General features: G+C 37.7%; 7 protein-coding genes and 1 long non-coding RNA gene across 9 annotated transcripts; 7 read left to right on the plus strand and 1 right to left on the minus strand.

Annotated features, from left to right (window-relative positions):
• Nucleotides 1-2,228: 2,228 nt before the first annotated feature.
• LOC145889840 (uncharacterized) lies at nt 2,229-4,292 on the plus strand. Its single transcript, XM_082980882.1, has 6 exons — nt 2,229-2,404; nt 2,483-2,575; nt 3,583-3,640; nt 3,703-3,784; nt 3,847-4,040; nt 4,110-4,292. Exons 1-6 carry the CDS (start codon nt 2,229-2,231, stop codon nt 4,290-4,292), a joined length of 786 nt encoding a protein of 261 aa, XP_082837008.1.
• A 14,485-nt stretch (nt 4,293-18,777) lies between these two features.
• Nucleotides 18,778-24,942, plus strand: LOC145889846 (uncharacterized). Its single transcript, XM_082980893.1, has 11 exons — nt 18,778-18,852; nt 20,105-20,283; nt 21,231-21,415; nt 22,509-22,748; nt 22,863-23,114; nt 23,580-23,669; nt 24,059-24,148; nt 24,328-24,423; nt 24,482-24,596; nt 24,657-24,766; nt 24,836-24,942. Exons 1-11 carry the CDS (start codon nt 18,778-18,780, stop codon nt 24,916-24,918), a joined length of 1,515 nt encoding a protein of 504 aa, XP_082837019.1. The 3' UTR covers nt 24,919-24,942.
• A 3,887-nt stretch (nt 24,943-28,829) lies between these two features.
• On the plus strand, nt 28,830-47,055 carry LOC145900234 (uncharacterized). Its single transcript, XM_082988845.1, has 6 exons — nt 28,830-28,923; nt 45,941-46,009; nt 46,064-46,156; nt 46,377-46,457; nt 46,523-46,642; nt 46,699-47,055. Exons 1-6 carry the CDS (start codon nt 28,830-28,832, stop codon nt 46,809-46,811), a joined length of 570 nt encoding a protein of 189 aa, XP_082844971.1. The 3' UTR covers nt 46,812-47,055.
• LOC145900213 (uncharacterized) lies at nt 36,757-37,488 on the plus strand. Of its 2 annotated transcripts, none has more exons than XR_014402509.1 (4): nt 36,757-36,839; nt 36,895-37,006; nt 37,058-37,167; nt 37,234-37,488. It is a non-coding gene; the product is annotated as an uncharacterized LOC145900213 (long non-coding RNA). The 2 variants fall into 2 exon arrangements; XR_014402510.1 differs by having other exon boundaries at nt 37,066-37,167.
• LOC145913504 (uncharacterized) lies at nt 40,511-43,764 on the plus strand. The gene is made up of 8 exons (XM_083001198.1): nt 40,511-40,733; nt 40,839-41,084; nt 41,634-41,705; nt 41,759-41,887; nt 42,303-42,383; nt 42,445-42,556; nt 42,618-42,664; nt 42,723-43,764. Exons 1-8 carry the CDS (start codon nt 40,511-40,513, stop codon nt 43,016-43,018), a joined length of 1,206 nt encoding a protein of 401 aa, XP_082857324.1. The 3' UTR covers nt 43,019-43,764.
• Nucleotides 47,056-59,928: 12,873 nt separating the features above from the next.
• Nucleotides 59,929-61,168, plus strand: LOC145889854 (solute carrier family 35 member G1-like). Its single transcript, XM_082980905.1, has 2 exons — nt 59,929-60,831; nt 61,031-61,168. The coding sequence occupies exons 1-2, from the start codon at nt 59,929-59,931 to the stop codon at nt 61,166-61,168; spliced, it is 1,041 nt and encodes a 346-aa protein (XP_082837031.1).
• Nucleotides 61,169-62,121: 953 nt separating this feature from the next.
• LOC145900108 (solute carrier family 35 member G1-like) lies at nt 62,122-64,268 on the plus strand. Its single transcript, XM_082988836.1, has 2 exons — nt 62,122-63,169; nt 63,843-64,268. Exons 1-2 carry the CDS (start codon nt 62,273-62,275, stop codon nt 63,978-63,980), a joined length of 1,035 nt encoding a protein of 344 aa, XP_082844962.1. The 5' UTR covers nt 62,122-62,272; the 3' UTR covers nt 63,981-64,268.
• A 2,925-nt stretch (nt 64,269-67,193) lies between these two features.
• On the minus strand, nt 67,194-68,920 carry LOC145889865 (G-protein coupled receptor GRL101-like). The gene is made up of 6 exons (XM_082980915.1): nt 68,876-68,920; nt 68,515-68,811; nt 68,094-68,274; nt 67,850-68,027; nt 67,571-67,776; nt 67,194-67,513 (listed from the first exon to the last, which is right to left on the minus strand). Exons 1-6 carry the CDS (start codon nt 68,903-68,905, stop codon nt 67,194-67,196), a joined length of 1,212 nt encoding a protein of 403 aa, XP_082837041.1. The 5' UTR covers nt 68,906-68,920.
• Nucleotides 68,921-70,025: the final 1,105 nt, after the last annotated feature.

The following is a 70,025-nucleotide window of genomic DNA, read 5'->3' on the forward strand; positions in this document are numbered from 1 at the left end:
AGCAGCTACGTACAGCAACATGGATGCAGCAGGGAAATTGGAACCTGCCTACGTCGCTTTATCGTAAATGCTAAAACATTTTTGGTTGTGCACTGATGAGACCTTTTAGGTCGAAACAGTAGCCATTTCTCTGCAGCTTATACACAATTCATATTATTCGCTCCACATTCCTTATCATATTTTTGGTGGTGTTTGACAAGATTTGTGTTGGTTGTGCACTAGAATACACTGTCACAAACAAGTTACACGAGTGAGAATGCAAGTAAAACTTGTTCCTGCTTTTGTATTTCATTTACATTTAACGTATAATTATAAGTATTTGTATCAAAGTGTGAAGAAAAATAAATATTGCAGTGTTGGTTTAGTTGTTTACGTCATTGCAATCCGAACTTAGTCCCGTGTGGGTGTATTACGTCATACGATGAAGTCAGTTCAGCTGCAAAAGTAAGACGGGTAAAGTTTATGATACATTTGTGAGGATCATGCATGTAATAAATATAGGAATACAAGGCATAAAAGCAAGGAAACAGCATGGTGATTGGCATATAGGTGCCCGCAGGTAAAGTACAATTATGTTGCCGCGCCTGTAGGAACGCAAATATTACATACGTCGGACAATCAAATCAAAACACAGCACCTCTCCTATTAAGGTATGCGGAAACATGTGCAAATGTTCGTGCGACGTCTTGTGACATAATAAACGCCCACCTGAACTCTGTGGCCTTTTCATTGAATATAAATTTCCTAAACCAGTAAACACGCTTAACAAACTAAGTTGTTTGCGTTATAATTCCTGTTATCACCCAGTAAAAACGTATAGGTTCAATATGAAATGCTTCACTGAAGTTTTGAATGACATGTTTGTTAATTTAACATATAACAATGGATATGCAAACACGCCGACTACATAAACTCACACCGATGATTAAAATAAGTGGTGTCAATATACGCATTCATTTTATGAGAAATCTTTTCGCGTATGACGCACATGGAAAGATTCACGGTACTTTCAATGCACCAAATATAAATCTATCAGCACCAATTGTTCCTATGTTTACAATATTCAGTCGCAGAAGATATTTTCCTGCATTCTTCAACTTTTTTTCGGATTAAATGCCTTTGGAGGGCGTCGCGACGCACAACCAATCGTCGAACCGGAGGTTGCGTTTGGTGATTTACCGCACGCGATTTACAAATAAAGGAACTTGTTTTATTCGTTTACTTACAAAGTAGTTTTTGATTTACTTAAAAAGTTTTTGATTCCTGTGTACTGTATTATTTTTTTGTTTTCTTTCAGAAAATTATAGATAGAAGGGCAAACTTGACATCATTTGGATAATTACCAATCCTTTATTGTTTACGAACCAGTGGCGACTCTTATGCTGAAGCAGTATCTGGTTGTTCAGCATGGAACACTTTTGGTGGCAAATCTCAAGACAACTAATATCTTCAACGACATTTTTGGCAAGATTGCAAATCAAGGTAAATGTGCTCAAAACAACGATTTTATTTGCATTGCAAACGACATTCGCATTCTTTCCATAACGTTGCCAAGATAGGTGATGTGAACAAGAACGAGAAACAGCTTTAATTTACAGATGGTGCAAGCGTAACCTCAAACGGTAAACCAAGCAACATGGGAGAAAGTTTTCGTTCCTTTATGTAGTCTGGATAAATGCTGACTTATAGTTTTTTTTATATTACGCAATAATTGCATTGTTGAGTGGGTGTAGGCCTACGTTGCTTCACTGACATAACCAATATAGTGTTTTGCTGTATAATCCCCTTTTTCGGTGTCGTGTGGAGTCTAGTACTACGTTTCCATGGCCACTTTTCAGGCGTAGTACTCGGCCCGAAGCCAGAAAAACGGAAGTGACGTAGTAAAACGAGGCGCTTTACTGCGCCTGAACTGGCGATCGGTCGGGCGGTCTAGAAGGGGTTGCCTGACGGAGTTGAGGCGGAGTATACTCGGCCCGACGGATTTTAGTTTTGTTGATGATGCAAGTCTGCAGGTGTTAAACTGGTCGTAAAAATTATGTCAACGCAGCGTTAAGTGCAGATGTTGGTTTTGTTGACGTTGCAAGTCTGCAAATGTTAAAGTAGTCGTAAAAGTCAACGCAGCATAAAGGCAGATAAGTCAACGCAGCATAAAGGCAGATGTTCGCTAATATTTCTTTGCAAAAGGGTATATATAGGATATATTATTTATCCAGAAATAGTTCAGAAAGATGGCGAAAGTAGAAGGTGTTGTAAAAAAGTGGACTGACGCGCAAACCAACGATTTAATTGTTATTGCAAAGCAACTAAATTTGGTAGCGCAAACGGATAGCAAATCCAGAAGAAATAAAGATGTTATGCAGCAGGCAGCTGAAGAAATGAGAAAAAAGGGACACAATTTTGACATGTGTGAAGTATTTTTATTTAAATCGAAATTGTTTCCCACAATAGGCTCACTTGCACAACTGCAGGTTAACATTTTCAGACATCAAGTTCGACGGAAGTGGCGGCTACTTAAATCAAAGTATAACAAAATAAAAGGGGATTTAAACAGATCAGGTGCTTCATCCAAAGGTTTATACTTGTCGCCGCACAACACATGTATATACTAAAAAAGGCCCAAAGCGTATAACTATATTATGACCGAGAGTTAAAACCAAAGTCATTGTAATCACGCGTTCAACGCATGTCCAAGTTGTGATATCCAATAAAACGACATGGGAAAAAAGAAGAACTCATTTCCGGTTTAGGTCAATTCCTGACCGGACAATTTAATGGGAAAAACCTGCCGAGCTGGTGGCAGGTGAAAAAATTGTAGCCGGTAGAAGCAGCCACATTATAGATGTGTTATAAACCATGTAATTTGGGCAATAAAGTCATATAGGTAACTTAGGCAACCAAACTAACTATGTAAATCAAGTTAAAATAATTACAGGCATTTCTTTGGCAAATAATAAATAAGGTTAATTTAAACTCAAGTACTTCTTTCGCAAATGATAAATAAAGCTAAAATAAACACATTTACTTTTAGTTATTCTGAAAACAAAGTCTACCTATACATAAATAACCTATTAGGGCACTTAGTTAATTAAGCTATATAAATAACTGACGTAATCGACCAAATCGGTCAACTTCAAGTTGCATTCAAGTTGCGCAACAACCGCAGACTATATAAGCAGAGCAACTAGTGTCTGCCAAATCAGTGTGTTTTAACTGTTGCTGTGTAAGGGTCTAGGCTGTTGGTTCTGCTTTAGTACACTGTATAGGAGCCCCAATTGTACTGTACTGTACTTGGATTTATTCGTTGGATTATATCAATAAATGGATTTATGAACAACTGTGGACTGGCTTGAAGCTTGGTGGATGTATGTGTTTAGTCGGGAGTTAGACTGTTTAGAAGACGCACAGACTTGTGTAAAGGAGTTCTTTAACTCCAACAGTAAACCTTGAGATAGAGAAGGCAAGTTGCCTACGAGGCCGAGTTGCCAACGAGACTCAGTCGGATCCCTGGGGGTGCGAGGCCGAGACGCAGTCGTACCCCACGGTCACCCAGCGGGGACATACCCCGACAACTGGTAAACCGACATACTGGAATCATTTTGAAAAAATGGATGAAATCCTCGGAACAAGACCTCGATCACTGGTATGTGTATATGTTTGCTATTACTTGCATTTACATATAACATAAAAAAATTCTTCTACCAGGCAATGCATCATGCCTCCGGGTTTGAGTCTGGTAAAGAACCTCTGCCACAGAGTCTTGAAGAGCATGAAGACTCTGAGGATGGTTTGTCAATAAGTGTGTGCACTTAATTGTCACAAAACTGAATTGCAATGTTTATTGTGCAGTGTACATACTTGATGAAATTCCATTGGATTTAACTGAACACCTAATAGACTCACAACCCCAATTTGTCACACCACCCGTGCATCCAGAAGAAGAGTCTGAAACATTTCCACAATCCGAAGAATATCCCCAAGCACCAACAGAAGAGTCACATAGCTGCGAGGAGCCATGTAGTTCCCGAACTATTACAGGTAATGTTCCATGAAACCATTTTGCTTTAGTAAATATTATATGGTCTTTTATCAGGTTCTTCAAGTAGAACAAGAAGAAGAAAACGGCAGAGTGCAGTGATGAAAAAAAGGAGAGTGCCAGCACTGAAAATATACTAATTTTTTTAAAAGACAGCCAAGAAACTAACCAAAAAAATATAGAAAGCATGGTTAATGTCCTGACACGTCTAGCTGATGTGCTCACCTCGTCTATTGATTCACAAAATACTTCAAAATAAGGCAAATTATTGCGAATTTCAAGTGCCATGTTTTCTTTCTTTTCTTCTTGTACTGTTGCAACAATGCAAACATTCAATTCGTATATCCATTTTATTAAAAGAACTGATGAAATGAAATTTGGTGCTACTTTATTACAAATTACATAAATAATCTGCAATGGTGGTGCGAACTTGACTGTCCACTGCAGCATCTGGTTGTGAAGTGGACCCATGGGTCAGAGTAATTTCAGTATCCCTTGGGACAGGTGTTTGGGCCTCTTCGCACATGTTATGCATTATGCAACATGCTGCAATAATGAAAGGAGCTTCTTTAATGTCAACATCTAGTTGTCGCTTGAATATTCGCCAACGCGCCTTAAGCCTCCCAAAAGCATTCTCAACCACAATACGAACACTGCTATGGTGATATTAAATGTCTCCTGTTTGTCAGTTAAGCTAGACCCAGTGTACGGCCTCATGAGCCATTGTAACGTAATTTTACGTTACATAGCAACGATTGCATTCATGGAAATATGAACTATATGGTCACATAACAGCCAGTTTCGTCAACAACGTCCGGAATCTCTTCATGGGTTTTTGTCTTAAGGCATTTTAGGTAGCGTCTTGTCCAGCATCTCATTTCAAAATGTATAGCAACGGTTGCTTTCTCACGTGATTTGATCTCGTTACTAGTTTCCACGCAACAGCTGTGTTTTTATGTGATTTGATTGGCCAGCTTAAATGTGTCGCCTTAGAGAAGTCCTTCATTGTTTTGTGTGAGAGTGCGTCTTTTGTTAACTGTTCGCTGACCGTTAGTCCTTGGATCGCCCTTCTTTTCAAAATCCTTCGTTCGCTTTGTTTCTCTCCGGTTTTAAATAATGAAACTTTCCGTGTGCCTTTAGCTGAGGTGGAGCGGGGCAGTTCAGTGGTACTGTGCTCTCCTCAGTTCGTAAATTCACTTAGTTTGGCGTTGGTATAATTGCGCATGTTAATTTCGTATCCAAAATTGTTCGTGGTAAATAAATATTGGTGTAGTGTTTGCATCGAGAGTTAATTAAGTCAGGTTAGGAAAACACAACAATTAGAACTCACGTGCGATCTAATGTCAAATGCGCTAATCAAATAGGATTTCCATCAATCATAAATAATATTGTTAAGAGCCGATTCGAGACTCATATTTGACATAACGGAGGCGCAACACCATGGCAGCAAGGGACATGCAGAATCTCCAACAATCATCAAAGGAATCTGTACATTGTTGATGGTAATGGTGCCCTATTAAACACAAACATAACAACTTAAATTGGTTGAAGCATGGTGATATTAAAAACTTTGTACTTTTGGTAGGTTGGATGCATTTTTGTACAATTCAATTCAATTCATTTTATTTCTCGCAAACGTCAGCGAATACGCACAAAACATATATTAAATGTAATGAAATATAAACAGAATCATACAATCTTCACCTATACTGATTATCAACCACTGCTTGAAGCACAAGAGATGGGAACCTTTTTCTGTTTATAAAATCTCTCATTCCATGTTTTGGTGGTTTTACATGTATATGGCATCCATCAATTGCCCCAAATACTTGTGGAAATCCAGACTTTTGATGATTCTGATTTGCTATTATTTGGGCTTCAGTGGATTTAGGAAGATAAATGAACTGTTTGTGTTTCTTGCAAAGAGCCTTACAAAACCTACAAGAAAAAAATTTTAGCTGCAATATATTTTCCTGCATTTGCTCAGTACCTGTGCAAACACCGGTGAACGGATGTCTTGTGTATTCCGAAGGCAACTCCAACAACTCTAAATTCAGCTGCTTAAGCTAATTTATACAAAGCAACTACAATCCTTTTTTCAAGGGGTATTGGTGCCCTAACTGATCTATCATCTACAAATGACAATGTTTTTAAGTTTATAGAAAGTTCACAAAAAATCTAGTTCAAAATGTATAACCTGGTTTCAAATCTTCACCAAGCAGCAAAATAAACTGTTGAAAAGTAGACTTTCTAATCCGGAAATGTTTTAGCCAATCGGAGTCATCGAAGTTTTTTCCAACAGTGTCCCACCAATCAGTAGATCTGTATTATTATTAAGATAACATAAACTGTACTCATAGAAAGGAAGAAATATTCCTTCAAACCTTTGAAGCATCCAAAACCTTCTTTTTTTAACTGTAGCCTGGCCACTGAGGTCATGTGCAATGAGCATACTTGTTGCCTGAAGGCATGTAGTTTGGTTTTGCACCATAACAATCAAAACAGCTAATTGTAATGCAAAAACAGTTAACAGAACTAAATCTTGTGATGTTTGAGGTTCCATGGCACGTTTTGTTCAAAACCACTTTGTCCGATACTCTGCAAGACAGCATCTGCCAGCTGCCGCGCAAGGGAAATCCCAAAAATATATACGCCTGACCGGTCACAAAACGGCCATGGAAACGCGAGCGGTTATGCACCTGTTCGTTCGGGCCGAGTATGCGATCGGGCCATGTTTTCGGGCTATGTGCGTAAGTGGCCATGGAAACGTAGCATAGAGGACACCAATTAATAGAGCCCTACAGTGTTTATCGACAGTTTCATACATTTACGTCATATCAGTTATAAGTGGGTGTAAGCTGCGTTACCGGATGAGGTCTGTCTCTGTGTGCAGTCGACTAACACTGGTAATAGTTCTGTAATAAATACTCATGCTTTGATAAAATCTTTTATTTTGCAGTGGGCAAACGCTTGCTTATATCAATATATGTACTATCCTAATGCTTGTAAGAAAATTATTGCAAAGGAAACCTGGTTGAAAATAATTCATACATTTTGGGCACAGCACAATTTAGAGACAGTACTTTCACAAAGGTTCAAAATTATGTTAGAATTTAAGGAACGACAAGGCCAGAGAAGAAGTATCGCAGGCGATAAAACATGCAGTTTTGAACGTTTGAAACCGAGAAACAATCAGTGTTGGATCATTAGCATGTTAGTTGAATTCCAGTTCCCTTTGTTTAAGAGTGTAAATTACAATTATACATTATCACAACATTACATGTGAAAAGATTTGATTTTATTAGTTTTAAATTATGGTTGGACGTCAAACGTAGGCGACACGTTTTTAAAATTTTTGGGACGCCATAAATGGAAAAGCTGTTGCCGGATATTACTCTTCTGTGTAATATTTATTTGTTTTGCTTATTGTGAAAACAAATAAATTTTGTAATAAGGCTTACTTGACACCACGAGCGTGAAATCAGGTGTCTCTTCTAGGGTTTCACAAAGAGTTAGGCTACCCGCTTTCGTACTTTGCATAACACTAAACCACAGGTAATCAAGAAATCAGTGTAATATTTGTCGACTATAGTGACAGACAACTTTATTTTAACAGTATTACACATTAAGCAAGCCACAATCCTGATATAAATGATAAACGTTTTGATACATTGCAATTACAAATAAAAGCAATTAATTAAACTCAGCTGAATTAGAAATAATAACTGTTCCGAATCTGGATAAAAAAGAGCTGCATTAGTGTATGCTTTTACGTCAGAAAAACAAAATAAATATTGAAAACGAATCTTAAAACTTAATAGGCCTATACTACTTGCTCTGTCATGTAAAAGCGTAGTTTGTCAGACTAAAGGAAATTTTTAAACCTATTGGTAGGCTAATTCTACTTGTGGTTAAGAGGCTCGAAACCAACAATGATTTTTCAAGCTGCTTTTATTCTGGTATTCTTGACTTGTTCCTTCGTCTCTGGACAAACGTGGTATAAATCTGGTGAATACGAGTATCTTATAGTCTATGATGTTGCAAGTAATCAAGCTGGAGCCGTGGCAGGTTGCGCTTCGAAAAATGCTCTGTTGGCAAATGTGAAGACAAACAACATATTTAATTTCCTTGTTGGAAAGATTTCAAATCTGACGGGTTTGTTGTTAGATGAAACTTTTCAATTTGTTTCCGGTATTTTTGCCTGGGCACAATATATTTTTTTAATATAATTTCGGTAAAAATTTTGCTTTAAAAAGAAACAAGTTATGTTAATGCTTTCAGGAACCCCATATTCATTTTACATCGGTGCTACGAGAATACCAACCTCGCACGATCACGTGTTTCAGTGGACAGATGGAACAAGTGTTGATGTCAACAGGAATGAGTGGTTCGGTGATCAGGAACCAAGCAACGCAGGGGGAAATGAAGATTGTGTGATAATGGGTTGGATTTATGAACTTGATTCAACATTCGGATGGAGAGATGTTTCCTGTTCATATTCATTAAGATATATTTGCCAAAGAAGCATTGCAGGTTAAAAAATTGATGTTCTGTTGCTTATAATCTAAGTAAAACAGATACTTTTGGAATGGTGTAAACTGTAAATGGTGTTTCGCTGTCTATTTAAACAGACTATACCTTACATAACTATTGTATTTCAGTTTCTGCAACGAGTAACCTACCTACAACAAATCAAGAAACGACCATAACTGTTGTTGGTAAGTGGAACAATACATCAGTAGGGATGGTGAAAGCTCTGCAATAGTTGTATGAAATAATAAAGCGCGTGCTATAGGAGGGCAAAGCGGTTGGTTTGTTGTTTAAACGTCAGTAAATGTTACGTCATGGTTTACGAACCATCAGTAATGTGTGTTTTTGTATGCTACTGCTCTGTGAAACTATTTTCACTAAAGTTTTTAGTTATTTTCAGCCACGACAAACACGCAATTCACACTGACCTCTGGAAACAAATTAATAAATTCAAAAACCGCAGAAACAAGCAGGATGCCGCGAGGAGGAAGTAGTTATAAGAATTTCACAGAAACTTACGTCACTGTTTCTGTAAAACAATAAGGGGCAGAAAATTTGAAAATGTTTTTATTGGGCAAGAACATAGTTGAAATTGTCAACGCAAAAAAACACTCAGTTTTGTAAATTATTGTTCTAACTAAAGAAATTTCAACATCTGGTACATACTATTGGGAATAATTTCAGGCACACAAGCTTTTTTCATTGTGTTTTATAAATTCGTAGGTTTTATGTCAAGACAGGAACTATAATGTTGCGTGTAAACATAATGCATGGGCATACAAAGCATTTATGAATAATAGTAAATACACTACGCTTTTTTTGCAGCCACGACAAGCGTGCATTTAACATTGAACAACTCAGAGAAATTAGCGACAACTGAAGAAATCATTGTGGTGTCGGAAAAGGGTAAGTAGGAATCAAAGTATTAACCCGTCGCTCAAAGAACGTTTGGATATGAAATCTAGATCTACAGAAATACAATGGGTTAACTTGTCACTAAATGCTCTTTGTTCGCTTTTGCTTGTGTGGTGCTCTGACGTAATTCGAAGCAATAGAAAACACCAGTTTATATGTTCAAAAGTATTTTTTTAAAACTATGTAAGATATAAATTTCACAGAAACTTTCCTGGGTTCATCGTCAGCAACATCAAGAGATATTGTATCCACAAATGGGATAAGTTTCCCACAGGAACATGTCCGAAAGATTAACCAAAGTAAGTAAAATACTTAAGGTGAAAAAGGCCTATGCAAATTAGACATGGTATTCGCAGGCGTTATAATACGGTTGTGATCAGTGTACTCCTGGTATTATCTTTGGTTTGCAACGTTGTCTGTTTCGTTGTTATTTGGAAACTGCACACAAAGACAAAAAAGGTGCCTTCAGTCGGGTAAGCTAGGGTAATGTTTGATATGAGAAATATACAAGTAACACAAACTTTCTTTAAAAGCAATAGAGAATTTGTGACAAGTGCTCACGTTGCTCAAGAGCCGAACGAAACCAACTACGAAATTCCAATCAACGCTCAACCGAGATACGAAAACGCACAAATAGATATCGTACATGACATAAAGATGTGTATGCTCGCCTGAATATTTGTTTTATTACCTCTTAATGTGTAAACAAGGTGCCGAAGCAGTGAAAGCAGCTACGTACAGCAACATGGATGCAGAAGGGAAATTTGAGTCTGCCTACGTCGCTTTATCGTAAAAGTTAAAACATTTTTTGGGGTGTGACAAGATATGTGTTTAGTTTTGCACTAAAGTACACGGATATGATGGGTAGGATTTAATTGCTGTCATAAACAAAGAGTTAAACGAGTGAGAATTCAGGTAAAACTCGTTTCTACCATGTACTAGTGTTGCTTTTATATTTAATGTATAATTGTATAGGAAGGCTGTAAAGATAGATAAACATTGCCGTGTTGATTTGATCGCTTACGTCATTGTAATCAATAGCCCATGTGGAGGTCTTGTGTTTTATGATGCAGTAAACCCCGCTTTTTTATGTTAAAAGTATAGCATGTTGTGAAGTTTTTGACACCGTTGTAAAGATCCTGATTTTAATGAATATTGGAATAAAAGGAAGAAAAGCGAGGAAAGTGCATGGTGATTGGCTTATAGGCGTCCGCATGTTAAATTCCATTCTGTTGCCGTGCCTGCAGGAACGCAAACATTGCGTACGCCAGACAATAGAAATCAAAACACAGCACAACTCCTATTAAGGCATGAGGAAATATGAGCAAATGTTTGGGCGTCTTTCTATGACGTACTAAATGCCCACGGGAATTCTATGGCCTTTTCACTGAAAAATCCATAAACCAGTAAACATACTTAACAACCTGTGCCGTTTGAGAAAATTCTTCTTACTGCTTAGTAAAAACGTAGGGTTATATCAAATGCCTCATTGAAGTTTTTAGTAACATGATCGTTTACTTTACAAATGCAAACACGTCCACTACCCAAGCTCCCATCGATGATTAAAATGAGTGGTGTAAATATAAACATTAATTTTATGCGAAACCTTCGCGCGTATGACGCACATGGAAAGATTCACGGCACTTTCAACGCACCAAATATAAATCTATCAGCACCATTTTTTCCTATGTTTACAATATTCAGTCGCAGAAGACTTAATCATACTGATATTTGCCTGCATTGTTCCACTTTTTTCAGTTTAAATGCCTTTGGAAACTCAAAACAATGCAGCAGGGCGTCGCGATGCACAACCAAATGTCGAACCGGAGATTGCGTTTGTTGATTTACCGCATCTAGAGTTACGCATAAAGCTGCTAGTTTTATTACAAGTGAAACAATTGTATTTCTCTAGATCTAGATTTCGTATCCGTAGGCCCTGTGAGTGGCGGGTATTACGCTTTGATTGCTACTCTGCCTTTCTCGGACACAACGCTGTTTTTTCACTTGTTGGTAATTTGCCTGCGTTGTTTAATGTCAAATGCACGTTTGTCGTGGCTGTAAAATATCGTGTAGTGTATATATTGTTATTCATGTTATTTACTATTGGCATCATTTGGATAATTACCAATCGTTTATTGTTTATGAACCAGTGGCGACTCTTACGCCAAATCTGACTGTTCAACATGGATCGCTATTGGTGGCAAATGTCTAAAAAACTAAAATCTTCAACTACATTGTTTGCAAGATTGCAAATCAAGGTACCGAAAGTCCTTGACTTATCCAATTATTGAATTTCTTTGTTCAAACAACGATTTATTTGCTTTTATTTGGATTGCAAAGAACAGTTTTTGTGGACAGATGGCACATGTGTAACCACTAGACATTGATAAACCACAAACGGTGAACCAAACAACATTGGAGAAAGTTTTTCGTCAGTATTTGGTGTAAACATAGGTAAGTGCTTACTTTTACATGTTTTAGTATTAAGAAATAATTGCATTGTTGAGTGGGTGTAGGCCTACGTTGAGTAACTGACATAAACAATATAGTGTTTTACTGCAAAATGCTTTTTTAGGTATCCTGTGGAGTCTTTGACACCAATGAATGTAACATCATTGTGTTAATGTTCCAATTTCCTGCATAAAGAAACATTTTAACTTTCCTTTATGTTCTCTGCCATCCCAGCTACGACATTGCAGCCAAGATTGCAAACTTTTTAATGACGGAATCAAAATCAAGCTCCCGGCGAAGTTTGAACACCCTGGACTGAGCTTCTTGAGAAAACGTATTTTGCAACGTTTATGGAACGTATATTGCGATCACCATGCAGTAAATGTTATATCGCCGTAAGGAAAGGGCCTGCGCAGAACGAAGATCTGTGCAGTGCTGTGCCTTTGTCATGCGATAGCAAGAAACACCATGTTAAGTTCCCTGTAAAATGATATGTTTTGTGGTTTTACAGCCCAACAATGTCTATCGACCGTTTCATACATATCAGTTATAAGTGGGTGTAAGCTGCGTTTTAAATGTCGGGAGCTGTCCTATTTCACCGGTACCCAGACCGAAGCAAGCGTCCTATTGCAAATGCTTCAAAAACGTTAACCGAGAGTCAAAGAAACTACAGCTAGATTCAAAAGGAGGGCCTGGCCATTATATTTGCACTGAAAAAGTTTCAACAATATTTGTTCGGTCGGAAGTTTATACTGGTGACGGACCAAGCCGTGCCAAGCTTGGCAGCAAATCGATTGGCTCGATGGGCTTTATTAAACCAGTTTGAGTACACAATTGAGTATCACAAAACAACGGAACACCAAAACGTCGATGTTTTGAGTCGATTACCAACTGCGCCGGACAATGCTTTTGACGAGGAAGAAAGGTGTCATGACGTGGATACAGTTTGCACGATTCGGTCAATTAGTCGTCAAGTGAAACCAGCGAATTCATTGGCTCTGAAAAGAGAGTCTGCAAAAGATCGTGTGTTATCGACGATCATGCGATACACTAAAGATGGTTGGCCCAGAAGTAAAACAGATTTGGCTGTTAAACCATTTCATAAGTTTTCGCAATCACTCATTACCTGTCACGAGTGTTTGTTGTACGGTTCTCGCCTAGTCATTTCTGAGGTACTGCGACGTAAGGTTCTGGGATTACTTCACCAAGGATACTTTGTTATGCAGAAAATGAAGCAGCCAGCACGAACCGCGGTATATTGGCCTAACATCGACATCGACATTGTTGAATTATGTCGTAAATGTGAGTCATGTGCAACACATCAGAATGTTGGCCAGAAGTGCGCTCTTCATCACTGGGCACTTCCAGAGAAGCCGTGGAGCAGAATTCATATGGACCACGCAATCAACTTTATGGGTCAAAATTGGTTGGTCTTGATTGACAGCTACTGGAAGTATCCTGTGATTCATCCCACTCAGTCAATTACTGCAAAAGCCACGAAATGTGCGGCAGAAAGACTTATTCAAACTTTTAAACAGTCATAGAAGAAGTCTTCAAAACTACCAAAACATGCTTTACAAGAGTTCCTAATGCAGTACAGAAGAACTCCTACGACGAACAGCTATTCACCAAGTGAATTGTTAAACGGTCGCCAAATCCGCACAACTCTTGTCATCGCCTGTACACGTGACGCAAGGTCTGCAAACGAGACTTGCTTTGAAGTCAGAAGAAGCACGAAAAAATCGCAAGAAAATCTCGAATCAAGTCGGATATCCATGCTATACTTTGCATTTCAGTGCAAAAGATCGACGTCAAGCACGATGGGTGCCTGCAACAGTCGTTAAACGTCACGGATCAGGCAGTGTTGATGTTCGCGTGTATCCAAATGGTAAGCAGTGTGGCGGAGACATGTGGAACAACTCCGTCCACGATACACTTCCACAGAAGACGAGGAGCCTGGCAGTGAACCAGATCAGTACCAGGTGTCGTCTCCACCGAGTAACATTACTGACACACCGGTTGATGATCATGTTTCAGATCATGATGAGCCCGATGATGTAATTCATGATGGGCCCGAGGTAGTGGTTCCAGAGAGAGCTACTCTTCCGGTACTACCGGAGTATGGACCTTTGAACATTCGGCGTTCCATTCGCACGAGCAAACCGCGACAATTATTTCAAATGTAATCCAAGTGTTACATTATTATAATCTTATTGGGGAGGTGTTGTGATCATTGAAGTGTGACATTTTTCGTACCCTGTATGGTATAATTTCTCACCCTGTAAACATTTAACGTTAATTGTACAGGAATGTGATTATCCGCATTCCCTATATAACCACAAATGTGCAGTCTTAATTTGTACGTGCTATTGCTTGATGCTTCAGTCGAATACAAGAATACAAAAATAAACAATTAGTTTCCTTTATGTTCTGTGCCATCCCTGCTAAGACATTGCAGCCAAGATTGGAAACTTTTTAATGACGGATATCTGCAAAAGCAAGCTCCCGGTGCAGTTTGGACACCCTGGACTATGCTGACCTAGAGAAAGTACATTGCAACGTTCGGAGAACGTATATTGCCACATTTAAAGAACGTATATTGCGACCACAATACAGTAAATGATATATCGCCAAGTAAGGTCACATATGCAGAAGGGAGATCTGTGCAGTGTGGAGCCTTTGTCATGAGATAGCATGAAACACCATGTTAAGTTCCGAAAAAAAATGATATGTTTTGTGGTTTTACAGCCCAACAATGTAGGCCTATATCCTCAGTTTCATACATTTACGTCATATCAGTTATAAGTGGGTGTAAGCTGCGTTACCGGATGAGGTATGTCTCTGTGTGCAGTCGACCAACACTAGTAATAGTTGCGTAATAAATATTCATGCTGTGATAAAATCTAATGTGCAGTGGGCAACGCTTGCTCATATAAATATATTTAGGGCCCAGCACATTTCAGACAGTACTTGCAGCAAAGGTTTTAATTACGGAATCTGTTTTAAATCACATCAGGATTTAAGAAAGAAATGACTAGATTTTGACGTCAAATATTGCCAAGAAGTATACGAGGCGATAAAACATGCAGCTTTACTTATGTTTATTTATATGACTGGGATACCATTAGAATTGGGTCTATCATATTAGTATGCTAGTTCAATTACAGATCCCTTTGTCAAAAAATCTGTGAAAAATTTTTAAACACAAGCCTTCAAAATTAGTAGGCCTATACTATTTGCACCGTCATGTAAACGCGTTTCGAATTTTTTTAGTGTTTAACCTGATGCTAGCTCAATTGATCATTGTTACGTAACACAACATGTGGTTGCAGAGATTTCATCCGGCAATGGCTTTTCAAGCTGTATTTATTATATGGTTGTTGAATTGTTTCTACGTCTCTGGGCAAACGTGGTATGGATTTGGTGAAAGGGAGTATCTGATAGTCTACGATGTTGCAAGTAATCGAGCTGGAGCCGTGACAGGTTGCGCTTCGAACAATGCTGTCTTGGCAAATGTGAAGACAAACGAAATATTTAATTTTCTTGTTGGAAAAATTTCAAATCCAACAGGTTTGTTGTTGGAAAAAACTTGTTGTTTTGCCCGTACATTTGCACTGCCAAAATACAAATCAGGCAAAAGTTTTAGTTTAAAGAAAAGCAAGTTACCTTCTGTTAATGCTTGCAGAAACCCCATATTCATTTTACATCGGTGCTACGAGAATACCAACACCCCTGCACGAACACGCGTTTCAGTGGACCGATGGGACAAGTGTTGTTGTAACGCAGTGGTATGCAAACGAACCAACCAACCAAGGAGGAAATGAGGATTGTGTGATAATGGGCTGGATTTATGAACTTGATTCAACATTCAGATGGAGAGATGTTTCCTGTTCATACACATCAAGATATATTTGTCAAAGAAACTCTTCAGGTTATGATTGTTAATTTGAACAACTGCTATTGAATATTTTTGTTGGAATTGTTGGAAAATATTCTCTGTGTAATCAACTTACTGCGTAGAATATATCCAGGTGTGTGTTAAGAGCAAGAAACAGTATTTATCTGCTGAGTTAAGCAAATAATCCATTAAAAACTGTTTGCGCTAATGCATGTTTGCGTTACAGTTTCTTCAACAAGCAAACTTGTTTTGACAAGGAATACAGAAACAACGCAAACAATTGTTGGTAAGTGCAGCAATGTACACGGAATACTGTTGAATGCTTTGTTTGATGAAACAATATAAAATTGTAAACATTGTAGTGTCGGCAAACACTGGTGCAGGTCAGTTGTTTGAACATCAGTAAGCTTGCCGTTACGATTTAACAACCACCAATTATGTGCTTGTAATTAACCGCACCGTTGTCCTCTGTGCAGAGAATATTTAACTACACTTTTTTTCTTTTTGTTAGCTACGACAATTATGTCGAACTCACCGACCACCCTAAGCACTTCAAGCAAATCAAAAACTCAAACAAATGCGGAAACAAACAGGATGCCACGTAAGGGCAAATATAGTACTAGAAAAAAAAATTTGTGTCACATGGTTTCTTGGATTGTTACTTTTGGTTGAAATTGGAATATGGTTTGAAAAACCTTCGACAGACAATATTCTGGATTAGATATAATCTCGGTTCAAGGTTCTATACTCTATAGGACTTAATGGAAGCAATTATACGGTACCGCTATCACCACACAAGTAATTTTGTTGGTTGCTCATTTATGTTTTATGAAGTAAAGATATCAAAATACCATAGGGCTTAGGCGATGCCGCATGCTTAGGAGCGTCAATCAGCTTTACTCTATAACCACCAATGACTTATTTGTTTTAGTTTACCACTTTGTATGGCACAATGAACTCTAAAGCATTATAATGCAAAACTAACTGCAAGTCTTTCTGTGTTATATTATAACTTAACTATGATTATTGGCAGCAACGACTAACGTGAATTTAGCAATGAGCACTCCAGGCAAATCAGCAACAACCTCAACAACTGAACAAACAAGCGTGGGGTCGCAAAAAGGTAAGCAGCATTTAACATTATGCCACCACTATCAGTGGTTAGGAAAACTTTAATGTTTCATGTGTTCGTTTCAAACTATTACTCTCTAAACCCGTTAGCAGGGATTAGTCCTGGCCGTATGCTCTAACGAACTTGAAGGTTCTTTGTATTTTTTTGCCAGTGAGTTCCTTGAGTTCATCGGCCACGACAATGAGAGAAATTGTATCCGCAAATAAGATCAATTTCTTGCAGCAACATAACGGACAGAACAACTCAAGTAAGTCAAATACTGTACTTGCAAAAACATCTACAAAATTTATACATGATATTCGTAGGCGCTACGGTTGTTGTGATCAGTGTGCTCCTTGCCTTATCTTTGGTTTCCAACGTTGTCTGTTTCGTTGTTAATTGGAAACTGCATAAAAAGACAAGATTGGTGCCTCCAGACGGGTAAGCTGTGATGATGTTAGATGTGTGAAAAATGTTAGTTACACAAACTTTCTTTCAAAGCAATACAGAACTTGTGATGCGTGATCATGTTTCTCAAGAACCGAATGAAACCAATTACGAAATTCCAATCAACGCTCGAACTCAACCGAGATACGAAAACGCACAAACAGGTATATCTTAAAGGACATAAAGATGAGCTCGCCTGGATATTTGTTTTATTACCTCTTTATCGTTAACAAAGGTGCCGAAGCAGTGAAATCAGCTACGTACAGCAACATGGATGCAGCAGGGAAATTGGAACCTGCCTACGTCACTTTATCGTAAAAGCTAAAAAAAAATTTGTTGATGTTTGAAAAAACTTCTGCTTAGTTTTGCACTAACGTATACAAATTTTACTGGTAGAATTTTATTGCTGTCACAAACCAGGAGTTACACTAGTGAGAAAGCAAGCAAAACTCGTTCCTACCTTCTTACTACTTTTTTATTGCATTTACATTTAATATACCTGTAAATATTTGTAAAGTGTGAAGAAAAGTAAATATTGTCGTGTTGGTTTAATCATTTACGTCATTACATTCAGAACTTAGTCCCGTGTGGGTGTATTACGTCATACGATGCAATCAACCCAGCTGCAAATGTAAAGCGTGTATATTTTTTGATACAGTTGTAAGTATCATGCATTTAATAAATGTTGGAATGCAAGGTAGAAAAGCAAGGAAACGGCAGTGTCCGCATGTAAAATACAATTATGTTGCCGCGCCTGTAGGAACGCAAATATTGCATTCGTCAGACAATAGAAAACCAAAACACAGCACAACTCCTATTAAGGTATGAGGAAACATGAGCAAATGTTTGGGTGTCTTCCTGTGACGTAACAAATGCCCACGTGAATCCATAAAACCAGTAAACACACTTAACAGCCTGTGCTGTTTGCGTTATAATTCCTGTTATCGCGTAAAAACGTATAGGTTCAATATTAAATGCTCCATTGAAGTTTTAAATGACATGCTCGTTAATTCAAGAAATAACAATGGACGTGCAAACACGCCGACTACATAAACTCACACCGATGAATAAAATGAGTGGTGTCAATATACGCATTCATTTTTTGGGAAACCTTTGCGCGTATGACGAACATGGAAAGATTCACGGTATTTTGGACGCACTAAATATAAATCTATCAGCACCATTTGTTCCTATGTTTACAATATTCAGTCGCAGAAGATATTTTCCTGCATTTTTCCACTTTTAAATGCTTCGATTCCCGTACACTGCGTTATATTTTTGCTTTATTTTGCAAACAAGGGCAAATTTGGCATCATTTGAATAATTACCCATCATTTATTGTTCACGAACCAGTGGCGACAATTATCCTAAAGCAGTATCTGCTTGTTCAGCATGGATCGTTATTGGTGGCAAATGTCAAGACAACTAAAATCTTCAACTACACTTTTGGCAAGATTGCAAATCAAGGTAAAGCAAGTCTTTGACCAATCGAATTGTTGAATTTGTTTGCTCAAAACAAAGATTTTATTATCTTTTATTTATATTGCAAAGGACATCCGTATTCTTTCTACAACGATGCCATCAGATCTACCACTAGACAGTAACCCTGTTTACATGGCCAAGTCGACTTGAGCATCAAGTCGACTCGTGACCGGGTCACGTGATTTTCAAATTCGACGCGCGAAAACGACGAATTTACATGGGGCTTTTAAGTCAGCTTAAGTTAAGCTGTCTCGGGCTGACAGGCTGTAAATTCAGACTCTGTACTAAATAAATTATCAATATTTCTAACCTAGGCATGCAAAGAAAAGTTATTGGCAGTTAGTTTACGCAAATGCTTGCTGCAAATTGGTCCTTGATTATAATGTGAGTTTACTTTTCCAGATATAATAGATGATTTAACTAGAAAGCCTGCTGCAACCCATATTTTTTTAATTTCTGATTAAACTAAAAGGCTGCATTTTCCTGGAATGTGTTCACAACAACACCATGGTAAGAGTATTCAAGTGAAAATTTCATGTTTAGTAGTATTAATTATCTCTGTCCTTCTTCACAGGATCCTTTTCAGAAGCTGTCTAATCCCGTTATCCCATGTACAATTGAGTGTCAGAAAAGACTGAATGGAATGTTTCATACCAGCCCAATGTTAATTAATTTGAAACAAATATACAGAAGATGTGATAGTTACATAATATAAACTTGTGTCAAACAGAAAAGGTTTACATAAGCCTGCTTTTGTATTTTATGGTTGATTGTTGTTCACATAATCCTTGCATAAATAAGATGCAGTAGCCTAAATATGAATAAACAACCAGTTTGCATTGACTTGTTATATTATAGCACATCCAGCAGCAAATGAAAACAGTTAACACAAGTGCATTCTTCTTTCAAACAAGTGTCAGCATTCCTGCAATGCATTTGTTTCCTTCAGGTCTCCAAAATGCAACTTAGGTCCTCAAAACGAATGTTGCTTTTTTGTATCTTGATGCTTGTACAATTCATTTAACACTTGCGCAGTATTTATCAAAATTAACTCCAGTAAGCACATCCTTCTCGCCCCTGCAGCATAGAGCATAGTTGTACTAGAACTAGTTTATTACTTTTAAGGTTTATTGTAAACAGCAAACCCTCAACGCACAACCTCATAAACAAATTACCTAATCCTAACTTCTTCGCGGCACTTGTCGCAACTGGGTTTAAGCTGACTTAATCGCTTAAGCTGTCCCGTAAACCACTCTCCGCGTTAGATCGAAGGCCGAGACGGCTTAAGACGCTTGCCTTTTTCTCTTCGCCGAAAACGAGAGAGTCGGATCGGCGAGTCAGCTTCGAAGCCGTCTTAAACCGTCATGTAAACGGGGTTAGTGATAAACCTCAAACGGTGAACCAAGCAACAAAGGAGTAAGTTTTTTGTTCCAAGTCAGTATTTGGTCTAAACATAGGTGAATGCTGACTTTTACATGTTTTGTTATGTTGTGTTGGTGTAAGTTGCGTCACTGACATAACCAATATAATGTTTTACTGTACAATGCCCTTGTTTAAGTGTCATGTGGATTTTTTGACACCATAAGTGGGTGTAAGCTGCGTAACCGGATGAGGCCTGAATCTGTGTGCAGTCGACCAACGCTCGTAAATGCTCCGTAATAAATATTTCTGCTGTGATAAAATCTTTTGTTTTGCAGTGGGCAAACGCTTGCTCGTATCAATATATTTACTATTCTAATGCTTGTAAGATAATTGTTGTAAAGGATACCTGGTTAAAAATAATTCATACATTCAGGACACAAGGCTAGATTTTGACGTCAAATGTTGTAAAGAAGTATCCAAGGCGATATAACAGCAGCTTTACTTATGCTTGTTTATATAACCAAGATAGAATAAGTGTTGGATCTGTTGCACTAGCATTTTAGTTCAATAATCGATCCCTATGTTTAAAAGTGTAAATTACAACTACACATATCACAACATTGCTTGTGAAAAAATTTTTTTCAAAAAAAAGGAGCAAAAGACGGTCAGCGCTAGTAAAATCTTTATTACAGAAATATTTATTTGGCCTATTGGCATCTTCAATTTTTCTTGTTGAAATAGAATCAACTATTTAATACAAAAATGCGTACTGCAGTAATGTACATTGTTATACGTCAGGGTAAAAAACAATGTTAAAAAGAAGCCTTAAAAATTAGTAGGCCTACTAATTACACCGTTACGTAAACACGTTTTGAAGTTTGTATTGGTGTTTAACCTGATGCTAGCTTAATTGATCTTTGTTACCTACCACTACATACGGTTGTAGGAAATTTTAGTCCCACAATGTTTTTTCAAGCTGTTTTTATTCTGTTGTTGTCCAGTTGTTTCTTCGTCTTTGGACAAACGTGGCATAAATCTGGTGAGCACGAGTATCTGATGATCTACGATGTTGCAAGTAATCAAGCTGGAGTCGTGGCAGGTTGTGCTTCGAAAAATGCTGTCTTGGCAAATGTAAAGACAAACAGCATATTTAATTTCCTTGTTGGAAAGATTTCAAATCCAACAGGTATATTGCTGTAAAAAACTTGTTATTCTTTGCCCGTGCACTTGTACTGTCATAATTCAAATCTGGCAGGTTACCTTATGTTATTGAAGTTTGAACACCCTGGGCTACTTGAGATAACGTACAATGCAACATTTAGAGAACGTATATTGCGATTACAATACAGTAGATGATATATATATCGCCAAGTAAGAGCTTGTGCACTAAAGTGATCTGTGCAGTGCGGGGCCTTTGTTACGCGATAGCAAAAACACTATGTTAAGTTCCCCATAAAATGATATGTTTTGTGGTTAGACAGCCCAACAATGTCTATCCACAGTTTCATATATTTACGTCATATCAGTTATAAGTGGGTGTCAGCTGCGTTACCGGATGAGGTCTGTCTCTGTGTGCAGTCGACCAATGCTCGTAATAGTTCCGTATTAAATAATTGTGCTGTGATAAAATGTTCTATTTTGCAGTTGGCAAAGCTTGCTCATATGAATATATGTACTATCCTAATGCTTGTAAGATAATTGTTGTAAAGGATACCTGGTTGAAAATAATTCAGACATTTAGGACACAAGGCTAGATTTTGACGTCAAACATTGTTAAGAAGTATCCCAGGCGATATAACATGCAGCTTTACTTATGTTTGTTTATATTACCGAGATAGAATCAGAGTAGGATCTGTTGCATTAGTATTTTAGTTCAATAATTGATCCCTATGTTTAAAGGTGTAAATTACAGTTACACATATCACAACACTGTGTGTGAAAAAAATGTTTAATTTAAATAGTATTTTGGATTATAATGTTGACTTGTCTATCATGGTTGGACGTCAAACCTTTTTACGTTTAAGCAAGTCACAAATCCTGATATAAATGACATACGATTGTAATTCATTAAACTCAGCTCAATTATAAATATCAATTATTCCGAATCTGGATACAAACGTGCTGCAGTAGTGTATATTGTTTTGCGTCAGGTTAATAAAACAAATATTGAAAACGAGCCTTAAAACAAGTAGGACTACTTGCACCGTCCTGTAAAAGCGTTTCGAAGTTTGTCATATATTGCCGGAAGTGTTTTAACTTAACACTACATGTGGTTGTAGGATATTTTAATCCAACAATGGATTTTCGAGCTGCTATTGTTTTGTGGTTGATAAATGGTTTCTTCGTCTCTGGACAAACGTGGTATAAATTTGGTGAATACGAGTATGTGATAGTTTACGATGCTGCAAGTAATCATGCTGAAGCCGTGACTGGTTGCGCTGCCAAAAATGCTCAGTTGGCAAATGTGAAGACAAACAACATATTTAATTTCCTTGTTGGAAAAATTACAAACCCAACAGGTTCGTTGTTTTAAGAAATTTTTAAATGTTGTCCCTATACTTTTTGCCCGTTTTCAACTGAATTTTGGTAAACATTTTGCTTGAAAAAGAAATAAGTTCTGTTAATGCTTTCAGGAGTACCATATTCATTTTACATCGGTGCTACGAGAGTATCAATCTCGCACGGTCACGTGTTTCAGTGGACAGATGGAACAAGTGTTGATGTCAACAGGAATGAGTGGTCCGGTCATGCGGAACCAAGCAACTCTGGAGGAAATGAGGATTGTGTGATAATGGGTTGGATTTATGAACTTGATTCAACATTCGGATGGAGAGATGTTCCCTGTTCATATTCATCAAGATATATTTGTCAAAGAAAAATTCTAGGTTATGATTGTTAATTTTAACGACGGCTATCGAATATTTTGTTAATTGTTGGAAAACATTCTCTGTGTAATCAAATTATTGCGTAGAATATGTCCAAGTGTGTGTTAAGTGCAAGAAACAGTATATATCTGCTGAGTTAGGCAAATAATCCAATAAAAACTGTTTACGCCAATGCATGTTTGAGTAACAGTTTCTTCAACGAGCAAATTTGTTTTGACAACGAATAAAGAAATAACGCAAACCATTGTTGGTAGGTGCAACAAGGTACACAAGCAATACTATTGAATCCTTTGTTTAATGAAACAATACAAAACTGTAAACAGTGTAGTGTCGGATAACACTGCTGCCAGTCAGTTGCTTGAACATCAGTAAGCTTATGGCGTCACGATTTACCAACCACCAATTAACCGCACCGTTATCAGTTGTGCAGAAACTATTTTAACCACAATTTTTTTTCTTTTTTAGCTACGACAATTATGTCAAACTTACTGACAACCTTGGGCACTTCAAGCAAATTGAAAACTCAAACAACTGCAGAAACAAACAGGATGCCACGTAAGGGCATATAGTACCAAAAAGACAATTTTGTCTCACATGGTTTCTGGATTGTGTATTTTTATGGTTGAAAGTAGAATATGGTTTTAAAAACCTTCTGCAGACAATATTCTGGATTGGATCAAAACCTTAAGGTTTTATACTCTATAGGACCTAACGAGAGCAGTTACAATACCGCAATCATTAGACTAGTAAATTTGTTGGCTGCTCTCTTATGTTATGAAGCAAAGATAACATAATACCGTAGGGCTTCTATAGGAACGTCAATCAGTTTTTCTGTATGACTTTTATGTATTAATTCTTTGCATGGCACAATAAAGCATTGTGATGCGAAAGGTAATTGCAAGTCTTTCTGTGCTATATTATATTTAAACTATGATTATTGGCAGATACGACCAACGTGAATTTAGCAATGAACACTCAAGGCAAATCAGCAAAAACCCCAACAACTGAACAAACAAGCGTGGGATCGCAAAAAGGTAAGCAGCATGTGAACATTATGCCGCCACTAACAGCAGTTTGCAAAACTTCAATGTTTAAGATCTACTTTTGATCATACGATCAGGACAAAGTGGACTTAACTAATCGCTGCTGGCGCTTTAAGAGACAAATAGTTTCAAACGAAAACATTAAAGGTTTTGTGTACTTATTTTGCCAGTGAGTTCCTTGAGTCCATCGGCCACGACAATGAAAGAAATTGCATCTACAAATGAGATTAATTTCCCGCAGCAACATAACGGACAGAACAACTCAAGTAAGTCAAATACAGTAGTTTCAAAAACATCCACATGGTTTGTACATGGTATTCGTAGGCGCTACGGTTGTTGTGATCAGTGTATTCCTCGCCTTAGCTTTGCTTTGCAACGTTGTGTGTTTTGTTGTTATTTGGAAACTGCACAAAAAGTTAAAAACGCCGCCTCTAGAGGGGTAAGTTGTGGTGATGTCAGATATGAGAAAAGTTCTAGTTACACAAACTTTCTTTCACAGCAATGCAGAATTTGTGACGCGTGCACAAGTTGCTCAAGAGCCAAATGAAACCAACTACGAAATTCCAATCAACGCTCGAACTCAACCGAGATACGAAAACACACAAATAGGTATCGTTAAGAACAAAAAACTGTGTTCGCCTAAATGTAAGTTTTGAAAACTCTTAATGTTTAAAAAAGGTGCCAAAGCAGTGAAAGCAGCTACGTACAGCAACATGGATGCAGAAGGGAAATTGGAACCTGCCTACGGCGCTTTGTCGTAAAAGATAAAATATTTGTTGGTGGTGTTTGAAAAGACGTGTGTTTAGTTTTGCTTTAAAATATACTGTCACAAACAATGGGTTACATAAGTGAAAATGCAAGTAAAACAGTCAGAATTTAGTCCCGTGTGGGGGTAGTACGTCATACGATTCAGTCAATCCAGCTGAAAAACGGAAGCGTGTGAAAATTTTGATTCATTTGTAAGTATCATGCATGCAATAAATGCAGAAATACAAGGTAGAAAAGCAAGGAAACAGCATGGTGATTGGCATATAGGTGTTCGCATGAAAAATACAATTATGTTGCCGCTTGTAGGAACGTTAACATGGTATATACGCCAGACAATCAAAACACAGCACGTTTCCTATTAAGGTATGAGGAAACATGAGCAATTGTTTGGGCGTCGTCCTGTCACGTACGAAATTCCCACGTGAATTAGGTTGCGTTTAATGTGTTACTATATGTATATCCCAAAATTTTATTGTTAAGTGGTAGCAGGCCTACGTTGCGTCACTGACATACGCAATATAGTGTTTACTGTTTAATGCCTTTTTGAAAGTGCCGTGTGGAGTTTTTTACACCAATCAATCTAACATCATGGTTATGATGTACCAATTTCCTGCACAGGGTCATTAAATAACATTTATGTTTTTCCTTTATATTCTCTGCCATACTAGCTAAGGTATTGCAGTCAAGATTGGATTTTTTTTAATGACGAAGCTTTTCGTTACGATTCACCAACCAACAATGTAGGCTTGTAATTAACCGCACCGTTGTCCTCTGAATCTGCAAAACCATGCTCCCGGTAAACACAGAGCTACTGGAGAGAAACGTATATTGCAGCGTTTAGAGAACGTATAATGCGATTACAATACAGTAAATGATATATCGCCGTAAGGTAAGGGCCTGCAAAGTAGGGAGATCTGTGCAGTGCTTAGCCTTTGTCATGCGAGCATGACAAACACAATGTTAAGTTCCCTGAAAAATGACATTTCTTGTGGTTCTACAGCCCAACAATGTCTATCCACAGTTTCAAATATTTACGTCATATCAGTTATAAGTGGGTGTAAGCTGCGTTACCGGATGAGGTCTGTCTCTGCGTGCAGTCGACCTGTGCTGTTTGAGATATTTTTTGTTACGGCTCAGTAAAAACAAGAGTCAATTTCAAAAGCCTCATTGACAGTTTAAGTTACATTAGTTTATAAATGCAAACACGCCCACAAGCTCCTACCGATGGGTTAAAACAAGTGGTGTCAATATACGCATGTATTTTATGGGAAATCTTTGCGCGTATGACGAACATGGAAAGATTCACGGTACTTTCGACACACAAAATATAAATCTATTATCATGATTTGTTCCTATGTTTACAATTTTCAGTCGCAGAAGATATTTTCCTGCATTCTTCCACTTTTTTTCAGTTTTTAATGCATTTGGAAACTCAAAACAACGCAGCCAGGGCGTTACGATGCACAACCAAACGTCGAAACGGAGATAGCGTTTGTTGATTTACCGCATCTGGAGTTAAGAATAAAGCTGCTAGTTTCATTACAAGTGAAACCATTGTATTTCTCAAGATCTAGATTTCGTGTCCATACGCCCTGTGAGTGGCGGTATTACGTTCTGATTGCAACTTACCCTTTTCGGACACCACGCTGTTTTCTTCAGTTGTCGCTAATTTTCCTCAATTGTTTAATGTCAAATGCACGTTTGTCGAGGCTGCAAAAAATTTTAGTGTATTTATTGTGATTCATAGAAACTTGGCATCATTTGTATAATTACCAATCGTTTATTGCTTACGAACCAGTGGCGACTCAACGCTATTGGTGGCAAATGCCAAGCCAACTAAAATCGTCAACTACACATTGTTAGCAAAATTGCAAATCAAAGTAAAGCAAGTCCTTGACCAATCGAATTATTGAAATTCTTTGCTCAAAACAACGTTCTTATTCCCTTTTTTGCATTGCAAAGGACATCCGTATTCTTTTTACGACGATGCCACCAGAGCTGATGTGAACACGAACGAGAAATAGTTGCAATGACACACGCGTAACCACTAAACAGTGATAAACTTTAAACGGTGAACCAAACAACATTGGAGAAAGTTTTTCGTTCCAAGTCTTCATGTAATCTAAACATGGAAAGTGCCAACTTTTAGATGTTTTAGTATTACGCAATAATTGCATTGTTGTGTGGGTGTAGGCCTAACTTGCGTCACTGACATAACCAATATAGTGTTTGCTGTTTAATGCCCTTTTTACGTTTCATGTGCAGTTTTTGACACCAATCAATTTAACATCATGGAGATAATGTTACAATTTTGTAAGTATCATGTATTTAATAAATGTTTAAATAATAAATGTTATACAACTCGATAACCTTTATGGTTTTATCGGTGCCCGTGCCATTTCATTTCCTTGTTTTCTGTTCGTCGCGTAGTTGCTTTTCTCGCAAAAATAAACATGATTTGATTTGATTTGATATACAAGGCAAAAAAGCAAGGAAACGGCATGGTGATTGGCATATAGGTGTCCGCATGTAAAACACAATTATGTTGCCGCGCCTGTAGGAGCTCAAATATTGCCTACGTCTGACAATAGAAATCAAATCACACCACAACTCCTATTAAAACTCATTAAGGTATGAGGAAACATGTGCAAATGTTTGGGCGACGACCTGCGTCGTACGAAATCTGCGCAGTGCTTAGCCTTTGTCATGTGAGCATGAAACAATAATCTGCGCAGTGCTTAGCCCTGTAAAATGATATTTCTTGTGGTTTTACAGCCTGTAACGTATGATATCTATATTATAAAAATCTTGGGGTTGGGATTATTGTGCGGTATAGGGTCTTAGAAAAACTGTCTTTGGATGTTGTCGTTGTTATCGAGACTATCGAGATTGATGGACTGTTTCATGAAAACAAACATTCGTTTCGGATTTGATGACGTACCTTCTTTGACAAAGCATTACACAGCCCAACAATGTCTATCCGCAGTTTTCTGCATTTACATCAGTTATAAGTGGGTGAATTCCAATACTTCCGTTCTCGCGCATGAACAATCACAAATATTACGTCAAACAATAGAAATCAAATCACACCACATTTCCTAATAAGGAATGAGGAAACGTGAATACTTGGTAGGGCTATGTACGTAATGAGCGCCCACATAAATATGTGCCCGTATACCACAATGATTAATTACTACTTTATGCAGTTGCTGGCTGCATTTTTCTCTTTATTTCGCATGTATCGTGTTTGTGTTTCTACTTTAACAACAGATAGGTTTCTCATAACATTATAAATATTCGTATAATAACATATAATTTAAAAATATATATATATTGCTTACATAAGATTTTTTTGTTACGGATCCTGGACGCAGTATTGGTTTTAGCAATTGCTGCAATGGCGTTTCCACCTTGGTTTACCCCAGTTGGTTGTACCTAAATGCATAATCAAGTCTGATGCCCAGCTGGTGTCAGCGATTACATAGACACCACAAACTGGATATCTGGTCGTTTTGCGGGCAGGATTTTCATGCAGTGAACAAAGCTACACTGATGCTTGTTCTGTCGTTCCTATTTAATGTTGTTTGTATTTTAGTTGTTTAAAATTGTCATCAAAAAATGTAAAGTTTTACAAGGTCAAGCTGTTTGTTTGAATCAAGACATAACAAAAATGTAGCATTTTTCGCTTCTAGTGCATGGATCGTGAATGTTCACTTCTCACGAAGAGCCATTTTTGTCTGGTTTTTCAGGAGCACCATTCCATTTTACATCGATGTTACGAGAATACCAACCTCACACAGTCACGCGTTTTAGTGGACAGATGGAACAAGTGTTAATGTTGCACAGTGGCATCGTTATAACCCAAACAACTCTGGAGGAAATGAGAATTGTCTGCGCTCTGATAATGGGTTGGATTTATGAACTTGATTCAACATTCAGATGGAGAGATGTTCCCTGTTCATATTCATCAAGATATATTTGTCAAAGAAACTCTTCAGGTTATGATTGTTAATTTTAACGACCGCTATCGAATATTTTGTTAATTGTTTGAAAACATCCTCTATGTAATCAACTTGCTGTATAGAATATGTCCAGGTGTGAGTTAAATGCAAGAAACAGTATTTATCTGCTGAGTTAAGCAATTTATCCATACGCCAATGCATTTTGCGTTACAGCTTCTTCAACAAGCAAACTTGTTACAACAACGAACAAAGAAACGACACAAACAGTTGTTGGTAAGTGCAACAATGTACACAAAAATGTGGTAGAATGCTTTTTTCGATAAAACAACATAATTGTAAACAGTGTGGTGTCCGTGTAAAGTGTTGATTGAACGTCAGTAAGCTTTAAGTCACGATTTAGGCACCAATAATATGCTTGTTATTAGCCATACCCTTGTCCTCTGTGCAGAGACTATTTAAACGACACTTTTTTTCTTTTTTTACTACGACAATTGTGTTAAACTCACCGACCACCTTGAGCACTTCAAGCAAACTATAAACTCAAACAAAAACAAACATGATACCACATAAGAGCATAGCTTATAGCACTATAAAAACAGTTTTGTCTCACATGGCTTCTGGATTGTGTATTGTTTTGGTTGAAAGTGGAGTATGGTTTCAAAAACCGTCCACAGACAATATTCTGGATTGGATAAAAACTCGGTTCAGGTTCTATATTGGACCTAATGGGAACAATTGCAATATCGCTATCATTACACAAGTAATTTGTTGGGTGATCTGTTATGTTTCATGAAGCAAAGATATCAAAATTCCATAGGGTTTAGGCGATGCCGAATGCTTTGATAGAAACGTCAAACAGTTTTAATGTGGCCTAAAACCACCAATGACTTTTTTGTATTAGTTCACTGCATGGTACAACAAACTGTAACGTATTATGATGCGAAAACTAATTGCAAGTCTTTCTGCGCTATATTATAATTAAACTATGATTATTGGCAGCCACAACTAACGTCAATGTAGCAACGAGCACTTCAGGCAAATCAGCAAAATCCTCAACAACTGAACAAACAAGCGTGGGATCGCAAAAAGGTAAGCAGCATTTAAACATTATGCAGCCACTTACAGTGGTTTGTAAAACTTTAATTTTAATGTTTTCGTTTGAAATTATTAGTCTCCATATCCGCTAGCAGGGATTATAGTTAAGTTAAAGGTTCTGTATGTTTTTTGCCAGTGAGTTCCTTGAGTTCATCGGCCACAACAATGAGAGGAATTCTATCCACAAATGAGATCAATTTCTCGCAGCAACCTAAAGGACAGAATGACTCAAGTAAGTCAAACCCTGCAGTTGCAAAAACATCTACATAATTTATGCATGGTATGTTCGTAGGCGCTACCGTTGTTGTGAACGGTGTACTCCTCGCCTTATCTTTGGTTTGCAACGCTGTGTGTTTCGTTGTTAATTGGAAACTGCATAAGAACACAAGATCGGTGCCACCAGACGGGTAAGCTGTGATGATGTTTGATATGAGAAATATGCAAGTTACACAAACTTTCTTTCAAAGCAATGCACAATTTGTGACGCATACACAAGTTGCTCAAGAGCCGAATGAAACCAATTACGAAATTCCAATCAACGCTCGAACTCAACCGAGATACGAAAACACACAAACAGGTATCGTTAAGAACAAAAAACTGTGTTCGCTTAAATATAAGTTTTATTAACTCTTAATGTTTAAAAAAGGTGCCGAAGCAGTGAAAGCAGCTACTTACAGCAACATGGATGCAGAAGGGAAATTGGAACCTGCCTACGTCGCTTTGTCGTAAATGCTAAAATATTTTTGGTGGTGTTTGACAAGACTTGTGTTTAGTTTTGCACTAAAATATACTGTCACAAACAAGGAGTTACATGAGTGAAAATGCAAGTAAAACAATCAGAATTTAGTCCCGTGTGGGGGTAGTACGTCATACGATGCAGTCAATCCAGCTGAAAAACGAAAGCGTGTAAAATTTTCATTCATTTATAAGGATCATGCATGCAATAAATGTAGAAATACAAGGTAGAAAAGCAAAGAAACGGCATGGTGATTAGCATATAGGTGTCCGCATGAAAAATACAATTATGTTGCCGCTCTCGTAGGAACGTTAACATGGCACATACGCCAGACAATCAAAACACAGCACGTATCCTATTAAGGTATGAGGAAACATGAGCAATTGTTTGGGCGTTGTCCTGTCACGTACGAAATTCCCACCTGAATTAGGTTGCGTTTAATGTGTTGCTACATATATATCCAAAAAAATATTGTTGAGTGGTAGCAGGCCTACGTGGCGTCACTGACATACGCAATACAGTTTTTACTGTTTAATGCCTTTTTGAAAGTGCCGTGTGGAGTTTTTGACACCAATCAATCTAACATCATGGTGATAATATACCAATTTCCTGCACAGGGTCATTGAATAACATTTATGTTTTTCCTTTATGTTCTCTGCCATACTAGCTAAGGTATTGCAGTCAAGATTGGATTTTTTTTAATGACGAAGCTTTTCGTTACGATTCACCAACCAACAATGTAGGCTTGTAATTAACCGCACCGTTGTCCTCTGAATCTGCAAAACCATGCTCCTGGTAAACACAGAGCTACTGGAGAGAAACGTATATTGCAGCGTTTAGAGAACGTATATTGCGATTACAATACAGTAAATGATATATCGCCGTAAGGTAAGGGCCTGCAAAGTAGGGAGATCTGTGCAGTGCTTAGCCTTTGTCATGCGAGCATGAAACACAATGTTAAATTCCCCGTAAATGACATTTCATGTGGTTCTACAGCCCAACAGTGTCTATCGAAGGTTTTATGTGTTTACGTCATTTCAGTTACAAGTGGGTGTAAGATGCGTTACCGGATGAGGTCTGTCTCTGTGTGCAGTCGACCATCGTTCGTAATAGTTCGGTAATAACTATTCATTCTATGAACCAGTAAACAAAATTAACAACCTGTGCTGTTTCAGATAGTTCTTGTTACGGCTCAGTAAAATCAAGGGTCAATATTATATACTTCATTGAAGTTTTAAGTTACATGCTCGTTTACAAATGCAAACACGCCGACTGCACAAGCTCCCACCGATGATTAAAATAAGTGACATGTGTTTAGTTTTGCACTAAAATATACTGTCACAAACAAGGAGTTGCATGAGTGAAAATGCAAGTAAAACTTGTTCCAACCTTCTTAGTACTTTTGTATTACATTTACATTTAATGTATAATTGTAAGTATTTGTAAAGCGTGAAGAAAAGTAAATATTGCAATTAAACTTTTAGCATACAATGATTCATCTAAAAAGAATTCCGTCAGTATAAATTCCAATAATTCCGTTGTCACATGAACAATCACAAATATTTCGTCAAACAATAGATATCACATTAAAGCACATATTCTATTGATGGATTAGGAAACGTGAATACTTGGTTGGACGACGTCCTGTAGGATTTCGTTGCGGGCAGGATTTTCCTGTGGTCAAAACTGAATGATTAATGCACATATTTTTTTGCCGTGGGCTGCCGATATCTGTGTAAACCAAAGTTTAGATCATCTGGTGGGTTGTAATATGATCAGAAGATGGTGGACTTAGGCTGTCGTATCGGATTAACCGTGTTTGTAGTCAAGCCATTTCATAATCATAAGTTTTTTTCTACAAAAATGTGGGTCTAAAGCGAAGCGAACAAATCAACAAACACGCTTTCGCCAGTTGTGATCATTGTTTTAAGCCCTCATTATAGTTTCGCACTGTGTTCTAGATTCCTCTGCGGATGTTTTAGTATTGTTGTTTGCATACATAGCGCTACAGCAAAGAAGAACAGGCAATTTAAAAACAAATCAGAGAAAATTAGAATTGGTTTTACAGCATTCATGTGCATGACTTTTAAAGACTTTTGTGGGCCATGGTACCACATAATAAAATCTTTGCAGGATTTAATTTTAGAGTGGATAGTTTCAATGCTGTGTTTTCTGTAAAGCAATGTCCCAACAGGTTGGTTTATTTGCTGTTTTGGCAAATGTGAAGACATACTACATGTTTAATTTCCTTCTAGTAACAATTCCAAACCCAACAGGATGGTTTATATGTGCAAAAAAGCCATATTATTGCAAAGCTGCAGATTGGGTGTGTACACGCACTGTTTGGACCTGTAAGGATGGTTTATGTTTATGTTAAAAATAAAAATATGCGTACTTATTTTGTGTTAAACATATTTGCTTTTTATAAACAATGTATCTTTTTCAGCTGTATCCAACTCGTTATACATCGGTGCCACAATAGTACCAACAGAAGCAGTTCACTATTTTCAGTGGTCAGATGGAACAAGAGTTGGTATAGCACAATGGAATGCAGGGGAACCAAACAACCATAGAGGAAATGAAGATTGTGTGATAATGGGAAAATGGATAATGGACATCTGTATGCAGCTTATACACAATAAATTTATTTATTCGTAAATAAATATTTTATTACCTTTGTAATAATATATCTTTGCTTTTTTGTTTAAAGAAAGCGGTGAAGCAGTAAATGCAGCTTCGTACAGCAACATGAACCCAAGAAATGAAAAATTGAAACCTGCCTACGTCGTTTACCGTAAATCCTGGACGAAAAAGATTATGATTGTGGATAATACACTATATAGCCTAAATATAAATATTTCACAGATTACGCGCCTGTGATAAGGTTAATCTTATTTCGAATGATTCCAAAGTTTCTGGTAATAATGTAACCAAAACCATTATATAGTATGTAACGAAACAAGTGTGAAACAATGTTACACTTCTGTGCTTTATTTTGAATGTCATGCGCAAACCTCAGCGCTGTTTCAGTTTTATTCCAAGTATTGGTTTAGTTTAAATATGTTGGTAAATGCTAATTTTATTTTTTGAGACATTTTGCCATCACGTTATGATTCTGTGGTTATCGGGTAGGCGGACGTTGGGTCACACGACATATAAACAATAGATTAATAGTTCCCTTGTTTATGCAAGTACTTTGCGACACATACAAGTGTAGAGGTTTTTCTCGATGTCTAACGAAGAGGATAAATTAATATTCACAACCAGTGAATATATTTTCCCATTACTGTTTTCGTGTGGTTTGCATTTTATTCTCAATAAACGAGCAATCGAGAATACTTCGAGAATCGAGAAAAGTGATCAGCCTCACATAACCCCTGAACATATTTCAAGTATGCAGGACAGGATTAACTTATCATGAGGTATTAGAAATGACGACACGGGTCAAGCAAATATAACCACGGAGTGCTGAAAATATTGAATAACTACTAATCGTAAGATAAGCAATGTGGAGCCAATAATATGAATTGTGTATAAGCTGCAGACAGATGGCCACTGTTTCGACCTAAAAGGTCTCATCAGTGCAGCTGGTGTGACTATAAGACGACTTTGCTGACCAAACGGCCAAGCAAAGACTTCCATTTTGTGGTGACTATACAATCACCGTCATCCGTTGGGCACCAAACTAGATGCAACCTTACAAAGAAAACAAGGTGGAAACACTATGGCCAAGCAAAGCGCGACCAATAGTGCCGTTAGGCCCCGAAAATCATAATACATAAGTGTCAAATACGTGCCATTGTCGAATTTTTAAGAACCATCATCTAGAATGTTGTGTTTGTGATGGCCAATTGCCCAAATACTTGGCACAAGTTCAATGTTTAGCGTTGGGACTTGACAACACACAACAATAAGCAATACTGTTTTCTCAGAGTGCAGCTATTTCAAACCCTGTTATGACAACAAATATTTACGTCATAGCATTAATAAGTGGGTGTAATATGCGTTACTGGATGAAGTCGGTCTTTGTTTGTTGTCTACCAACACTCGTAATAGTACCGTAATAAACATTAATGCTGAGAGAAAAGGATTTTCTTAGCAGTCTATAAAAGTTTGTTTATTTCTGTTTCAAATTATGTCAGGATTTAAAAAACCATAGACTTTGGCGTTAAGTATTGTCAAGAATTATCCTCCCGTAGTTGCACTTTACACAACTAGTCACAAGTTCTGTAAAAGTGCTTGAGGACAAATGCTTTGATAAAGTGCAATTGCAAATAGACTAATTAATTAGATTAGCTCAATTACAAATTAAAATTATTCCGAATCTTGTTACAAAAGAGTAGTGTGCTGTTTTACGTCAGGTTATTATCAGAAATAGGCCAAATACTAACGCCTACTTGTTGAAGCATTTCGATGTTTGTCATATTGAAGGAAATGTTTGAACCTACTGGTAATCAAATTCTACTTATGGTTAAGAGGCTTGAAACCAAAAATAATGTTTCAAGCTGCTTTTATTCTGTGGTTGTTAAATTGTTCCTACGTCTCTGGACAAACGTGGTACAAATCTGGTGAATACGAATATCTAATAGTCTACGATGTTGCAAGTAATCATGCTGGAGCCGTGACTGGTTGCGCTTCGAAAAATGCTGTCTTGGCAAATGTGAAGACAAACAACATATTTAATTTCCTTGTTGGAAAAATTTCAAATACAACAGGTTTGTTATGTTTGAAAAATACGTTTCGGTAAGAACTTATGCCATCATCAGTTTGAAACAGGTTTGTTGTTGTAAAAAAATTAATTTTAATAATTGCCCTGTACATTTGTACCCATATAATCTAATTCTGGTAAATATTTTAGTTTAAAGAAAAGCAAACTGCCTTCTGTTAATGTCTTTCAGGGATACCATATTCATTTTACATCGGTGCTACAAGAATACCAACACCCCCGCTCGAACACCTGTTTCAGTGGACAGATGGAACAAGTGTCGACGTCAACCGGGATGAGTGGTTCGGTCATGCGGAACCAAACAACAAGGGAGGAAATGAGGATTGTGTGATAATGGGTTGGGTTTATGAACTTGAATTAGCATTCAGATGGAGAGATATTCCCTGTTCATATTCATCAAAATATATTTGTCAAAAGAAAACTACTGGTTAGAATGTTGATGTTTCTTTGCTTACAACTCTCTTACCCGAATATTGTATTGAAGGTTTTGCAACAAGTCACCTTGCCACCACAACAAATCAAGAAACGGCCAAAACGTTTGTTGGTAAGTGCAAGAACACATCCGTAAGGTTGGTGGAAGCTCTGCAATGAATGAGCAACTTAAAGCTCTGCAGTGACCTGTAAACTCGTCATAAATACTTAAATTAGAGCGTGTGCGCAATGCTAAAGGTATGTAGTATAAACGTCGGATAGTTTGACGACACTCTGTGTTGTAAAGCATTCAAAAACATTCTAATCTTTTCATCTCTTATTCAAAATAGCTCCAAGTTTTTGTCTTCCAGCCAAGACAAGTCAGCTTTTCCATTTGACCACTTTAAGCAAATTAGTTGTACCAGCAACTGCAGCAGAGAGCAAGATGCCGCACACGGGCAAGTATTTTAAAGATTTTATGTAACAGAACAGTTTTCAGCGACTAACTATAATTACAACACGATCATTTCAGCCGCGACTGACCTGCATTTTGCAAGAAACACTTCAGGCAAATCAACAACAACTGAAGAACAAACAAACGTGCTGTCGCAAAACGGCAAGTATCAAAGCATTAAAGCATTATTCAGTGGGAAAAAAATTTAAATTTAAATCTTAGGTGTTGAATTTTAAGGTTGAAACTACTTTATTCGTAACAGAAATAAACCTCGCAAATTTTTGTGATAAACAAGGAGCACTAAGATACATGCTGAAATAGCAGGCACGGATTAAGTATTAGTCTCTAAAACTGCTAGCAGGGATAAGTTTTGTCCAACTTGTCATGATTGTATACTCAAGTAATTCGTAATGGTTCTGCCTACTCTTTCACAGAGGGTTCCTTGGGTTCATCAGCCACGACAATGAGAGGCATTGTATCCACGGATGAGAAAAATTATCCACAACAACATGACAGACAGACCGACTCAAGTAAGTCAAATACTGTAGCCCAGTACATATGAAAAAATAGCCATGATATTCCTAGGCGCTAAGGTTGTTGTGAGTATTGTTCTCGTCGTATCTTTGATTGGCAATGTTGTCTGCCTCGTTGTTATTTGGAAGCAACATGAAAGGATAATAACGGAGTCCTCACAACGGTAAGATAGTGTAATTTCTATAGAAATACCAGATACACACTTTTTTGATAGCAATGCAGAATTTGTGACACGTACACAAGTTGCTCAAGAGCCGAATGAAACCAACTACGAAATTCCAATCAACGCTTGAACTCAACCGAGATACGAAAACGCACAAACAGGTATCGTAAAGGACAAAAAGATGTGCTCGCCTGAATTGTTTTATTACCTCTTAATGTTTAAAAAAGTTGCCGAAGCAGTGAAAGCAGCTACGTACAGCAACATGGATGCAGCAGGGAAATTGGAACCTACCTACGTCGCTTTATCGTAAAAGTTAAAATATTTTTTGTTGGTGTTTGAAAAGACTTGAGTTTAGTTTTGCACTAAAGTATACGAATTTTATTGGTAGAAATGAATTGCTTTCGCAGGCAATGAATTACATGGATAAGAACGCAAGTAAAACTCGTTCCTACCTTTTACTGCTCTTTTGTTGCTTTTATATTTAATGTATAATTGCATGGAAGGCTGTAAAGATAGATAAACATTGCCGTGTTGGTTTGGTCGCTTACGTCATTGTAATCAATATCCCATGTGGAGGTCTTGTGTTTCATGATGAAGTAAACCCCGCTTTTTTATGATAAATTATAGCATGTTGTGAAGTTGTTGACACAGTTGTAAAGATCCTGATTTAATGAATGTTGGAATGCAAGGTAGAAAGGCGAAGAAAGCGAATGGTGATTGGCATATAGGTGACCGCATGTTAAAAACAATTCTGTTGCCGCGCCTGTAGGAACGCAAATATTGCCTAAGTCAGACAATAGAAATCAAAACACAGCACAACTCCTATTAAGGTATGAGGAAACATGAGCAAATCTTTGGGCGACGTCCTGTGAGGTAACAAATGCCCACGTGAATTCTGTGGCCTTTTCACTGAACACCAATTCCATAAACCAGTAAACACACTTAACCTGTGCTGTTTGTGAAAATTCTTGGTACGTTTCAGTAAAAACGTATTGGTTCAATATCAAATGCTTCATTGAAGTTTTAAGTTACATGCTCGATTAATTTACAAATGCAAACACGCCGACTGCACAAGCTCCCACCGATGAATAAAAATAAATGGTGTCAATATACGCATTCATTTTATGGAAGATCTTTTCGCGTATTACGCACATGGAAAGACTCACGGCACTTTCAACGCACAAAATACAAATCTATTTGCACCAATTGTTCCTATGTTTACAATATTCAGTCGCCGAGGATATTTTCCTGCATTCTTCCACTGTTTTTCGGTTTAAATGCCGTTGGAAACTCAAAACAACGCAGCAAGGCGTCGCGATGCACAACCAAACGTCAAACCGGAAATTGCGTTTGTTGATTTACCGCATCTAGAGTTACGCATATATTTGTTTTATTTGGTTACTTACAAATTAGTTTTTGTTTACTTGAAAAGTCTTGGAGTTCTGTACACTGTGTTATATTTTAACTTTTTTTGCAGAAAAGGGCAAACTTGACATCATTTGGATAATTACCAATCCTTTATTGTTTACGAACCAGTGGCGACTCTTATGCTAAAGCAGTATCTGCTTGTTCAGCATGCATCGATTTTGGTGGTAAATCTCAAGACAACTAAAATTTTCAACTACATTGTTAGCAAGATTGTAATTCAAGGTAAAGGCAATCCTTGACCAATATGTTATTTGCTTTTCTTTGCATTTCAAAGGACATTCGCATTCTTTCTACAACGATGCCAACAGCGCTGATCCGAACAAGAACGAGAAACAGTTTTAATGACACAAACGTAACCACTAGACAGTGATAAACCTCAAACGGTGAACCAAACAACATGGCAGAAAGTTTTTCCTCCCAAGTCAGTATTTGATCTAAACATGGGTAAGTGATGACTTTTACATGTTTTGTTGTGTTGAGTAGATGCAGGCCTACGTTGCGTCACTCGCATAACCAGCATAGTGTTTTACTGTTTCATGCCTTTTTTAAATGTCGTGTGGAGTTTTTGACACGAATAAATCTAAGATCATAGTGATAATGTTCAATATCAAACATTTAAGTTTCCATTATGTTCTCTGCCATACTAGACAAGGCGTTGCAGCCAAGATTGAAAACTTTTTAATGACGGAGATCTGCAAAATCAAGCTCCCGGTGAAGTTTGAACACCATGGGCTGAGTTATTTGAGAGAACGCATATTGCAACGTTTAGAGAACGTATATTGCGATCAAAATACAATAAATGTTATATCGCCGTAAGGTAAGGGCCTGCGCAGTAGGGAGATCTGTAAATTACGAAGCCTTTGTCATGCGATAGCAAGAAACACCATGTTAAGTTACCTGTAAAATGATATGTTTTGTGGTTCTGTAGCCCAACAATGTTTATCCACGGTACCATACATTTACGTCATATCAGTTATAAGTGGGTGTAAGCTGCGTTACAGGATGAGGTCTGTCTCTGCGTGCAGTCGACCAACGCTCGTAATAGCTCCGTAATAAATATTCATGCTGTAATAAAATCTTCTATTTTGCAGTGGGCAACGCTTGCTCATATGAATATATGTACTATCCTAATGCCTGTGACAAAATTGTTGCAAAGGATACCTAGTTGAAAATAATTCATACATTTCGGACACAGCACATCATAGAGATAGTAGTTACAGCAAAGGTCCAAAGTTATATTAGGATTTCAGGAACGAAAAGGCTAGAGAAGAAGTATCCGAGGCGATAAAACACGCAGTTTTAGTGACGTTTGTAACCGAGATACAATCAGTGTTGGATCATTAGCATTTTAGTTGAAATACAGTTCCCTTTGCTTAAGGGTTTAAATTACAATTACACATTATCACAACATTACATGTGATAAGATTTGATTTAATTAGTTTTGGATTATGGTTGGACGTCAAACGTAGGCGACAGGTTTTAAAAATTTTAGGGACGCCATCAATGGAAAAGCTGTTACCGGATATAACTCTTCTAAGTAATATTTATTTGTTTTGCTTATTGTGAAAACAAATGAATTTTGTGAAAAAGTTTACCTGACATCATTGCCACAAGGCTGAAATCAGATGTTTCTTCTGGGGTTTCGCGGAGAGTTAGGGTACCCGCATTCGTACTTTGCATAACATTAAACCACAGGTAATCAAGAAATCAGTGTAATACTTGTCAACTATAATGGCAGACAACTTTATTTTACCAGTATTACACGTTAAGCAGGCCCCAAATCCTACTACAAATGACAAAAGTTTTATTAAATTACAATTGCAAATAAATGTAATTTACTAAACTCAGCTCAAATACAAATAATAATTGTTTCTGATCTGGGCACAATGCATTAGCGTATTCTTTTACGTCAGGATAACAAAATAAATATGGAAAACGAGACATAAAATCTAATAGGCCTACTTTTCTTACTTGCGCTGTCATGCAAGAGCGTTTTAATGTGTGTCTCACTGAGGGAAATGTTTGAACCCATTGGTAGCCTAATACTACTTGTGGTTAAGTGACTAGAAACCAACAATGATGTTTCAAGCTGCTTTAATACTGGGATCCTTGACTTGTTCCTTCGTATGTGGACAAACGTGGTATGAATCTGGTGAATACGAGTATCTGATTGTTTACGATGTTGCAAGTAATCATGCTGGAGCCGTGACAGGTTGCGCTTCGAAAAATGCTCTGTTGGCAAATGTGAAGACAAACAACATATTTAAATTCCTTGTTGGAAAAATTTCAAATCCAACAGGTTTGTGGATGTAAGAATCCTTTTTATATTTTTGCACTGTTATAATACCAATTTTTTTAAAAAATTGTGATTTTAAAAAATGTTTACTTATGTTAATACTTTCAGGAACACCATATTCATTCTACATCGGTGCCTTGAGAACAACCCAGAAAGGTCACGCGTTTAAGTGGACAGATGGAACAAGTGTTGATGTCAACAGGAATGAGTGGTTCGGTGCTCAGGAACCGAACAACTCAGGAGAAAATGAGGATTGTGTGATAATGGGTTGGATTTATGAACTGGATCCAACATTCGGATGGAGAGATGTTTTATGTTCATATTCATCAAGATATATTTGTCAAAGGAATGTAGGTATGTTGAGAATAATATTCACTTTCAAAAAAAATTCGAAATAATTTTTACAACGTATAGCCTACATAAATTGAATTTTATTGGTATTTACTTTTTTTGTCAAACTATGTACGTAAAATCGAATGCAGTGCAAAAAGTTAATCATAGGCAAATACTAAACATCCAAGTGATAATTGCTGTAAGGATTGTTCAACTAAGTTGAAACTTTGGAGTATCATGCAGAATGCAAAACGGCTTCTTTAGGAGAAGTTAGAAGTTCGCCAACCTTTCAGGAAAAACGTTTTTATGCAGGAAACGTTTTTATCATAAATTCTCTCAACAACGATGCATCCGAAAGAAGCAAAAAAAGTTGTCAATTTTGCTAGAGACCTAGATTGCTGGCTGGAATAATTTTTTTTCGTATCTGTGGTGTCACGGACCAACACTGGCCGTTTCCCGTCATATCCCTTGTTTTATTACATGTCCTATATTACATATATCCCAATAGGGGTTTGTAACAGATTTAGCTTTAGATAATGACTCTAATGTCGCATAAACATGTTCTTGCAGTTACCACAGCAATCGTCCAATCGCCAACGCTTACCACAACACATGTACAAACGACATCAAAAAACATTGCAGGTAAAATCATATAATTTCAACTTCATAATGCTTATAGTTTTAAAATTGTGAAGCACTATCATCATCGGAAACTGCAAAGGTTACAACCGAAACCGATGATCGCCAAACTTCACGAAAGACCATTGAGTTTTTGTTGAGCATATCAACAGCAGCGCAGTCAATGACGTCATACACAGATAGAGGCAAAACTTTACTATATGTTTTTTTCTTATTTTGTGATCTCATTTTAATTTTTTATTATATATATTTATTTCAAGTAATTTTTGCCTTCACCACTTGATGGGTAGTCTGCGCATTGAATGCAGTGCATGAACTACATGCATAACAAACAAGTTGCACTTTTAAAATTCAATGCCACGCATCCCCCAAAAAAGCAAATTGGTCCCCGGCCAGTAGTTATTCAGAGCTGATTGATTCAGTTGTTTGAGAAAAGCTAGTTTGAGAAGTCAACACATGTTCTTGCTAATCATTTAAAAAAAATATAATTATAGGTGCCTAACGTTAAATGTTATGATAGCATCTGAATATGTTTTATAGAATTTTATAAATTAGATACGTAGTTAAAAAGATGTAAACAAGAATGTTTGTCCTGAGCAGGAACTACTGATGACATCACATCAACGGCAATTTATTTGACAAAAAGTGACGTGTTTGCGGAAACGACGACCCACGTTCCAAGTAATTCGAATCTTCAAATCATGATTAATATATAACTCTGTTTTGCACCTTGTTTTATTAGCAGATTACCAAGAGCAGATGTTACCTATCATAATTGGTTCGTGTGCAGGTGGTTTTGTAATTTTGATTATTGCTGCTGTTACCGCCATATGCATTTACCGTAAGCTTAACAAGTAAGGTGATTGCAAGATAAATAAGACAATGCTTTGCATTTGCCTTGTTTTTTTATTTTAGGTCTGTAAGCCTGGCGAGCAACAGTGAAATGGTTCAGCAAGTAAAAGGTAATATTTTCGATAAAATACTTTTTACAAAATAAGAAAAACATACGTCGTTTATCAGATGTTTGCAAATATGAATTGGATGAAGCTGAAGAACATGAATTAGTAGAAAACCCGGCATACTTTATGACATCCGAAAACGGACCAGTTGCGCCGGATGAGCTGGAGAATGGCAATGAATATTCTACCCTGAACCCAACTCCTTTGTACGCTGCTGTTGACAAAGAGAAGTCTACAAGTGCTGGATCGGCTTCGAATGCAAACGAGGCAGCATCTCATTACGACATCCCGAATCAAACTTCCAATGGATTGGATGCAGACGCCACATACGCTGTTCTTAACAAGCAGCGAAAGTAACCCTGGTACGAGTGGTTGTATTGACACTAAGGAACACCAAGGCTTAAACCGGCCCTGGTTTGAGTGAAATGCTTCATCTCTTTCAGTAATATATTCAGATACACCTAACTGCTTTCCTCTGTTGTGTGTTTTCTGACGGATGGAGCGTTTCCTGTTATTTTAAGTAGGCAGTCATCTAATGCCCACGTTTATTAGGTCTCTAACCTATGTGTCGATGAGTGACTAAATAGTACGTTGATTAGACCTCCACTAAACAAAAACACATTGGCTGACTGGATATAGTTCTGTACATCGGAAAGAAAACCAGTTGGTTACTGACACAGGAAATATTAAAAATGTCCACGCTGACCTGTTGTTGAAATTGCCAGTCATTTGGCAGCATGTCAGAAACGACATCGCATATACTCAAAATAGAATCTATTTGATTAAGGGATACCGATGATGCCTGCAAACGCAGACGAAATATATCGCATCATACAAGGTGGTTTTTTATTTATTTGAAAAGTATTCGATTCCTGTACACTGTGTTATATTTTTGCTTTATTTTGCAAACAAGGGCAAACTTGACATCAGTTGGTTAATTACCAATCCTTTATTGTTTACGAACCTGTGGAGGTCACGCCTCATTACGTATAAACGGCAACAACAGTGCGCTTGCATACCACAGCCGCGTGATTCGTGGAATGTGCCGCAGTCCATTCTGCGTGATTCTTGTTTGTGTGCGTAGTATTTTAAATGCAATTTACTTCCCTATAAATCCGTGTGTACTTGCCTTGTTTTTTATTCTATGGTTTCGCAATTATTCAAACAAATACAAAGAAACACAACAGTGGCGACTCTTATGCTAAAGCAGTATCTGGTTGTTCAACATGGATCGCTTCTAGTGGCAAATGTCAAGAAAGCTAAAATCTTCAACCACATTTTTGGCAAGATTGCAAATCAAGGTAAAGCAAGTGCTTGACCAATGGACTTATTGAACTTATTTTATCAAAACAACGTTTTTGTTTGCTTTTTTGCATTTCAAAGGACACTCGCATTCTTCCCACCACGATGCCAACAGCGCTGATGTAAACAAGAACGAGAAACAGTTTTAATGAAACAAACGTAACCACTAGACAGTGATAAACCTCCATCGGTGAACCAAACAACATGGCAGATAGTTTTTCGTTCCAAGTCAGTTTTTGGTCTAAGCATAGGTAAGTGATGACTTTTACCTGTTTTAGTATTACGCAATAATTGCATTGTTGAGTGGGTGTAGGACTACGTTGCGTCACTCGCATAACCAATATAGTGTTTTGCTGTATAATGCCCTTTTTAAATTTCGTGTGGAGTTTTTGGCACCAATCAATCTAACATCATGGTGATAATGTTCCAATTCCCTGCACATGGTCAATAATAAACATTCAAGTTCCCATTATGTTCACTCTCATCCCAGCCAAAGCATGGCAGCCAAGATTGGAGACTTTTTTAATGACGGAGATATGCAAAATCAAGCTCCCGGTGAAGTTTGAACACCCAAGGCTGAGCTATTTGAGAGAACGTATATTGCAACGTTTAGAGAACGTATATTGCGATAATAAAACATTAAATGTTATATCGCCGTAAAGTAAGGTCACATATGCAGTGGGGAGATCTGTGCATCAGTGCTGAGCCTTTGTCAAGCGATAGCAAGAAATACCATGTTAAGTTCCCAGTAATATGGCATTTCTTGTAGTTCTACAGCGCAACAATGTCTATCGACGGTATTATACATTTATGTCATATCATTTATAAGTGGGTGTTGCTGCGTTACCGGATGAGGTCTGTCTCTGTGTGTAGTCGACCAACGTTCGCAATATAGCTCCGTAATAAATACTCATGCCGTGATAAAATGTAATATTTTGCAGTGGGCTAACGCTTGCTTATATCAAAATATTTACTATCGTACTGCTTGTAAGAAAATTGTGGCAAAGGATTCCTGCTTGAAAATAATTCATGCATTTAGGGCACAGCACATTTAAAAGACAGTACTTACAGCAAAGGTTTTGATTAGAGAATCTGTTTGCAATTACATCAGGACTAAGGAACGGAAAGGCTAGACTTTGGCGTCAAATAATGACAAGCAGATAAAACATGCAGTTTTTCTTATGTTTGCTTATGCAACCGAGATACAATCAGAGTTTAGTATTTTTTTAGTATTTTTTAGTATTTTAGTTCTATAATAGATCCCCATCGTTTAAAAGTGTAAATTACAGTTACACATATCACAACATTTTGCGTGTAAAAAAATTCAATTTAAATAGTATTTGTATTATAACGTTAACTTACGTATCATAGTTGGACATCCAACACAGGCGACACGTTTTTATGGGACTGCCATATATGGAAAAGCTATTGCTGGATATAACTCTCTTACATCATATTTACTTTTTGCTCATATTTTACTTTTTGCGAAAACGAATCAATTTTGTGTTTACCTGACATAATTGCGACGACGGTGAAATCAACTGTCTCTTCCGGGCGTCGCGGAGTGTTGGGTTACCAAACACGACTTTTTTGCTGACTTCAAACATATTTTTACGCAAAGAAAAAGAGAAACGTATGTGGTACTTCCTCAACTTCTGTCTTATTTTAAATGGTGTCAAAATATCGGCAGAAAAACAGATTATAAAAGCTTCTGAAGTATTTGAAGAAAAAAATATAAAATGATGCAGGACGGTAGAGTTCATAGAGGTTTCTTTTAAGAAAGTAAAAAGAAGACATCGCTTACCTTTTGACACTACGAACAGGATCTATCGCAGAAATTTCAGGGTGTGACAGATAGATGAAACATAAATAAATGAAAAAAGTTCCAGCCAACTTTAGCATTCAAACGCTTCAACCTGTATAGGCCCGCTTTTAATTGTCCTTTATGAATAATGGCGCTCAAACATGTTCTTGCAGTTAGCACAGCAACCGTATCCCCAGCGCTTGACACGACACATCAGCAAACAACAATTAAACTCTTTGCAGGTAAATAAATTGAGCCTTTTAGCTCATTTCACTTACAGTTTTGAACTTTCAAAGTACCTTCGTCGTCAACTGCAAAGGTTACATCGGAAGGCAATGGAAACAAAGACAGTGACAGGACTTCCCGAATAACGCTACTGACTGATAAAGGTATAGACAGCAGCTTTAATGGTGCTTTTTCAGTTGCAGTAAATCGGATGAACATCCTATCCGGTTACGACCAGTAGACTGAGAAGCCCTGTTTGTTGTAGTTGCATGAGAAAGGCATATGTTATGATACCATCTAAATATTTGGCGAATATAAAGTTTTGTAAACCAGTTCCTTTTTTTGAAAAAAAAGACGCTTATAGAATGTGATTGTTCTGAGCAGGAACTTCTGATGAAATCACACCAACGTCAATTCATTTAACGACGAATGAAGAGTTTGTGCAAACGACGACCCACGTTCCAAGTAATTCAAACTTTCTAATCATAACTACATGTATAACACGGCTATGCACCTTGTTTTATTAGCAGAATACCAAGAGAAGATGTTACCTATCATCATTGGTTTGTCTGTTGGTGGAGCTGTTATTGTAATTATTATGGTTGTTATCTTCATATGCGTTCTCCGTAAGCGTAAAAGAAAAGGTGATTGTAACGTTAAAAAGACAATGCTTTGCACTAGCTTTGTATTATGATTTTATGTCCAGCCCAGCGATACGTTGTCTATCAGATGTTTGCAAATCTGAAGGAGATGAAGCTGAAGAACATGAACCTAGGGAAAACCCGTTATATTCACAGAAATAGATTCAGATACACATAATGCTTTACTCTGGTATTTGGTTTGTGACGGATTGAACGTTTCCTGTTATTTTAAGTAGGCAGTCATCTAATGCCCACGTTTACTAGGTCTCTAACCTATGTGTCGATGAGTGTCTAAATAATATGTTGATTAGACCTCCACTAAACAAAAACACATTCCTAACTGAATATAGTCCTGTGCAAGAAAACCAGTTGGTTACTGACATAGGAAATATTAAAAATGTCCAAGCTGACCTGTTTATTAAATTGCCAAACATTTGCCAGCATGCCAGAAACACATTGTGACATCGCATATACTCTTACCCAATCAACGTTGCCACACCATTCCCAAAAGCTAAAAAGTCAACCCTACCATGTTGTTTATTTGTTGATTTCTATTGTCTGACGTATTTTTTGTTGAAACTTGTTCATTTATGCGCAAAATGGTTATTAGCGAAAACTTATGTAACGTAGAATGTTAATCCGACTTAATCCATTTTGTTACGCGGCAAATGATTAGGTCAGCATAGATTTGGCAATTTGAACACCTAAACTGTGTTTATATACATGGACTCAAGCAGTTGTTGTGGCCTTTTAAGAGTACTAGTAGCTACTTGATAATTTTCCTCTTGTACAATATTTTTTTAAGATTCGTAACCTATAGCCTACGTGACGTGTTACCTGAGATTTTAAAAGTCGTTGGGAGGTTTCTCAAAATGGAAAGAGCAATTTTCTGGGTACTAGCCTTGTGCGTTGCCTGTGCTTGTGGCGAATCTTGGTACCAGTTCGATAAGTATGAGTATCTGATAGTTTACGAGGAAATGTTTCGACCTGAAGTAGGTTGTGATGAAAAAAACGCCACTCTGGCAAATGTGAAGACAAATGAAACGTTTGCATTCCTAGTTGACAAGATTTTCAAGCCGCTGGGTAATTGCACAAGAAATTTAACTTAAATTTGTGCCACGTTTTTTAGTTCTATTTTGTGAAATTAGTATAGATATGAAAATGTACATAAAATGTAACAAAGAAACCTAAAATTAATTCTTCGGTACTTTAAATGCATTACACCATTCTGATGTGACGAATTCACACGTAAACTTTTCGCGTGTCATTGGTACTAATGTGAGGTACAGGATGTAGATAATCATCAAACTTTTTTACAGTTTAGATACCACCATGTATTGGGTTAGTAGATGATGGTTAGGTGGAATTGCAATTAACTTTTTTTTAATCAAAGTTAATCCATGTCCGATAAGTTTAAACATCAGTTTACTGAAAAATTACAAGCTAGATATTTTGTTGTTGTACCTTATCATGATGTTCTAGTTAATTGCTGCCTAACTTTCTGTGGTCTTTATACAAATGTAAGTGCAGTCATTTCGATTTTCGGCATTATCTATCTATATCCGACATGGCACTTTTACACCAACACGGTTTGTTGAATGGCAGCAAAATGTTATTGCACCGGTTTAGCACTAAACAAATACTCCCATGTTGAAAATACCTGTTAAGGTTGAATAATTGCACAGTGCCGCAGTATTCGATCACAATGCACACAACAATGGGTAATGTTGCGTTTTAATGCGTGTTCTTCTGTAAACTCCGTAACCCGACACCAATCGGGTAAACAATCTTTTATTAAGATGGCTGAAACGTACGGCAGCAGTCCAGCAGTCCAAAAACAATACCACATGTGATTGTTCACTTGTTTAAGTCATTCTGTTTGTGTACAGATTTTCCACATGGACTTTACATTGGTGCTACAAGAAAAATCGGCACCAATGATTTTCAATGGACTGACGAGACCAGGGTTAATGCATCCTGGGGCTGGTTGCCTGGGCAACCTGATGAAGGAGATTGCGTCACGATGGGTTCGTACTGGGATTATGATTCAGCTTTCAAATGGCGTTCTGACAGCTGCATATATACGACAAAATACATTTGTCAACGAAATGTATCAAGTAAGAGTGGTTCATAATTCTTACATCTGCGGTACACATGATCTATCAAACTCATATGGCATACGTACTTACCCGAAAACTTGCCTAATATATCGGATAATCCAATGGTTCCCTAATGGGCCCCACAGCGCATCATTGTGTCGTTTTAACTTTGTTGGAGCGTCGCAAACATTAAGTAGTATTGGAAGAAATTTTTAAAATCAGCTGATTCAACTGATTAGACACCGAATATAATGCTGCACTCACAATATTAAAAACTACATCTACCATATTCTATATATATACATCGTTTCTACAACTTTCGTTATCTTATAATATCACTGTTCGTTATTGAAATTTGTTGCAGTTTTGTCAACTACAGAGTCCGGCACTGCCAGCATTCAACCAACTACCCAAGAAACGTCAGAAACTACAACAGGTTTACACTATTAAATCAGATTGCGTTCATAACATTCGAAATATAACGTTACTGAAATTTGTTGCAGTTGTGTCGACTACAGAGTCCAGCACTGCCAGCATTCAACCAACTACCCAAGAAACGTCAGAAACTACAACAGGTTTACACTAGCAGTGGACATAATCCGTTGAAAAGTTTTACTCGTACACCTAAGGTCCATTTGCAATGCCCGTGGATGTCCAGGGTTTGTGATTATTTTGGTGCAGTCGGGAATTCAATAATTACAAAAACTCCCTTCAAACCTGTTATCATTTAATTCTGAGCAAAAAAAATATTGCTCTTACTTAATACTTACCATTACCATGTCCATCTATTGATGCCTATGACACCGAATTGTTAAATATTCCGATCGAAACCAGATCATTAATCTGTCTATAAACCGTCCACTGAAGTAACAGTAATGTTTTTTCAACTTGTTTGCAGATTTAACAACCACAGGCCTATTTAACTTCACTGCTGCTGATATTGGGGTGACAAACATTGGAAGCTCAACAGGTTCACACACATATACCTTTATGCCCTTTAGGCAGATTTAACATTTTGCGGTTAAAATGCAGCAACAGAATCAAAACCGATGATCCCGACTATTATTGTTGCAGTGACTACATACACCGAACTCCCGGAGACAAATACACACGACGACTATTTTCAGACTTCGCTCCAAAACGATAGGATTCCACTGCAGACTGAACAAGGTACGCAAAAAATACGGTTAGGGATTTTATCCACAAACCAATAAGGCCAAAAAGAGCAACCTTTTTGATGAAATACAAACGAAATTCATTACATTTTTACATAAAATGCAGGCAATAATATGTCCTTATTGGTTAGACATATTGGTAGACAACGGTCTCAATGACACCTCAGGTATGGACAATGGCTTACATAACAGCCAAGATGTGGACAACATGGTAGGCCTGCCAGAAATCTATTCCACAACCGCTGAACCAAAGCAAGGAATGAATGTTGAAAGTACGCCCGAACACAAAAAACGCTCTTGCATTCAAGTCTAAATAAATTGCAAAATATTGTGCGCGGACAAGAAGACAATTTATTTTGATTTCTTGTGGATGCAGTCATTGTACCTCCAGAACGGGGTTTCTTATCTCGTTTGAGTCTGTAGACATTTCCAAGCTCTGTGAGCCTTATTTGAGAAATTCCCTAACATAAAATGAACTTCATCACTTAAAGTAATATTGTTTGGAAAAGTTCTGCGGATCCCCTAAAAGATTGGTCACTGTTGACCCCAGTCGAGGAACTCTAGGGTCCAGATATTAAGTTTTCACTTCTTTTTAGTTTCCATTAATCGACTTATACCATTCCTTTTACAACAAAATACGTTTTGATGCAAAGGTGTTTGTGATTGTACAAAAGAAATTTTATTTCACAGAAACTGAACCAAATGTTCTCTTTTTTGTCGTTGTCGGATTCGCCGCGTGGATCTTCATTCTGATGGTACTTTTTGTAGTCATCATGTATTTTTACCACAGACAAAACAGGTACCTGTTTAGATGTTGGTGATATTGTTTTTATTTTGAAAAAAAACGAAATTTAACATATATTTTCAGACCCCAAAGGCGAGTTCACTTTCTTGAATAAGGATGAAAAGGTATTAGTATGTGTCTACGTTACGGTATATATACAACTTTTCCAAATGCAGTGCTTTGCAGCGGCGAATACGGATATTAGGGAATTATTTACTGACAAAAACTTTTAGTTTTGCAGTAAACGCTGGTGATGCACGAAAACCAATCTTAAGACAGCCTTCTCATCGGCCACTGTAGCGTTTTTTCAGTCTTATAACGTATTAAATAAATATCCAAACGTACTTTCTGTTTATCATAGGTACGTGGACAAGATGTGACAAAACTCTACGCAACAAAAAAACTTTGAACAGATGTAAAGATCTGTTGCTGTCAAATACTAGTGTCGCAAAAGCAACTGTGGAATTCGATCAGTTCAAATCTGTAAATTTATTCCCTTCTTTTCGTTCTTTGTAACTTATTTTTTTCTGTACATCATGTACTATTTTCTTTGCTCACTACTGTTTAGTGTATTTTATCAAGCCTACCCGCAATAAATATTAAATAAAACAAATTAAAAATTAGTAGGCATACTACTTGTACGGTCATGTAAAACCGTTTCGAAGTTTGTTTTAGTGTTTCAACCTGATGCTGGTCTAATTCATCATTCTTACCAAACACTACATATGGATGAAGGAAATTTCAGTCCGCCAATGGTTTTTCAAGCTGCTTTTATTATGTGATTATTGAATTGTTTCTTCGTCTCTGGACAAACGTGGTATAAATCTGATGAATACGAGTATCGATAGTTTATGATGATGCAAGTAATCATACGTGACAGGTTGCGCTTCGGACAGTGCTGTCTTGGGAAATTGAAGACAAAAAAACGTTTACAAATTATTGGCCATAATTTTAGGATTCAAACACTCCGTTTTGTCCGCTTTTAAATGTCCTTTATGACTAGTGTCGCACAAGCATGTTCTTGCACTCACAACCACAACAACTGTTTCCTGAACGCTTGACACAACACATCAGGAAACAACAGTTAAAACTTTAGCAGGTAAAAAATTGAGCTTCATTTCACTTACAGTTTTGAATTTACGAAGCACCTTCGTCGTCGACTGCTATAAAGTTACAACGAAAAGCAATGGAAATAAGGAATCACTGGAGCGTGTATGTGACACGCGTTGACAACAGCGCGACCAACGACGCTACTGACTGATCGAGGTAGACACGGCTTTAATGATGCATTTTTACTTGCAGGAATTCGGATACGGATCATAAACCTCAGATCAAGTTACGAGCAGTATTTTGGAAAGCGCTGTTCGTTGTAATTGCATAAGTAAGGCTGTATGGTTTGAGATCCCGGTGTGCACGTTTGTATTGCTGATAAGTTGCAAAACTTCTTACATAATATGTACATGTCAACACGTTCAGGTGCCAAAACAAACGTTTATTTTTTAGCACCTAAATATATGGCGATTAAACTTTGTAAATCAGTTCCTAAGGATGCTCATACAAGAATGTGGTTGTTCAGAGCTGGAACTACAGATGAAATCACACAACGTCAATTCATTTAACAACGAATGAAGAGTTTGTGGAAACCACGACCCACGTTCCAAGTAATTCAAACTTTCAAATCATAAAAACATATATAATTATTACCAGGAGCAGATGTTACCTATCATCATTGGTTCGTGTGCTGGTGGATTTATTTTTTAAATATTACAGCAGTTATACCGACATATGCATTCACCGTATAAGCTTAATAAGTAAGTTGATTGCCAGGAAAAAAAGACAATGCTTTGCATTCGCTAGGTTTTATGATTTCAGGTCTCAAAACATAGCTAATTTAATCCTTTTGATGAATGACGGGATGTTCCCAGAACAATTTTAATTTTATGATAATCACTTTTCAAGCTTTTCCAGTTTCTTCGTACTTGTGATCTGCAGTGTAACAAAGTTTTAATAAAAGTACACATATACACAATAAACTTACATAGTGAAGGTGTAGCCCCTTCGTTCATCTTATTCACCACATCACTTAATAGATCTTTGTTTCTGCAGAATATGCTGTCAGATTTTCTAATGACTTAACCTTCTTTGTCACCAAAATTAAATCTAAAATCTGCTGTTTTCTCCACCTTTGCCTTGCGTACTCCATACTTTATAAACAAACGTTTTCTGATACTTGACAGAATCCTCTATTTATGTTCAGAAAATGTCATAAAACTGTCTTTTAATAACTAGACTGGAACAACACTTTTGAACTCCTGTATAAATAAACTGGCCATTAAATACATAAAATGCAATTAACCTCTATACAACTGCCATATGCATAGGCGCCTAGTCCGGGGGGGCAGGGGGGGCGGCGCCCCACCAGGTTTTAAAAAAAAGATAACGAGTGGCTATTACGCGCGTCTGTCCGCACCATGTTAACTCGTCGCATTCGTAACGTTCGAAGATAAAAAGACCTAAAAACAATGTGTTTCTTGCACGACGCACACAAAACATGTTGACCTAGATTCGCTTGCGTAGCTGACATCGGTTGTTGCAACGTCAGTCTCGCAATGTGATATGCCAACAGGTACGTATTGGTTGTGTCGTATACCGATCTTGTGTGTTTATCGTTGACGCCGCCCTTTTGGCTAATACGCCTCATGCATTGAAATTCAAACACAGTTTTTCGATATTTCATGACGTCATAGTAACAAATTATGACGTCATAATATAGCCGCCCCCATGGAAAAATGAAAACTAGGCGCCTATGGCCATATGGACCGTCATTTTACTCCTATTTGCCTGTTTTGGTGACCAACAGAGGCGATTTGCAAAGTTTTGGCACTTCCGCAAACCCTGGGAATTGATTGGCGAAGTGGGAAACACTGTTACGCTTGAATGGGTACACGACATGGAAACACGACCCGTTTTCGGCCCAAACCGTAGGACATGGACCAAATACTTTGGGCTTAGCCAAATTGCGACATGGAAACATAGTACAAGCCTGGCGAGCAACAATGACATGGCCTGCAAGAAGAAGGTATTATTTTCGATACAGTATTTTTTTAACAAACAAATAAGAATAACATACGTCGTCTATTAGATGTTTGCAAATATGAAGGAGATAAATCTGAAGAACATAAATTAGTGGAAAACCCGGCATACTTTATGACATCCGAAAACGGACCAGTTGCGCCTGATGAGCTGGAGAATTGCAATGAATGTTCTATCGTAGACCCAACTCCTTTGTACGCTTCTGTTGGCAAAGAGATATCTACAAGCGCTGGATCGGCTTCGAATAGAAATGAGGCACAGCGCTCCGAAAGGAATAATAGTTGATAAAAGTTCTCATTACGACGTTCCGAATCAACCACCTGAAGGATTGCATGCAGACGCCACATAAGCTGTTGCTAACAAAGATCGAAAGAAACCTGATAGGAGTGGTTGCATTGACAATAATAAATCCCCAAACTGAAAACCGGCCCTGGGTTGAGTGAAATGCTTTATCTCTTTCTCAGTAATATAGGCTATTCAGATACACCCAACTGCTTTCCTCTGTTGTGTGTTTTCTGACGGATGGAGCGTTTCCTGTCACCTAAAGTCACCTAATGCCCACGTTTATAAAGCCCGTAATCAATGCGTCGATAAGTGACTGAACAGTATGTAGATCAGACCTCTACCAAACAAAAACACAAAGGCGGACTTAGTGCTGTGCATCGGAAAGTTGTTTACCGACATAGTAAATAATAAAAATGTCCAAGGTGACCGTTTGTTGAAATTGCCAGACATTTGCCAGCATGTCAGAAACACATTGTCATCACATATAATCAAAGGTGTTTTGATATGACCCACTTAGTGTTGCCACACCACTCTATAAAGCGAAAAAGTTTATTAAGATGTTTATGTGTTGATTTCTATTGTGTGACGTATTTGTTGAAACGTGGTGTTCATTTATATGCGCAAAATGGTTATTAGCGAAAAATTGTGTAACGTAGACTGATCTGACTAAATCTATTTTGTTACGCGGCAAATGATTGGGTCAGCATAGATTTGGCTATTTGAGCACCTTATAGACTGTATATATATATATGGACTTAAGCAGTTGTTGTGACCTTTTAAAATTACTAGTAGCTGCTTGATAATTTCGCTCTTGTACAATATTTTTTATATAATGAATAATCTATAGCCTATGTGACGTGTTACCTGAGATTTCAGAAGTCGTTGGAAAGTTTCTCAAAATGGAAAGAGTATTTTTCTGGGTATTAGCTTTGTGCGTTGGCTGTGCTTGTGGCAAATCTTTTTATATAATGAATAATCTATAGCCTATGTGACGTGTTACCTGAGATTTCAGAAGTCGTTGGAAAGTTTCTCAAAATGGAAAGAGTATTTTTCTGGGTATTAGCTTTGTGCGTTGGCTGTGCTTGTGGCAAATCTTGGTACCAGTTCGATAAGTATGAGTATCTGATAATTTACGAGGAAATGTTTCGACCCGAAATAGGTTGTGATGAAAACAATGCCACTCTGGCAAATGTGAAGACAAATGAAACGTTTGCATTCCTAGTTGACAAGATTTTCAAGCCGCTGGGTAATTGCACAAGAAATTTAACTTAATTTTGTGCCGCGTTATTTAGGTCCATTTTGTGATATGGGTATAGAAATGAAAATGTACATAAAATGCAACAAAGAAACCTAAAATTATACGTGGCTTTTAAAAGATACTTTTCTTCGGTACCTTGAATGAATTACAGTGTAATTATGTGACGAATTCACACGCAACTTTTCTCGAGTCATTGGTACTAATGTGAGGTACAGAATGTAGATAATCATTTGTTTTTGGAACATTTTACGTTTTTCGAACTTACCATGTATTGGGTTATTAGAAATATGGTAAGGTGTAATGCAAGCAAATTTACTTTAATCAAACTTAATCCATGTCCGATAAATTTTAATGTCAGTTTGCTGAAAAGTGACAAGTTTGGCTTTTTGTTGTTGTACCTTACTATAATGTTCTAGTTAATTGCTGCCCAAGTTTCAGTGGTCTTTATACAAATGTAAGTGCAGTCATTTCGATTTTCGGCGAAACTAAGGTTTTCGCAATTATTCGGTTTCGGCCGAATATTTCTGCAAAATTCGGCCGAAACCGAAACTTTTTTACTGCATAAAACGCTGATACGCAAAGTTTAGAAAAGGTTAGAATCCTTGTTTAAACTGTAGGATTGTGTTTGTTTCATTTGTTTATTTTCACAGAAATGATAAAAATCAAGTTATAGCAGTTGGAACAAGTCGAGGTTATTCTTTAAGCGCCAAAAAGGCTGTTTGATAGGATTAGATCCAATCCAGTACATCATGTTTTGTTTAAATTTATTGCGTTGAAAGAGATGGATACCAAAATTAGTTTCGGTTTATTCGGCCGAATTAATTCGGCAACTTTTGCCGAATATTCGGTTTCGGCCGAATATAAAAATAGCTGTTTCGGTGCATCACTAATTCTTACCACTTCACGAAAGGTCGATGGTTTAACGAATGGTATGGGGCACAGCAGATTGTGTTGCGATTACTGATTAGACACTAAATATAATGCTGTACTCACTATATTAAAAACTACAACTACTATATTCTATATACATCGTTACTACAACTTTCGTTATCTTATAAAATCACTCTGCGTTACTGAAATTTGTTGCAGTTTTGTCGACTACAGAGTCCGGCACTACCAGCATTCCACCAACTACCCAAGAAACGTCAGAAACTACAACAGGTTTACACTTTTATATCAGATTTGTTATTTATTTTGGTGCAGTCGGGAATTCAGCAATTACAAAAGTCCGTTAAACTCAGTTATCATTTATTTCTGAGTAAAAAAATATTGCTCTTACTTAATGCTTATTTAATACCAATTACCATTATCATGTCCATCTATTGAAGCCTATGACACAGTGTTGTTGAATATTCCGATCGAAACCAGATCATTGATCTGTCTATAAACCGCCCGCTGAAGTAACAGTAATGTTTTTCATCTTGTGTGCAGATTTAACAACCACAGGCCTATTTAACTTCACTGCTGCTGATATTGGGGTGACAAACATTGAAAGCTCAACAGGTTTACACACGTATACTTTTATGCTCTTTTAAAATGCAGCAACAGAATCAAAACCGGTGATCCCGACTATTATCGTTGCAGTGACCGAATTCCCGGAGACAAATACACACGACGACTATTTTCAGACTTCGCTCCAAAACGATTGGATTCCACTGCAGACTGAACAAGGTACGCAAAAAAACGGTTAGGGATTCTATCCATAAACTAATAAGGCCAAAAAGAGCAACCTTTTTGATGAAATGCATAGGAATCCATTACATTTTTACATAAAATGCAGGCAATAATATGTCCTTATTGGTTAGACATATTGGTAGACAACGGTCTCAATGACACCTCGGGTATGGACAATGGCTCACATAACATCCAAGATATGGACAACATGGTAGGCCTGCCAGCAATCTATTCCACAACCGCTGAACCAAAGCAAGGTATGAATGTTGGAAGTACGCCCGAACACAAAAAACGCTCTTGCATTCAAGTCTAAATAAATGGCTAAAGATTGAGCGCGAAAAAGAAGACGATTTATTTTGATTTCCTATGAATGCAATGATTGTACATCCAGAACAGGGCTCTTAACTCGTTTAAGTCTGTAGACATGTCTAAACTGTATTTGTGAAATTCCCTAATATAAAATGAACTTCATCACTTAAAGTATTATTGTTTGAGAAAGTTCTGCGGATCCCCTAAAAGATTGGTTACTGTTGACCCCAGTCGAGGAACTCTAGTCCGGATATTAAGTTTTTTCCCTCTTTCAGTTGCCAATTGCCATAAATACTGATACGTTTTGATGCAAAAGTGTTTGTGATTGTGCAAAAACAAAATTTATTTCACAGAAACTGAACCAAATGTTCTCTTTTTTGTCGTTGTCGGAATCGCCGCGTGGATCTTCATTCTGGTGGTACTTTTTGTAGTCATCATGTATTTTTACCACAGACAAAACTGGTACCTGTTTAGGTGTTGGTGATATTGTTTTATGTAACGAAAGTAAACACATATTTTCAGACCCCAAAGGCGAGTGCAAGTTCACTTTCCTGAATAAGGATGAAAAGGTATGTGTCTACGTTACGGTATATATACAACTTTTCCAAATGCAGTGCTTTGCAGCGGCGAATACGGATATTAGAGGGGTTTTATCTTACCAAAACTTTTAATTTAGCTATAAAACGCTGGTGATGAACGAAAATCAATCATAAGACAACAATCTTGACTGCCACTGTAGCATTTTTTTTTTCAGTCTTGTAACGTATTAAATAAATATCCAAACGTATTTTCTGTTTATCATGCGGGGTAGGGTTCGTGGACAAGATGTGACAAAACTCAACAAAAATTTCAACACTGAAGATTGGGAGATCTGTTTCTGTAGAATGGAAGTTTCACAAAAGCACCTATGGAATTCATTCAGTTCAATTGTGTAAATTTATTCCTTTTTTTCGTTCTTTTTAACTCATTTCTTTCTGTGCCATCATGTACTATTTTCTTTGCTCGCTGCTGTTTAGTGTATTGAATCATGCCTTCCCGCAATAAATATGGCCAGTAGTACATTGGTTTTTCTCTGTAAGCTATCATAAAAACGCTCTTTCCCAAGTCACACATTAACGTCTAAAAAAAAGTAAATATTTCCAACCAATTGACGGTTTAAGGCAGTGTTTCCCGACCGGGGTAACTTGTACCACTAGTGGTACGCGACGGCATTCCAGGTGGTACACGATCAACTTTCCGTAATTTGCGAATTTAAGAAATCGTAAGTGATCTCAAAATGTTTGTTGCTTCATCCCCTAGGTTACTTTGTAACACTCAACTAGGTGGTGCGCGTCGAAATTTTACTTCCAAGTGCTACGCAACCACGAAAAGGTTGGGAATCACTGATTTAAGGGCCTGGCAGCTTCAACGACGAGATCTTTTCTAAATACAGTCCACAAAACAAATCACTAAGGTTGAAACACATTTCACTTTAAATCTAGAAAACTGACCATTTAGGAACAGGTATAAAACGGTAGAGGTGCTTTTGGGCACATGATCACCGGTTAGATTGCAGAAAAACGATGCGGTTTACGACCTGTTTAACTGCGTGCAGCCTACATATATAACTAGTACAAATGTTTGCTTAATGATCGGTGCCTAAGGGCCAATGCGCACAAGCCACAGAGTACACTCGTGTTCAGCCAATTTTGTCTTTACAGTCTGAAATGCGGACCAGTGAACGCAAATGGCAGTGAATTGTCAGAACTCTTATCTGAATTACATACTTAGTTTTATTGGTTTTCGCTGTAGTATTTCTGCAGGACAGTAATTTAAATATATCCGAGATAAGGTCACTGTATGGAACATATGCCATTGTTTAGTTTGCAAAAGTGTACGTTGGGCTGGAACCTCAAACGAGCTCGTCCAACATGCGTTGCGTTAGAGAGTTTCATAGATATATGGTGGTTAGATTACATTTAATCAGGGTTTAAATCTGCATTCCCTGTAGACGCAATTCTGCTAGCTTCACTCCCAAAAGCTTTTGACATTCGCGATTGTGCAGTGATGGCAAAATCCAAACATTTTAGTGGCCGGTTCTCTCACTAGCAGCATGCCATAGTAAACGCGGTTGTACAATACTCGAAGTGAAACATAGGTCTACATATACGGTTGTAAACAGTCCGGTTCGCGGAAATCATTGATAACAAAAACCGGGAAACGACTGAATCACACCAGTGCAATTAAACCACATCAAATTGGTCATAAACGACCAGATGAATGACTCACTGTGAAAAGCAAATATTTGCTTTCTGTGCGATACCGGGTTGTTGCATGACATGGCAGGTCACGAGGAAGGCGAAATGTATAATACATACAGACATCGTGCTCTTTTCTAGTACCAGCAGTTGAGATGGGACGGTTTGGCTTATGCTGCAATAGGTAAATTGTCACTGAAAATCTGTTTTAACAGGTGTTTGTACCATCACGTAGTCCAATTCACCCCTTTGTGTTGGTTATAGAGCACTCAGTACCGAAGCAACAGGGGGAGACTTGTCTCCAAATTTAGTTGTACTGCAGTAAATTATACATACGAATCAAGACATAGGTAAGCCAAATTTTCTTCAAACATTTGGAGGATGAGCAAACGAGCACTGAATATAGACCGTGATGTTTCAAGCAACGAATCCACAGTCGATACAGCAGAATGTGTAGAAACAGAAGACAAAAGCGAGGAAACACAAAACCGTCCAAAACCGCCCTTTTTAGGTTTTGGTATGTTCTGTGCCGTTGTCGTAGCGCTTCTTTACTCAGTTCAAGCACTCACAATAAAGTTGATAACCTCGATGGCAGCAATACAAATATCAGCTATGCGGTGCGGCTTTCAACTTCTTCTTTTGTTGCCTTACGCCACTTGCACTTCGTGGAAAGATAAACCAAGTATTGCTGGGCCACCGGGATCGATGCGGATGCTTTTATTGTTCGCTTTTTGCAGCTCAACGACAGCTGTTTTCGGCCACCAAGCCTTAACACGCCTTTCCACCGGCGATGCGGAGACCATAATGTTCCTGAATATAGTTTTCACAATGTTATTTGGTTGTTTGTGTCTTGGAGAAGCTCTCACTATTGTAGACGGTTTCCTCGGTGTTTCAACATTGGTCGGGGTTGTGTTACTTTCAAAACCCCCATTTCTCACAGGAAAGACTGAAATGGACAAGGAGGCATTCATTGGACTCTTGTTTTCAATCGCCAGAGCGATTTTGCTTTCGGTTTGCTACATTCTTATACGATATCTGCCGAAAGTCACAGCTGTTGATGGCGTACTGTATTACTCCTTTGTTGGGGTAATATTGGATTTCTTGTTAACGTTTGCTTTGAACTCTTTTTCTTACCCGTGTTTGATGGACGTGTTGTGGATTTCGGTCATGGCAAGTACAGGCATTTTTGCACAAGGAGCTATTGTTGTTGGACTTAAATACGAGAGAGCGGCGACATTTGCGGTGGTCAGATCGTTCCAGATCGTCATTGTGTTCTTGTTGCAGGTAGGGTTTACTGAATTAGGGATCAGAAGCATAAACTGCAGACTGCAAACAGACATAATGACCAACCTTGCAATTCATATGCACGATTGAATTTTTCGGGGCCGTCAAGTATATTTTGCATTCCTATGCAGACTGTTTTTTAACTAACATGTCATTGACCTGCCTATTTTTTTACCGTGACCAATGACATTTGTTTTAGGTGCTTGTTCTTAACGATATTCCAGACATGCTGAGCATCGTGGGAGCAAGTCTTGTCTTTACAGCCGTATTTGTGATTGGAATACGCAAAGTCTACAACCAGAAAATGCAGGACCGCAAAATCAAGCTTAATCAGTAGTCAAAGAGAAGATATTGGTGTTGCTGGCCCAGCATGTCAATGAAATTCTAGATGATGATAAAACGTTAAAACAAATTCGTAATCACCAAATTTTTCTCTTTCTATCGTACTTATAACGTCAGAAAATGTACTATTACCATGAAAAATGGATTACTATTCTGGTCAGATGAAAACCTTTGATACGTGATTGCAACTTGCAAGCTGGGATACTTGCTATATTTTCTATGATATTGGCTACCAGACAATCGGTGCCAAATTACACATAAATTTATTTGCATCACTGGTTTATTCGCGTTTAGATTTTTTCAGCATGTTTGTCACTGTGATTGCTTTGTAAGTACTTGAGTTTATTTGTATTGATGTACATTGAACTTAATTAAATGACCCGCAAAAGGCATTTCAGCGTGTGGTCAAACTGTTAGACGTGAGGTGAGAGATATTGCACAGACCATTTGGTATTGATCGCCTAAATCCAGCTCATGTTATTCTGACCGTTTCTGTTAGCGGTATGTATAGCAAGGAGGAGACAGAGATTCAACGTGCATCCCTTAAAACCTTACCAACCGTGACGTTTGCCCGCTTGCCACCTCATCGCTTTTCGGTGCGCATCCAAGCGTGACGCTTGATAAACGCTGGTTGTGTGGAGTTCGCTTCTATACCTTAGCCACAAAGACTTGTATAACCGCTTCAATAAGATTAACTTCAAAATTTTTGTGGACAGTAAAGGGAAAGCCAAACGGTATATATTGCACATTGATACAGGATGTACTTCAAACATGTGACTACATACAAGCCTCTTTCTTTTCGAGGCTGGTTCAGCCCTGCTGCATGACACGGCAGATCACGAAAAAAGCAATAAGCATGCATGTAGACATACAAAAATTGCGTACAGTCTTTGTAAACAAGAGTGCGTTTAGGAATGTGCAGTAACTGGTAAACGTTTATGGCAGAAAGTGGCCTTTCCATTAGGTGCAATATGTATTAACAGGTGTCTACGTATTCTCGTAGTTAAGCCATTAAGCTGTTATCGAGTAAAGTGTACTTAGGGGGGCATAGCTCTGTATTAATGTAGTTTACATATTCGTGTCTCGACAACATTCAAAGATGGGAAAACGAATACAGAGTTCGAAGCTTGTTGTCCCAAGACGCGAGTCGACGGGTCGTACAACGGAAAGTCAAGAAGACACAAGCAATGAGAGACCAAATCACCCAAAACCGCCCTTTTGGGGTTTTGGTTTGTTCTGTGCCATAATAGTAGCCCTACTTTACTCTGTTCAAGCACTCACAGTAAAGCTGATAACCTCGATGACAGCCATACAAATATCAGCTATGCGGTGCGGTTTTCAACATCTTCTTTTGTTGCCTTACGCTACTTGCACTTCGTGGAAAGACAAACCAAGTATTGCTGGGCCACCGGGATCCATGCGAATGCTTATGTTGTTCGCTTTGTGTACCTCAGCAACCGCTGTTTTCAGCCACCAAGCCTTGACACGGCTTTCCACCGGTGATGCGGAAACGATTAGTTTTCTGAATATAGTTTTGACGATGATATTCGGTTGTTTGTGTCTTGGAGAAGCGCTCACCATTATAGACGGTTTCCTCGGCGTTTTAACATTGGTCGGGGTTGTGTTACTTTCAAAACCCCCATTTCTCACAGGAAAGACTGAAATGGACAAGGAGGCAGTCATTGGAATTCTATTTTCGATCGCCGGAGCGATTTCCATGTCGCTCATCTACATTCTTGTAAGGTATATGCCGAAAATCACAGCTGTTGATAGCGTTCTATATTACTCCTTTGTTGGGTTAATATTGACTTTTCCGCTGACTTTTGCTTTGAACTCATTTTCTTACCCGTGTTTGATGGATCTGTTGTGGATTTCGGTCATGGCAAGTACAGGCATTTTTGCACAAGCAGCCATGGTGGTTGGACTTAAATACGAGAGAGCGGCGACATTTGCGGTAGTCAGATCGTTTCAGATCGTCATTGTGTTCGTGTTGCAGGTAATGTATCCTATATTTTGATTACATTTTCAAACTGTTTGCATATGTAATAACTCCTCATGCAGGCGTCTGTGCGGCACCCCGGGGTCTGCAACACACGTTTTTGACACACGCGTGTCACTCTATAGACCAATACGGAAGTCATTTATTAGCGACGATTTCCGTTGTAAGCACACAACACAACGACCAATTTGGTGTCAGTGACATAACAATATGACTTTTATGATTATTTAGTTTTGTTAATTATTAATTCGTTGCAGGCTGATAGTGGTCTAGGGGGTGGGGGGCAAACATGGCAAAAGAAGGTCAACAATTGCTTGGTTATAAAGGAGTTTCTATTAAAAAAGCTGGGTTCCACATATAATTGTATGTGATCTCCAAATAAATTTCGCTGAAAAGCCCTACATTCATGCACTGTGTATATAAAATATAACGGTTTTCCTTAAAATTTAAAACATATAGCGTCCTTAACAGACTAAATACTACTAAATTTTGAAAAAATATAGAATATCTGTTCATATCAAAATATAACGGCAGATCAACACAGTTTGCTCTTTTCGCGTAAAGGATTAAATTTTCAGGGTCAAAAAACTATGTTGGATTTTGCTACATACGGATTTGTCACTATATTTTAGAATACTGGCCTGAATTACTGGCATTTGGTTCGTTTTAGGTGCTTGTTCTCAACGATATTCCAGACATGCTGAGCATCTTAGGAGCAAGTCTTGTGTTTGCAGCCGTATTTGTGATTGGAATTCGCAAAGTCTACAACCAGAAAATGCAGGACCGCAAAGACAAAGTCAATCTGTAGTCAAAATAAAGACAATTATTTTGGTGGACGATTTCCACACAAAATTATGATAAATGGTATTGAATTATTTTTTAATTTTTTTTAATGTAAATCAGAAATTAAGAACATCTCAAAAAAATTTCTTCGTGTTTTCATAAAAACATTTGTCCCATAGCGCAGGCCGACTATTTTCAACAGTGTTTTAATTTATTTCCACCTTCTTTAGGTGGAAAATCTTGGTGTTAACATTGCGTATGCCTGTTTCAGAAAAAAATGTTCATGTTTATGAGTTTATTTAAGATTTTTATTGGCAGCAAACCAGTCAAATAAAAACATTTTCAGCCGAATGACACACCAATGTACCTCAACGCCCACATTTGCATGCAAAGCATGCATGCTCTTTGCTGAGGTTAACAAAAGGTTGCAACTGCGCATAAAGCTTTGTAAGAAAACATATCGTCCATTAAGTAGGCCTACACTAAGCCGGGATGTTCAATCGATGCATTAACCTTTGTTTAGAGACGCCGCAAGCTTACAACACTATCAGTACGTATAGGGGTCTGTTATTTGTTTCTTTGCTTGTTGATACGAGCTGTTGCTCTGACCTGGCATCAGTTTCAAGGTTACGAGTATTACATCGAATACAGTGCAGTCGGCTCTTATGCTGATGGTCAAATTGGATGTGCTACAAGAAATGCTAATGTAGCAAATGTAAAAACAACTCAAGTGTTCAAATTTCTTATCGGAAAGATAAATGTAACAGGAAAAGATTGTTGCAATATTAGTGAACATTTTATTTAAATTTCTTTTTTAAAGACGCGGTTTAAGTGCGTATAAAGTTAATATAAATATGTAATCAGTACAAACAAGTGAGCTATAATGGTATGTGTAATGCCATAATGACCAGTCCGGTGATTAGTGTCCAGTTTCCTATCATGCGATTGGTGTTTACTTAAAAATACCAAGCGGATTCGAGAGGTCGGCTTGTTAACCGGCTAGACCATGCTCATTACCTGTATCTCTAATGAGACCCGATAGGTCGAAAAAGTGTGTTGATCAGTTTTAGCAATGGTACCATTTTAAGCAAAATTTATCCTTTACCTAAAATCTTTTACCTTAAATTGTGAAGGAAACTTTGTAAAGGAATTTTATTCACAAACAGCCTTAATGTGTTTTCTTGCACCAGATGCTGTCAAACGAGGATCAATGCGAATTTTAAAACAAAACGTATGTTGCATATGTTTTTTTCTGTAACATTATATCTTCTTCCTGTACCATCAATTTCTTCTTCCTGCACCATTAATTGCTTTCTACTGCACCACCAATTACTTCCTTCTGCATCTTCAATTTCTACCTCCAGTATCTTCAATTTTTGCCTCCTGTAACATTATATCTTCTTCCTGTACCATAAATTTCTTTTTCCTGCACCATTGATTGCTTTCCACTGCACCACCAATTTCTGCCTCCTGCATCTTCAATTTCTGCCTCCTGCAACAATAATATCTTCTTCCTGTACCATCAATTTCTGTCTCCTGTAACATTAATATCTTCTTCCTGCACCACCAATTTCTGCCTGCTGCATCTTCAATTTCTGCCTCCTGTAACATTAATATCTTCTTCCTGCACCATCAATTTCTTCTTCCTGCACCGTTAATTGCTTTCTAATGCACCACCAATTTCTGCCCCCTGCATATTCAATTTCTGCCTCCTGCAACAATAATATCTTCTTCCTGTACCATCAATTTCTGTCTCCTGTAACATTAATATCTTCTTCCTGCACCACCAATTTCTGCCTGCTGCATCTTCAATTTCTGCCTCCTGTAACATTAATATCTTCTTCCTGCACCATCAATTTCTTCTTCCTGCACCGTTAATTGCTTTCTAATGCACCACCAATTTCTGCCTCCTGCACCGTTAATTGCTTTCTAATGCACCACCAATTTCTGCCTCCTGCATCTTCAATTTCTGCCTCCTGTAACATTAATATCTTCTTCCAGCACCATAAATTTGAACCTTACGACAGAATATAGGAACTTTTACCCTCTCAACACTGTGTTTATTGATAACGACAACAAGTAGCACAAAATATTCACAGTTGCAGAAAACAAAACAAATGTGAGCATTTTCAAACTTAAGTTTTCATAAACACCTTTAACACTCCAACCTATTACTGACCATAGGAAGTTACTTTAAATAATTGCAGGACAGCAACAATGGTTATTGTGAATCATATTGAAATGACTACAAAAAATAAACAAACAGTCATAGAAGATAGATTTTTGAAGGAGATTCTTTAGCAAATTGATGAAATTATCACTGCAGAGATTTAGGCATTACTAAAAGTTTTTATTATTTTGGCAACGATAAACTGTACTTGTGCGTCGATAATAACGCCCAAAATACAAAGGGCGAGGTTTATGTATAAGGCGTGTGAGAGGGGGTTTAGAGGGTGTGTTTTTAAGTTTTTGTGAATTTTTAAAGATGGCAGAATATATTTCCATCTGCCCATAGTATTCCATACGTTGGTTGCATGGAATGTTTCCAAGATCATATTTACAAGTTAACCATCATCCAGCTACACGATAAGTTCATTTTCGTCGTTAAACGCACTGATTTCCATTTTGTTCCAACTTCATCATATTTCATGTCATACGATGGTGGGTACTTTGGACACCACAAATGACTCAAATATTTTCTCCAATTCGATAGAAGGACAAATCAAGTGGGGAAATCACTGGAAGCAGGGGGAATCACCGCATCATAGTAATGTCCAAAAAATTCTACCCAAGTTGATGTCAAGCGTTCCATCACTCACACATAATAAGAATGTTTATGTGTTGGATGACCTGTGAACGTGGACGACGAATCCGATCAACTCATCACGTGACTAATACCATGGTACATAAAATGATGACTCAGAAAATACAACCAAAAAGCATCAAGACTGGGCATTAATAGAGACAAGGAAACAACAAAACTGACTGCGTACACAAACTAAATTTCACGTATTTTAATCTTTCGTTTAGGCAGTTCAAATCTGGCGCCAAAGATGTTGCTTTGTCATACTTGTGAGATTTTTGCGAAGAAAGACGTGATTTAACATATTAATTTTGTGTTCGCATTTCATTGCCATCACAAGCTAAATGGGATTCTAGACATGGAAGGTACGCGTACTGACGTCGAAAACAAGAGTAGAAAAAAGTATATTTTCCACAAACTGAATGCAAGGTTTATTTACAGGTCGGTCTCTGCTTCAACCACATAAAAGTTTTGTCGTTTGGCAACTACAACCACATTTTCCTGTTGCTGTTCATGTGGTTGACGCCCGGAAACGGAATGTAGGCCATTCCGGACTCGATGATAAAACAGTTTCGGTGCGTTGGAGTAGATGAGGGGATTTAGAGAGCTGTTGATGGGGAGCAGGATAATTGCTGATATAGCGTATATCACTGGTGGCATAGGAACTCCACCGAAGTTTACAAATGCCATGATGGAAATTGGAACCCAGCAGAGAAAATCGGTAATTATCAGTCGAAGGATTTTCTTTTGCATTTCTGCCGAAACAAACAGCATGAATGGTATAATATGTCAGCAAATGCAAATGTGCTTACCTTTGTTTTGTGTTGCCGCCCTTTCATCTATTGGTCTCACTTGCCTAGCACTGGCAGTTGTGTTCTTATAAATCCAAAAATACGTAATTGCCACAAACATGAAGGCCAGAAAGTTAAGAGTAATGATGGCGATTGAATATCCCCATGCCTTGTCGTTGGTTGTCACATACAGTTTGCTGATGCAAACACTGCTGCTGCTGTAATATCTACATCACAAACAATTTTGTAGCGATAAAATTTCGCTGAAAAAAAAAAGATTTTGCGCGAAGAAAACCAAACCCCAAATATCCGGAAATATCAAACAGCTCAGTGTAATTGTAATCCTTAAGAATATCCATAAAATCCATCCAGGAGTTAGCATCATTTACTCGCATGAGGGCAGTGTTGAGCACTTGGGAATCGTTACTTGTGAAGTTGTGTCGGAAAGTTACAAATCGATCCATGAAGTTATTCATGTCTGTATACGCAACGCTAGTGTCATTCGAAACTGGTTTCATCATCAACATCTACGACAATATCTTACTATTAAAGTCGACTGCAACATTGTCAAAAAACGGATTCTCATTCATCCAAGCTTTGGCTTCGAACAAATGTTGAAGTTGAGTTGTAAGTGGAATCAAAGCAATTGTAAACGAGAATGCCCAGGAGAGGATAATGGAAAGGATGACAGTTTTCAATTTCGGTTTCAAGGATGCATCGAATGGCTGAAACACAAGAGAAACAGATGTTTTCATTTAAATGGAAATGTTCGAAAGCTCAGCGGTGCTTTCAAATAGAGGGACGGGGAATGTACTTTGGATCCCGTCGGACTGGCAATTGTTTTCCCTTACTTGACCCTGCAGTTCCCAAATTGGGCAAAATTGCGTCATTTCAACAATGCTAGGGCATCCGATTTAACGAATTCGGCAACAGCTGGCTTAACCAAATACAATTGTTTCACTTACGTTTTTCACGGCATACAGTCGGAATATGGCCAACAGAACCATTGTTAACACCGATGTTTCGCTTGAAAGCAAAACCAATACCCCCATCGTAGTGCAACTTCCGCTTGATCTCCAAATAAGGTCTTTGGCACAATAATTTCCCGAGTATCTGACACCAGCGGCACCTAGCATGATCAGATATACTCCCATGAGTAGATCGGAAACGGATAGATTCAAAACAAGCAGATGGTTTGTGCGAAATGCAGCATATTGTGATTCTGTCGACGCCAACGTTTTGCCTTCCATCACCATGACAACCTCAAAACAAATTGGAGGAATATAACACGTGCAAACAAGACAAATCGAACTTAGTTAAATTTACCAAATTTCCGGCAATGGCGAGCATCCCCATTATCCACACAATGGCTCGCAGAAATGGGTTTGCAATCAACTCGTATCGTGATGAAAATATGTTTTCGTTGGTTACTTTTGTGTTTGTTGGGCACTCGTCTGACCAATCAGAGCAATCGTCGACTCCATTAAACTTCTGTGAATTGAAGAAAACTTTTTAATTAGGTATAAAAATCATGTTGCGAAATTATTGTTTGATGTTTAATTAGTGAGCTGACTTACAACAAACTTTCCATAAACTTAACGTGTGGTAAAAAGATTCGAAAAGATGAAATTAAAATTATGGTAAATTATTAACATATGTTTACCTTCCCCTTCTTAACGAACAATGGTTGTTTGTTTTCGCAATAATACCTTCCGTCATTTGTGCAGTTTATTTCGTCACTTTGATCATCGCAATTAATTGTGAGGTCACAAACATCCGAATCGTTGATAGAAATCTAATGTTTACGAAGGTTTTTTTTGTAAAAGTTATTAATCAGGCTTGTATTTAACTGATGTTGTTGACATCATTGTGAGAAAATAATGGATATTTTGGGCAACAATGCATAATAGTAAGTAGATAATTAATGTTGGAAGACAAGTAACAAACAAATCCCTTCAGCTCTAGTTAAAAATGGAAATTATTTGTTATTAAAACACTAGAACAGCAGTTATAAGCTACAAATGTTGTCAGCAAAGGATATTTTTACTTTAGTTCCATCCAACGCAGGACAGTAGAATCTTCCTTCCTTTGTACACATATCTTCTGGATATTCGTCACTTTTATCCCTGCAATCGATGAAACCGTCGCATACTTTGTACATAGGGATATTGAGAAGTCCGTCTTTTGTTTCGCAGTGTTTCCGATGTTTGCAAAGTTGAGGATCTTCATCGTCGGCGAATATTAGAGGAGTGTCACGATTGCCGATCCGATCACCGCAATCCCGCCTCCCATTGCACAGTAGTTTGTTGTCGAACCTCCACACCCACGTCCTCAATTCCTGTACAAAACACATTTCGTGGTTTCTGGTATGTTTTTGTGCGAACGATTTGTTGCTCATGCTAGAAGGAAAATTTTTGTAATTTTAAATGAATTTTTTTATTAGTATTGTAAGGCTTGTCAGGATTTCGTGGTAGTT

Source organism: Ascidia mentula, chromosome 1 (genome assembly GCF_947561715.1).
Source record: "Ascidia mentula chromosome 1, kaAscMent1.1, whole genome shotgun sequence".
Taxonomy (NCBI): domain Eukaryota; kingdom Metazoa; phylum Chordata; class Ascidiacea; order Phlebobranchia; family Ascidiidae; genus Ascidia; species Ascidia mentula.

Excerpts from the sequence above, each read along its gene's own strand:
- LOC145889840 (XM_082980882.1), top strand. The coding sequence starts at position 2,229 with ATGGCGAAAGTAGAAGGTGTTGTAAAAAAGTGGACTGACGCGCAAACC. Across the intron at positions 2,576-3,582 it reads GGTGCTTCATCCAAAGGTTT|ATACTGGAATCATTTTGAAA; the intron begins ATACTTGTCGCC and ends TGGTAAACCGAC. Across the intron at positions 4,041-4,109 it reads CCCGAACTATTACAGGTAAT|AAGAAGAAAACGGCAGAGTG; the intron begins GTTCCATGAAAC and ends AAGTAGAACAAG.
- LOC145889846 (XM_082980893.1), top strand. The coding sequence starts at position 18,778 with ATGGATCGTTATTGGTGGCAAATGTCAAGACAACTAAAATCTTCAACT. Across the intron at positions 18,853-20,104 it reads TGGCAAGATTGCAAATCAAG|CTGTCCCGTAAACCACTCTC; the intron begins GTAAAGCAAGTC and ends TAATCGCTTAAG. Across the intron at positions 23,115-23,579 it reads TTGTCAAAGAAAAATTCTAG|CTACGACAATTATGTCAAAC; the intron begins GTTATGATTGTT and ends TTTCTTTTTTAG.
- LOC145900234 (XM_082988845.1), top strand. The coding sequence starts at position 28,830 with ATGGGTTGGATTTATGAACTTGATTCAACATTCAGATGGAGAGATGTT. Across the intron at positions 28,924-45,940 it reads TTGTCAAAGAAACTCTTCAG|TTAGCACAGCAACCGTATCC; the intron begins GTTATGATTGTT and ends ATGTTCTTGCAG. Across the intron at positions 46,010-46,063 it reads AACAATTAAACTCTTTGCAG|TACCTTCGTCGTCAACTGCA; the intron begins GTAAATAAATTG and ends GAACTTTCAAAG.
- LOC145913504 (XM_083001198.1), top strand. The coding sequence starts at position 40,511 with ATGATGTTTCAAGCTGCTTTAATACTGGGATCCTTGACTTGTTCCTTC. Across the intron at positions 40,734-40,838 it reads AAAAATTTCAAATCCAACAG|GAACACCATATTCATTCTAC; the intron begins GTTTGTGGATGT and ends TAATACTTTCAG. Across the intron at positions 41,888-42,302 it reads GACGTCATACACAGATAGAG|GAACTACTGATGACATCACA; the intron begins GCAAAACTTTAC and ends TGTCCTGAGCAG.
- LOC145889854 (XM_082980905.1), top strand. The coding sequence starts at position 59,929 with ATGAGCAAACGAGCACTGAATATAGACCGTGATGTTTCAAGCAACGAA. Across the intron at positions 60,832-61,030 it reads TCATTGTGTTCTTGTTGCAG|GTGCTTGTTCTTAACGATAT; the intron begins GTAGGGTTTACT and ends CATTTGTTTTAG.
- LOC145900108 (XM_082988836.1), top strand. The coding sequence starts at position 62,273 with ATGGGAAAACGAATACAGAGTTCGAAGCTTGTTGTCCCAAGACGCGAG. Across the intron at positions 63,170-63,842 it reads TCATTGTGTTCGTGTTGCAG|GTGCTTGTTCTCAACGATAT; the intron begins GTAATGTATCCT and ends GGTTCGTTTTAG.
- LOC145889865 (XM_082980915.1), bottom strand. The coding sequence starts at position 68,905 with ATGGGGATGCTCGCCATTGCCGGAAATTTG. Across the intron at positions 68,812-68,875 it reads TCGCCATTGCCGGAAATTTG|GTTGTCATGGTGATGGAAGG; the intron begins GTAAATTTAACT and ends ATTTGTTTTGAG. Across the intron at positions 68,275-68,514 it reads GACTGTATGCCGTGAAAAAC|CCATTCGATGCATCCTTGAA; the intron begins GTAAGTGAAACA and ends CTTGTGTTTCAG.